At 34.8% G+C, this 71,910-nt stretch overlaps 6 protein-coding genes and 1 pseudogene across 6 annotated transcripts; 4 read left to right on the top strand and 3 right to left on the bottom strand.

Annotated features, from left to right (window-relative positions):
• The window catches only part of LOC115994560, a 5,166-nt pseudogene extending 2,235 nt beyond the window's left edge, over positions 1–2,931 (bottom strand).
• Positions 2,932–12,691: 9,760 nt separating this feature from the next.
• On the top strand, positions 12,692–17,036 carry LOC115950722 (armadillo repeat-containing protein LFR). Its single transcript, XM_031067958.1, has 8 exons — positions 12,692–12,963; positions 14,835–15,004; positions 15,085–15,227; positions 15,330–15,586; positions 15,813–15,918; positions 16,012–16,150; positions 16,232–16,359; positions 16,531–17,036. The coding sequence occupies exons 1-8, from the start codon at positions 12,765–12,767 to the stop codon at positions 16,784–16,786; spliced, it is 1,398 nt and encodes a 465-aa protein (XP_030923818.1). The 5' UTR covers positions 12,692–12,764; the 3' UTR covers positions 16,787–17,036.
• An 8,831-nt stretch (positions 17,037–25,867) lies between these two features.
• On the bottom strand, positions 25,868–29,353 carry LOC115994863 (3-ketoacyl-CoA synthase 11-like). The gene is made up of 2 exons (XM_031119168.1): positions 28,309–29,353; positions 25,868–26,820 (listed from the first exon to the last, which is right to left on the bottom strand). The coding sequence occupies exons 1-2, from the start codon at positions 29,092–29,094 to the stop codon at positions 26,035–26,037; spliced, it is 1,572 nt and encodes a 523-aa protein (XP_030975028.1). The 5' UTR covers positions 29,095–29,353; the 3' UTR covers positions 25,868–26,034.
• An 11,729-nt stretch (positions 29,354–41,082) lies between these two features.
• Positions 41,083–43,389, bottom strand: LOC115994559. The gene is made up of 3 exons (XM_031118765.1): positions 43,087–43,389; positions 42,034–42,702; positions 41,083–41,910 (listed from the first exon to the last, which is right to left on the bottom strand). The coding sequence occupies exons 1-3, from the start codon at positions 43,387–43,389 to the stop codon at positions 41,083–41,085; spliced, it is 1,800 nt and encodes a 599-aa protein (XP_030974625.1).
• An 11,384-nt stretch (positions 43,390–54,773) lies between these two features.
• Positions 54,774–57,073, top strand: LOC115994558. Its single transcript, XM_031118764.1, has 3 exons — positions 54,774–55,879; positions 55,997–56,142; positions 56,487–57,073. The coding sequence occupies exons 1-3, from the start codon at positions 54,774–54,776 to the stop codon at positions 57,071–57,073; spliced, it is 1,839 nt and encodes a 612-aa protein (XP_030974624.1).
• A 606-nt stretch (positions 57,074–57,679) lies between these two features.
• On the top strand, positions 57,680–58,885 carry LOC115994557. Its single transcript, XM_031118763.1, has one exon. It carries the CDS (start codon positions 57,680–57,682, stop codon positions 58,883–58,885), a length of 1,206 nt encoding a protein of 401 aa, XP_030974623.1.
• Positions 58,886–63,309: 4,424 nt separating this feature from the next.
• LOC115994556 (NAC domain containing protein 50-like) lies at positions 63,310–68,273 on the top strand. The gene is made up of 4 exons (XM_031118762.1): positions 63,310–63,506; positions 63,743–63,842; positions 64,203–64,520; positions 66,996–68,273. Exons 1-4 carry the CDS (start codon positions 63,310–63,312, stop codon positions 67,560–67,562), a joined length of 1,182 nt encoding a protein of 393 aa, XP_030974622.1. The 3' UTR covers positions 67,563–68,273.
• The last annotated feature ends 3,637 nt before the right edge of the window (positions 68,274–71,910 follow it).

Below are 71,910 nucleotides of genomic sequence, written 5' to 3'. Positions count from 1 at the left end.
TCTGCCACGTTCAAATTTTGCCGGTGCCACTCCTCAATTCACAGGTGCGAACTTGAAACTCCAGCAGCACTACATTGGACTCTAGATACCCAACCCAAATACAAAGGAACCCGCAATAACCCGCAATAACAAAGATTAAAAGATACCCAACCCAAATACAATCAAGTTTTGACAAGGAATAAAGCCATCAAAAAATAAACTAAACGGTTACCTTAGGACACCTTCTACATATAACATATTCATCAATGAATGTGAAAGACCGGGTTTGTAGCCCATCTCCCCACATCTAAAACTTATCAGTGGAAGCGATGGTTTTCCTTCAAAATGCAGCAGGGGTCTTCTCTCTCCCGCCTGACATAAACAAAAGACAAGACAAGCACTATGCATTAACCAAAAAAAAAAACACCCATAAAGGGGTTAAAAATAGAAATTTATCCAGTCATAAGAAATTATAAGCAGGAGTTGACCCTTTCAGGTTCCAAAGGGTCCATACATGTTATCGAACCGCAGAATCCCAAAGTCCTTAGTGTAGTGCTTGCATAGTTCCTCAGTCATGAAATTCTCCAAGCCATATGCATCTTGAGGATATTATACAAGTAACAAAGAGTCCATCAAATTTTTTTTTCTTATTGGTAAGTTACACTAGCATCCTGTAAGTCATAAACCCGCACCCTCACCTTGCACCTTGTTTTCACAAGGGGAGGAGGTGCCATTTGAGATAGAGACCCATCAATTTCAAAAACTCAATTTATAAGTAGATGCAAAAGCTCTAAATAATAAGGAAAAAAACCTCTGCAGGCAAAGCATCAGACTCCATCAAGCTCACATTAGTTTCTAACTGCTTAAATTCAGGGTAAATACGAGCACTAGAGGCATAAAAGAACGTACATATATTATTTGCAAAGTTAATATTCAGATAAGTAAGCACCTGCATGTGTGATAAAATCCAACATTGAGTAGAAACAATTTAAGTAAGTGAGTGGTTCACATAAAATTATTGTGCTGAAACCTAATGGCTTAAGCTTTTTGGTTTGAGTGATGTTCCAAGTGATACCGGTAAATAACAATTTGTTGAAAAAATAGCATAGAATAAATAAGAAATTGATATTTTCTATATTCACTTAAAGATGTTATTAAAAGTGGAAAAAATCCTGAGTCCCACATTGGAAAGGAAAAAGATAATATATGAGTTTATATGTTCATGAGTTGGACATTGGGTTGAACTTTTGACATATGTGGACTGGGCCTACTTGTCCAAATAATAATATTTTATTATTTTAATTTTTGAGTCAGTTAATCTGTGCACAGTAGTTATCACTGAAACAGAGTGTCTATTCAGTAACGTATAATTTTTCATTGTCCCTCATTCATAAAAACAACTTTTGAAGAAAAACTCTCACAATGAGAATATTTTTGTGCATTCATTTTGTGTCAAAGAGAGAGAAAGAGACATTGAGTAGTTCGTAGAGCACAAACTTGTGTGCTTCGTTTTCGTGTTGTAGATCATTTTATCTTAGGAGGCAAACATCCATGAGTCTCAAAGCACCACAATGATTGTGTGAGAGGCGAAATCTACTTTAAAGAGATTGTGTCAAACACAAGACTTGATTTGATTCATTCATCTTTCATGCATTTCTGTGAGTTTTTAATTATTTGAAGATTTCTTCATAAATATATTCAATATTTGTTTATTGCTCTTGTCAATCATATCTATTTGTGTTATTGCTTATATTTAGATATGTGTGTTGCTCCTTTTGCTTTATCACAAAAGTAAATTGTTGAAATATATCCAACAATCTTAAAGCAAATTTCATACATTTTAATTTATTTTTGTGATTTATGGTGGAAGGAATTTTGTGTTCGTTGAAAAACGCTAAATCAGCAACTGTATACCCCTGCGCAGAACTTGGAAATACTGAGTTAGTGTTTATCCGGTGAAAATGGCCAAATACCACCATTTTGTAAAATTTGTAGCAAAAAAGCACTGTTTCAGAACTAAATGGGAATCTACCACTTTTTATGTACTCGAGCTCACTAAACTCGAGTTCTAAATGGTACTCGAGTTTACTAAACTCGAGTTCCTAATTTCATTCCACCGCGGCGTTGCTAACCTGGAATTTGTGCAATTAAAAAGAATAATGTAGTACTCGATCTTGGTCAACTCGAGTACCATGCTCGAGTTCTTTGTAAATAAAATGGTGGTTATTTTTTTTCTACAGTACTCGAGCTTGGTAAACTCGAGTTCCTTATAACTTCTTTTTTTTTTGGGATAATCGACAAATAAACATAAACTTAAAAATAAGTAGTTTTGTTATGTTTTTAGGGAAATCGAGCATGGTAAACTTGAGTTCCTTATAATTTTTATTTTTTTTATTTTTATTTTTTATGATCAACAAATAAACATAAACTTAAAAATAAGTAGTTTTGTTTTATGTTCTTATGGAACTCGAGCTTGGTAAACTCGAGTTCCTTATAACTTTTTTTTTTTTTTTTTTGGGATAATCGACAAATAAACATAAACTAAATAATAAGTAGTTTTTTTTTATGTTTTTATTTATTTAAATAGAAGCATTGTAAAATATAGAGATTTTAATTTCAAAACATGAATTTTTAGGCCACTCATACCCCTTGTTCATTCATTTTTAACACACTCATCAATTTCTTACTTCTCGGAAGCGTTATGGTCAAATTGGTTAAAATATTGGGGTTAAATAAAAATCTCACTCCATATTTAGCTATGGGCACAGCGAAAGAAGTTTAAGTGACATATTGTTACTTTATCAATCTTGTTTGAAATTACTGTATGGTTAAATGGTTGATAAGTATTGCAGAAAGAGTGGACCACTCGGATATAAAGAAGAACTTAAGCTTTACCACATCTGGATATGTAAGTTCTTCACTTGCAGTGTTTCTAAGAGGAATGTGAACCATTTTTTTTATGTATATCTAAATGTTTGGCTGATGATGTGAAAGTCGCTTTGGCAACTTTTTTTCTTGGCAAGTTGTAGCACCCCATGTTTAGATATTGCTCACTGTTTTTGTCACGACCCAAACCTGTACTTCAGAGTTTAGAGCATGACCGGCATGTTAATATCAAGTTTATCTCAATACTAACACGAAACAACCTAAACTGAAGGTACTTATCAAGAATTATTTCTTGAATTCCTGGTTATTTTCTTGCATAAAGCCATAATATACAAAAAAAAGTTAGGGCCTGTTTAATAGGAGAATTTTTTTTTTTTTTTTTCAAAATAGTATGAAATCAATTTTTTTTAAATTGAAATTAAAACTAGTTTTAAGATAATAATTTTTACTTTATATGTGTGTAGGGATAAGGGCTCAGAATCATATATTGGGCCTTGGGTTTGGTCCGAGGACGTTGAATGGTCCGAGAAGGGACAAATAATTACTAGTAATTTCAATTTAAAGTCTCATGAGTAAGGAATAAATAGAAGGTGGTCTGAGGAAGAACTCTTCCTCAAATATGGTGAATGCAGCTTAAGTACATATTCCAGCAATTAGAATGACCCTCCAAGAAGCTCTAATGATAGGGACGTGGCTCATGAACATACAAGAAAGAAGGAAACCCAAAAATATCTAAGGGAAACCTGTTACCACCGTATTAAATGCACTACAGCTACTTTTCTAGTCGCATTTATATGGAAAAAACCTCTGAACAGTACTACCTTGGCCATCACAACTCACAGAAAGTCAAAGAGGGTGTCAAATGGGATAGGTACTCAAGTAAGGACTCAAATGATCAACAAGTGTTGGATCAAGATGGTCTAAGGGGAGTTATATAATGTGAGAGACCCTCTGTCACGCCCCAAACCCCAAAGGGTCCAAAGCATGAGAGAGACGTCTCAAGTACCTGTAAATTTTTCCTTTTTGACAATTCAATCCACATAATTCCTATCAAGTGCCAACAACAAGAATTATCATAATAACCCCATAGAATATACTCTCAGAGTAAGTCAGAGCTCTAAGCATTAATTACAAGGACCATTGGCCACAAAAGAATAGAGTTCTGAATAAAACAATTACATAACAACAGTTTGTCCCATCAGTGGAAATACAGTCATAACCACTATAATATACAAAAAAAAATGAGTCAAGCGTAGTCTAAGATGTACACCATCTAATATATTCATTATAAAAATTCAGCCTCCATCAGTAGTTAGTCTAACTACTATTAGCCACCAAAAAGCTGTCTTAAAAGATTGTTGCCTACTCTGAAAAGTTTATAAAAATAATGGAGTGAGACAGAGCCCAATAAGTAGCACATTAATGGGGGTGGGGGAAATGCAAGTTTCATCTTCAATAATAATAATATGACAAGAATGATTACATAATGAAGCACAAAGTTTCTCAAAGTAAATACCTTGAAACTATATACTATAATCTATGAGCATCAACAATATAATTTCTAAAATCATAATATCTAACATAAGATAAATTATCACAAATCTACCACACTACCACATAAACCGGTCGGGGGATCCACCCATTCACAATTGGCATGATATTATCCTCTCTAGTATGTAGACTCTTGGCCCCATGGACAGCAGCGTCACCCATACCCTCAAGATTTTTCTCTCCCCCCATGGGCAACAGAAAGAGCATGTCAAATAGGACCTCTCTTGCATGTGGTCTCTTGGCCCCATGGACAACAGCCTCATCCACACACAATTAAGGAACTTCTTCCCCCCATGGACAGCAGGGAAGAACACGTCATCCAAAGTGAAAGGGCACTGATTTAAATTTGATTCCATTATCACAAAGACTACGAAAACCAAATCGGGTGATCACCGGGAAATCACACATGGCATAGGGCTAAAATCACATAAACTCACAAGTTACCTTACTTTGAAACACATAGTTCATATCCAAGTAGTTTCAGAAAACCTTAAATAATCTAACTTCTACAAATTTTGTAAGGTTTTCAAACTTCATTCTTGTCAAAAGATTTTCTAACAATTTCTCAAATAATAAAAGACAAGATAAGCATCTTTAAATTTTTCAATACACCATAAAATCAATGATTTTCTTATCAAAGATTAAATAAAAGATACTCATTTTTTCATATCAACAATTCATGCATTTCCCCAAATGCAATACCAAATATGATGCATTTTTCATTTATGGTAAGGGTCACAACACAATACTTTTAAGAAAGCATATATCCATATATATCATTTTCCAAAATGTGTTTGACTCAAAAACAACATTTATAAGACATGGTTATTTTCCAAAAATATCCATTAAAAAGCTACTTATCTCGCAACCACAAAATCCTAATTCTACAAGCTCCAAGGGGAGATTAGCAAGAACCTAAACAATGTCAAGCAAATCTATCACAATGAGCACAAAGCTTGAAATTGTATCTAACTACAAATTAGGAATTGCCAAGTAAGAACTCAATTAGGCAAGCCTAGTATTCAACCTCACATGTAATGTATTCTACTTCCAAAATTTCTCAAAACACTTTAATTTGCAAGGCATAGACTCCCATTTATACTCATAAATCTTTCAAGGTGTCATATCTAACATCAAAACCTCCACACTTTACAAGTGCTTCCCACAAGATTTATTTTATAACATCATCAAGTGACCCATGACACCAAAATCATAATTTTCTCCAAGACAACAATTTAAATCTTTAACTAGCTCCAAATAATCAATAAAAAAATTATATTCATCATCTATCACATGTTATAACTCAAAACCTCTAAATTTTCACCATAACAAGCCTTAGATAGCCATCATTGTAAAAATTATGAACTCACTCATCAATTACATCCACCAAGACCAAAACCCATACATATAAACACATGAATATCATTTCCAAAGCTCTTAAATCACATGAATAACATTATTAAAGCTTGGGTAAAATAACCTCAAACAAGAACATAATACCCATAAAAAAAAGATTTGAACTTTTACCTCAAATAAAATGATAAAGATGCTTTGGAGTTCCTAAGTATTTTTCTGGTGATCTTGTCGGAAAAATAATGGTGAGATGGTGTGGTTTGGAGTGGAGGCCAGCGGGTGAGTGTGTGTGTGTGTTTTAGTAAAATGAAAAGAGAGAAAATGAAAGAAAGAAAAGAGAGGGCCGGACGAAAGAGAGAAGAGATGTGGGTGAAATTGAGTGGATGAGAATGATGGGTAGTGGGGTTAGGTGGGGGCACACGTGGTCCACAAAAAAATGTTGACTTTACATTTTTTTTTTTTTTTAAACTGACAGGATGTTACACCCTCCATGAGAAAGGGATCAGAAAATTCATCAGAGAAAGTACTATAGCAATCTAAAGTGTATTTGTACCCAATTGTGATCAACTTATAAAAAGGAGACCTCCTCGAACTATAAGTCTATTGATATCAGGATCTCTTATTGGTGTTTGATTGTCATTTAATTTAGTATTAACCACTGTCCAACTCACCAAGGTCTAGTTCTTTGACCCACTTTTTACAAATTCATTGTACTGGGCTCACTGGGCCAAGACCCTACAACTTGGGCTTGGGCTGTGAAACGGGTCCTTACAATGTGTTTGGTTCCTACTTTTAAGAATAATTTTCAAAATACTGAAAACAAAAATAAAATGTTTGGGAAACCATTTCTATTTTTAATATTTTTTTAAAAAAAAGTTATAAAAAATAACATGTAGAATATGTAGATTATTTATTTATTTTTTATTTTTATATATATATAATGATAAGAGATTAGAGCTTATGTATCTTTTTTTTTATATAATAATGATTAGTTTCAAATTTAAAGTGTGATTTTTTTTTTTTTTGGTGATAAAGATAAACTCCTTAATTTAAGAGATAAAAGAATTTGGACAAATTTGTGAGATCCATTGTTTTCAATTTATTTACAACTATACTATAAGGACCCGTTTCACAGCCCAAGCCCAAGATGTATGATCCTGGCCCAATGAGCCTAGTACAATAAATTTATAGAAAGTGGGTCAAAGAACTAGGCCTTAGTGAGTTGGACAACGGCTAGTACTGGATTAAATGACAATCAAATACAAATAAGAGATTTTGATATCAATGGACTTACTGTCTGAGGAGGTTTCAATTTTATAAATTGATCACAATTGGGTACAAGTACAATTTAGATTGTTACAATGTTCTCTCTCTATTTTTCCCCATCCCTACCTCATGGAGTGTCTCTTACATTATATAGCTCCCCCTGGACTATCTTAATCCTACACTTGTTGATCAATTTGAGCCTTCACTTGAGTGTCTGTCCCATTAAACACCCTCTCTGGTTTTCTGTGAGTTGTGGTAGCCAATGCAACATTGTTCAAGGGTCTCCTCAACATAAATGCAGCCAGGAAAGTAACTGCAGTGCATTCAATGCGGTGATAGCAGCTTTCCCTAAGATATTTCTGAGGTCCCATCATCCTTGGACTTTCATGATACACATCTTTATCACTGGAGCTTCCTGGAAAGTCATCTTGATTGTTGGAATACGTATTTGAGACGTATTTATCATATCTGAGGAGATATTCCTCCTCGAACTATTCTCCTATCTGTATTTCGCTCATTGAGTCTTGGGTTTGAACCATTTATTACCATTCACTCGTCCTCGGATTGCTCACGTTCTTGATCAAGGCCCAAGGCCCAATACATGATTTGGGCCCTTAACCCTACATATTCCATTAAAAACATTTTCTGCATCTGGAAAATATCCTTTTAGCTGCTTTCAAAATCTTGTATTGAACTAGAAAAATAGGATACAATTTTCTGAAAGTTTTTTTTAGAGAATATCAGCCAAACAATAAATTCAAATGTGGGACCCATTATTTTAAGAATTGCAAAACAAAAAACTATATTTAAATATGTAGGGTCACGTTTTTCAGGCCAGGCCCAAGATGCTTGGGACCTTAGACCAGTGAGCCCGGTACAATGAATTTGTAGAGAGTGGGCCAAAGAGCTAGGCTTTAGTGTATGGACAACAGTAATCACGGTGTTCTTCATGGATCGAGTTTACCAAAGGGGATTACTCCTCGGCACGATCCGGGGAGCTTTTTCTGGTGCCTCTGGTGTGATGGGGGGTCTTCGCCCCGCCTTTCTGTCTCCTTCCCCTCCCTTTTTATAGTAGTTTTTCTTCTTCTGAATGAGGTTCCTTGGGTAGGTACTTGTCCTATTAGCCTTTCCCTCCAGTTGTTAGGAGTGGTTGTAAAGGTAGAAAAGCATGGCTATGTCAGACACAAGGCACTGAATGCAGTCATGACAGCTTTTCCCTCTAACATTTCCATTTTCTCCGCTGTCCCTTTCTACTTTAGTACTTTTCCTGTTCCATGGAACGATTTGGAGTGTCACTACCAGTGGCAGGTTGTCTCCTTTATCCTCGGCTACATCCATGCCGAGGAGGATTCTCCACATCGCCAAGGAGGGGTTTTTCCTCCCCATGGCCGAGGAAGGGTTTTCCTTGGGTTGGGCCCTTGGCCCAACATAGACATTGACATGGGCCTACTGGTCTTTTACCCCCCACAAAATATTTTTACTAAATAGGCCCTTAACGATTGGATAAGATAAACTACAATCAACTATCACTTAAAAAATCCAAAGTAGTTCTAATTATCATTAAGCAGATATAATGTTCTCCCTCCATCCCTGTCCTCCAAAGCAACAACTATTTTTGTATGTAGCCTCTATAATAAACGTTGTTTTATGTTTTCAAGATAAAAGTTTGCAATCTACAAATAATGATGCCACCATTTTGAAGTCCCTTCATATTGACAACTCGGCTGCTAAAATTTATTGATAAGGCTACATTCCTAACAGAGTAACATCATCTCTAGAGGTAATAATTTCATGTTGTATGGATCTAAATATATGTTAGAGGTAATAACTTTATGTTGTCTGGATCTAAATATATGTTAGAATGTATCGTGGGAGTTGGATTTGGAAAGTGCCTCCTAAGTTTAGTAAGCCTAGAGTCACATATTTAATTTTAAGTGCATTCTGTGAAAGAGATCCAACATTTAAATCACTGCTTGAAAAGATAGTCCCTAATAGCATATAGAACTAAATTTTCATGGGGCTTTGAGGTTGATAATGAGTTTCATTTCCCTCGTAAACATTACAATTGTTATATTATTCTTGTATATTAATCCCCCTTTATAAATATCTCTATATTGTTTAAATTTGCTTGGTTGTGTCAGACATAGCGCTCCCAGTCATAAGTTGTTTTATGAGTTTTAGTACCTATTTGGATATTGCATCTGTGTTCTACGTCTAGCATTTCACTTTCTTTTTAGAAGAGTGTTAACTGAGTTCTAGTGAGTCTCGTGCACTATTCATGGGACCCACAAACCTCTTTTTTTTAAAAAAACTTTCATTAAAAATGGATTCCAAGGCACTATTCATATATTTAAAAATTATTTTGTTACCGTTTTTTCAGTTTTCAGTAAAATAAGCGATATCCAAACGGATCCTTAGTTTAATTTCAGTGATTAGTTAAGTGCAAGTAAAACTAGCAAGTGCAAGGGGTTTGGTTTGGGCTGCATTGTATTCATCCAATGTGGTCCAACTTAAACAGCAACTTCATCCAATGTGTCCTTACTCCTTATACAAAAAGTCTTTGGATTGCTAGAGAATTTGCTTTGAGTATACTGACAAGAAAGAGGAAAGGTGTAGCCATGGTTGATAGGGGTTTCAGATGGTTCAATGACACATTTTTGGAGGTATTTGTGGTTTCATCTTTGAAGGATTTAATGAAGTTAGTTACAAATCCAAAAGAGTTGATGGAGATAGAAATTTTTGGAGAATATTACAATGATTTAATTGTATTCGATTGATAACTGCAAAGATTCATTGTTGTTAGCAACAGGCTTATTTTGCGAAACCGATTAGGAGTGACCATTTTGTAGAAACAAAAATTCAATTTTTCCAAAACTAGGTTGTTTTTCAATATCATCCAAAAAGTTATATGGTTTAGATATTGTATCAAAATAAATTGTTGAGTCAGATTTTGGATGCTTTTGACAATTTTTGAATGATTTATTTGGTTTCCTTCAATAAAATAAATCTGCACTGAACATGGAGTTTATCAACCAATCAAGTAATAATTTTCATCAAGCTTTCACTTTTTCTACATGCATGGAAAACACCTAGTGTATAAATAATTAATAGGAGACACTTTGCTGTAGATATTGAAAAAAAAAAAAAGAAAAAAAAAGAAAAAAAAAAGAAGCATCCTAGCTATTGATAAGGAACCATCCCCTACCATTGTTTTCAAAATATGGATATAATATTGAAAAAATGTAATTGGGAGCCATTGAAGTTTTGTTTTGGTCTTACAGTGAAATAACTTTGGCTTTTACAACAACACGTACTGTTTTGCTCACAAACAGACAAAAATTGACTAAACCAATGTAACTGTAGAAATGGCTATAGACAATTTTTATATACTATAGAAATTTTTCAAAAGGATGTTCAAATTGCAAATGGAAAACTGTTGACAATTTGAATTTTAAACTGATGTCAATCTAAAGCTTGATGTGCATATTGTCTTAGGTGGTCCATCAAGCTTTTGAGGCCATAATAGATATCTACTGCATGCTAATAGTTGCATGCTAATAGTTCACTTTTTATATATTAGCCCTTTGAAGATTTTATATAGTGGGTACACTTTTTATATATTAGCCCTATAATAATAATAATAAATATATAAACTTTCATGGATAAAAAATTATCAATGCTTCCAAGAATTACATTCACAATAAACATCACACAGAGCCATATTTAAAAAAGAAGTCAAGATTTATTAAAAAATATAATAATAATAAATATATAAACTTTCATGGTATAATATTGAAAAACAAATATGTACACTCTAAAAAAATACTTACAATGATTCGGCCCATGATCCTCGAGTCCTTTTGCACAAGAAGCCAAATCTAAATAAGAGTTTTCTCTACTAATTTTCAACCAAAATAGAAAAACAGAAAAAATGAGCACAAAACTCCATGACCCATTAAAGAAAAACCAAATCAAAGCAAACCCATTAGCTAAAAACAAATACTTACACTCTAAAGAAACTTGAACAACAAAAAGATTCCAACCAACACTGAAAAATAACAAAAATTAGCACAAAAACGTAGTGACCCACTAAAGAACTACCCAATTAATGCAAACCCATAAGTTAAGAACAAAGACTTACACTTTGAAGAAACTAGAACAAAAAAGAGGGAAAAAAGTATGGTGGTGGTAGTGGGTCTTGGTGGAGGTCGACAACGACTACGGTGGCTATGGTGGTGGCAGTGGGTGGTAGGCAAAATGCGTGGTGGTGTTGGAGAAAATGGCTCACAAACAAACAATAGGAACAAAAAAGAAAAGAAAGGCTTAATGAATAGTTGACTGAAGAAAGGAAAAAGTGGGACACGGAGTGACTAACTAAAAAAAAAGAAAAAGAAAAAAAAAGGGGGGGGGGGAATAAGTGAGGGAATCTGAAAAAGTGGCGTAATGCCAAAAGTAATAACGTATAGCGACGTTTTTAAAACGTCGCTATAGAGTCTTTGTAAAACGTCGCTATAGAGTCTTTATTTTTAATAACGTACTGAGTACAATTTCGTTAATAACTATTGTGACGTTTTCAGAAAACGTCGTTATAAACCATAAATGCGCTGCTAAAACTATATTTTTTGCGACGTTTTAAGAAATGCCGCTATTGTTTTGAGTTACAACGACGTTTTTAGAAAAAGGTCGCTAAAATTTCACTCTTTAGCGGCATTTTCAGAAAACGTCATAGTATATCACTTATAGTGGCGAATTTAAAAACGTCACTAAAAAAAACGTTGCCTAAACCCAGATTTCTTGTAGTGTTGGTACATTCTAGTTTCTTTTTCATCATGCAGTTTTCTGTCTTGATGAAAGTACAATATTAATGCATACAAGTTATTGAGGCTAATCTATAGTTTATATTGAAAGATAATCTATAATTTATATGTTTCTCTATGGATTTTTTTTTTTTTTTCATTTTTTGGAGCTAGCCTCATGACACTTCTAGCTGTATAAGTAGTTTACAAATGTGTGGTATTAATGGACAAATGTATAAACCTCAAATTGATATGAAAGAAAAATTATGATACTAAACCCCTAAAAAAAAAGAAGTCTCATCACATGCATGAAGTGTGTGTGATGATAAAAATTAGAAGAATCCACATCGATTCATCAACTTTTTCATAATTGCTTTTGTAAATTTTTTCACATTATGAAACTTTATGAGATTTGCTCAGAGGGGTTTTTTTTTTTTTTTTCCTTGAAGGGAAATTCTGAATAATAGCATTATCTTCCAATTATCAAAACATTGATCACTGCATTGACAAAATTGTCAAAAAAATGATGATAATTGTGAAGTATTAGTCTCCGAGCATACGCTTATAGAGGCTTTTCTATTTTTTATTGTAAATATTAATAATTTGAATTCATTATAATTTGGAATTACTACATTTTTCAATTACAAAATATCTAGGGGTGTTATACGTTTGTAGATGAAATATTTTTTTTTATTACACTCTTAGATATTTTGTGATTAGAAATAATAGTAATCCTAAATTATAATAAATTTAAATTATTAAGTAAAAAAAAGAAAAAAGAAGAAGCTAGTTTATTTATTTTCTGCTAGTGCTACGTGACGTGGCATTAAAATTAAAAAAGATATCTAAAACGAAAGAAACCGGTACCCATAGCCCATAGGCACTTAACATTAACAGAGTCAGAGAGTAGCACGGCGAGAAAGAGAGAGAGAGATGCAGAAGAGATCAGAGCAGGGCAAGTCTGGTGGCGGGGCCTCCGCTCCCACGCCCAAAAGAGGGCGCCCATTCGGCAGTAGCAACAGCAGCGCCGCAGCCGCCGCTGCAGCTGCAGCAGCCGCAGCCGCAGCTGCCGACACGGCGGCTCCGTCAAACCTCCTCGGCCCATCTCTCCACGTCCACAGCTCCTTCGCCGGTCAGTCTTTTTTTCTTTCCTTCCTTCAAAACTCTAGCTAGCTCGCTCGCTCTTCGCTTAAATTTCACTGATTTACTTTTTGTATACCCTAATACATGAATTATGCTTCAACAAAAATCTTACTTTTTTTTAGAACTGAAAAATTATTTACAACTCAATGTGCTTGCGAATGCAATCAATGCATTCTGTTTTAGATTCAAATGCGCTATTCGCTGATGCTCCTCTGTTTATACTCTACAACTTGTAAAATTTACTGTTTCTTAAATGCTATACAATACGAGTGTAGGAGGGTAGGATTAGATGAATGCCAATGCATTCTGTTTTAGGTTGTAGATTTAGTGGCTGATTGGAAGTGGGAATCTCACAGGAACGCGTTGGTGAAAGAGATGTGGAATCTCAAGAATTTGCTTGGAACATTAGGTGTCATAATGATCTCAGTAAGCAAAAAGAGGTTAGGATGGTGAGTTTATGGGAGAATGCTCTTAGGATAAAACAGGTGCTAGCTTTCAGTTTGGGTTTTATTTCTAACCATGACCACCAAGCTAGAGGTAGAGTTTGGGTATGCTAGAATGTGGAAATCGTGCGGATTTCTTTAAGGGAAATGTTAATGGTTGCCCTAAGGGCATTAGTTTAGGAAGAATTTTTAGAAACTTTTTATGAGAAAAGAAAAAGTTAATTGATTTTTTTAACAGCTTTTTATATTTCCCATAAAAGTGATATTAAATCTTTCCTAAAATTGCAAATGCCCTAAGGGCATTCATTAACCGAACCCTTTCTTTAATATTGAAATCTAATCAAGCTTTTCACTGTCGGATCTAGGATAAAAATATTAAGAAAGAGGTTTTATTTATGAATTCTTTTATGGTTGCAATACAAGTACTTAAAGAATGCAACTTTAGGAGTTTTTGTTATTGATCTAGTCTCAAGTTCAGGACAAAGCGGTGATTATAATTGGGGATTTCAATGTTACTGAATATGTTATTGAAAAACATGGTGATCAAGACTATGTTGTGAGGTAAAAGAAAGGGCTTCATTTGGGGTGTTAAGGAAGAAGAGAAAGGGCCTCATTGCCGCATGCTTCTCTGAGAGGACTGTATTGTCTAGATTATTAGGGATGTTGTAAGGTTTAGAATTAGTGGTATATGTACTCAAAAACTCCCTGCAGAACAGGGTGTTATGTGTTTTTCCAGGGATGTGAACGGACTGTTGTGGATTTGAAGCTTTTGTGGATGCTGGCCACATAAACATATCCTTTTTCTAATTTATTGAATTTACAGATCATTCTACTTTTTGACGTTAGTGTTGTCGATCATGTAGTATACCCTTTATGTACTTGATGCATTTTTATATATCTACTAAAACATAGTACTTATAAATAAATAAAAAAGAACAGTGTTATGTGCTATGTAGAGGATTCATGAATGTATTCTTAGCTAAGCCTGTGTTGAGTTATTCTTGTTTTTGCAGGCATCTGCTGTGTATTGGCTGTTTGTTTTTTAATATATTAGCTACTTATATATCCAAAAATAAAAAATAAAAGTCCATTCTGTGACATCTTTATAACAAGTTCCATCTAAGCTTTTTCTGCCATTCCATTCATGCTTCCACGAACTGTTTGCAATCTTTTCCTGAGATGTTAGAGCAGTGTTGTGTTCTTCATCTGTTACTGATACATTCCCCTTATTTTTTGCAAAAAATTCTGTTTTGCTTCTTAAACTAGTTGGGAATTTGGGATTGATATTTCTGATGTGGTCTGCTACATCTCTTCATTTTATTCACTCCACTTATGCACTACTGGCCCTCCAAGATGTTTGGGAAAATATGTTGTCAATATTCTCTATCCGATTGTTTGACTGTTAAACTCTTTCTAGATCAAAACAATAAGAGGATAGTTCTAGCTATTCAAAGTGGACTAAAGAGTGAGCTGACCTGGGCATTAAATACTCTCACATTGCTCTCTTTCAAAGAAAAGGAAGACATGCGCAAAGATGCAACCCCTCTTGCAAAAATACCTGGGTTGCTGGATGCTCTTCTCCAAGTGGTATGCGTTTTTATTCATCTATCCTGTTTTAAATTTTGTCACTATGGTATAATTACTCACTGCATTCAAGATTGAGACAGATTGATGACTGGCGTGATATAGCACTTTCGAAAGAACCCATAAGGACACCGAGGGTCAGAACACTAGGGGCGAATTCTCTTGTAACAGGATTTGGGAATGAGTATGAGGTGTTAGGCTCAAATGGCACTCTCCTGTATCCTGGGTAGGCTCAACATATATATTTTATTCCTGTTATCCAAATGTTGAGCATTAAATTCACTTTGACTAATTGGGACCTAATTATGGGGTAGTATTCATATGGCAGCCTGGGATCTGGTTCTTCTGTTACAGAAGCAGTAGTGCAGAAAAATATGTCCAAATCTCGTTCTTCGGATTGGTGGTTTGATGAAGATGGTTTATTTAATCTAGATGAAGAAGGGCGAGCAGAAAAACAGCAGTGTGCTGTTGCTGCTTCAAATATAATCCGGAACTTCTCTTTCATGCCAGACAATGAAGTCATTATGGCCCAGCATCGGCATTGTTTGGAAACAGTGTTCCAGTGCATAGAAGATCATGTCAAAGGTGAGGCATTTTGTTGTAGAAAGCTTAAAGATTTCTTTATGTCATCAGTTATGAGTACATATTATCTCATCTAAGATGACAAGTATAAATGTATAATATCATGATATTGCTTTTAAGTATTCTAGATATTTCCTGGAATGTTTTGGTAAAAAAAAAAAACTCTCTTCATGTTTCTGCCTTCTTGTTTTGTTGTATATTGCCTCTAAAAGTCCCCGTTTGTAAACAGAGGATGAGGAACTTGTCACAAATGCTCTTGAGACAATTGTAAATTTGGCTCCATTTCTTGATCTTCGAATATTTAGCTCATCAAAGCCATCTTACATCAAAATAACGTAAGAAATCTGATCTGATTTTTTTCCTTTAGCTACTGATACTGATTTTCTAACTTCAGGATGATAATTTCATCTATAATTTCCACTAAACAGAGAGAAACGTGCAGTTCAAGCCATAATGGGGATGCTAGGATCTGCAGTCAAATCATGGCACTGTGCGGCTGCTGAATTACTTGGGCGTTTGATAATAAATCCTGATAATGAGCCTTTCCTTCTTCCCTTTGTTTCACAGGTTAATTTTGTTCCACATATAAGTAGATTGAACATTTATCATTTATGCACTAAGACTATGAGTGCTGAATGAACACTGCAGATACACAAGCGTTTAATTGATCTTTTGAGCTTGCCAGCATTTGATGCACAAGCGGCTGCTGTTGGTGCACTCTATAACCTTGCTGAAGTTAATATGGACTGCCGATTGAAGCTTGCCAATGAGCGATGGTGACTTTCTTTATATTCTTTCAAATTTCAGTCTTCATAGTTTAAGATTAGTGGCTTCTTCTTTTTTTTTTTTTTTTTTTTTTTTTTTTTTTTTTTTTTTTTTTTTTCTAAACAAAATTTTTGTTGCCAAAATTCCGTATTAATTTATATTTACAATTTAACAAAATTCAGGGCAATTGACCGACTGCTGAAAGTGATCAAGGCACCGCATCCTGTTCCAGAAATTTGCAGGAAAGCTGCAATGATACTTGAGAGCCTTGTCTCTGAGCCACAGAACAGGGCATTGCTGCTAGCTTACGAGAATGCCTTTGCAGAGATACTCTTCTCAGATGGCAGATATTCTGATACGTTTGCAAGGATATTGTATGAACTGACATCTAGACCAAGCAACAAAGTGGCAGCTGCTCGTGGTGTATGGGGCATGTAACTGGAAAACCTGACATCATATGGTGATTTGGCCCTAACTTCCAAGGATATTGGATTTGTATTTAGCTATCCATTTGTGGAATTCTAGTGGTTTATATCCCAACTCGAGTATTAAGAAGATTTTTTTTGAATCAAACTTCAATGTCTTATTTGTTGAATTTAGTTAGGATAAAGTTTGGCTATAAATGTGGTTGTAGCTAATGGCTACAACTCAGCTCAATATATTTTTATTAAATGTGAATTTTGACAAATTCACTATTGAATTACATTTTCTTATTATATCATTCATGTTTGCAAAATTTTTAGAAGATCAAAAATCATTAGTTGCGTTATTAATCAAATATTTGAATTTCAAATTTTTATAGTCTAAAATTATGCATAAAAAATAAGTTTATGAATCGAAGAGTAAATAACATCTAGTTGACACTAAATTTGACATGTGTATTAAGAATACTAAGAATATGTAAATTCATGGTTAGATTTTCAAAATATGTAGCCATAGTAAATATTTTTAAATTTAAGTTGTAGCTAATGGTTACAGTCAAACTTTGTACAGTTAAACTTAGTTATGTTTAAATCTAATCTTTTTCAGCATCAGAAACTACCTGCTATGCATCTGTAGTTTGTTTTTCGTTTTAATTTTGATGTAAATGTGAGATGGATAACATTTATTTAAAGTGCTTCCTTGGTTGCTGCTGTTATTGGTCTCTTTTTGGATTGCAGTTTTGTAGATTCTTGAAGATAAAAATGTCGTTGAATCACTTTATGATTTTTTTTCTATGGTTTTAAGTTATTGGGTCTACAATACTTGGTAACCGAATACAGAAAATATCAAATCACAAGTCCCAAACCCCAACACACAATTAGTTGGATTCAATACTAAAATGAGTATGACAAAATACCTACTCATAAAAAACGAGTACACATATATCCAGGCTTTTGTTTTTGTTTTGTTTTTTTGTGGTGTCAGAACTCGGAAAGTAATGAGTATTTCGTGTGTGGCTTATTTCTTGTCCACCATTTCTAAGTTCTAACTACTTCTGTTGTTTTTGTTTTGTTTTTTTGTGGTGTCAGAACTCGGAAAGTAATGAGTATTTCGTGTGTGGTTTATTTCTTGTCCACCATTTCTAAGTTCTAACTACTTCTGTTGGAACTCCATCCAAACCAAAAAAAACTACAGTTGGGGACAATGGTTGAATGAACCAAATTGGTGGGAATTTGGTTGGAAGTTTAGGCATCAGAGATTCAGAGGAAAGGTTAAAATTGGGGGAAAAAAAATGCCTCAAATTGACTTGGACACGATGTCCTTGATTGAGAGAGGGTGGCTTTTTCGTTTTAAAGGTAAAAAGGTTTAGCTTAATCTTAAGTGTCACCATCCAATATGACACAAACCCAGTAGTCTAACATGCACAAGCCACCTTACCTAATTTTATCCCTTTTCTTTTTGTTGTTATTATCTCTCTCACCTTCAGGCTTGGTTTGCCCAAGTCTCTCTCTTTCTTCCACAGCTCTATCTTCCCTGAAGCTAAATATAGAGCTTACCCTCTTTATTGAGCTTCGACCATGGCCCAAGCTTATGCTTCTTTTCTTCTTCTAGCTCTCTCGTTTATGGGGGCTTGTGGGTTCATGGGCTGGGACGTCGACGGTTGAACCCTCATTATAAAGAATCTGCAATGTTCGTTCGACCCACTACATGATACACTCATAAAAGTGGTTGAGTTAAGACTATCAAGGAATGGACGAAAAATGATCTCAATTGAATTAATTAGAAAGAATGAGTACAAAGGTTTTATATACAGTCACTGAATCAAGCTAACCACCTAACCGCAAAAACAGAAGAACAAAACTAACTACACACGTGTCCCTACAGTAAAACTAACTTTCTCACGTGCTATTACTTAAAGAAATTAATTCATCTACTGAACTGCAAGTCACATGTACAAAGAAATTCACTACAAGCTACTGTCGTTTTTGTGTTCTATTTTGTTCTAACCACAGAGCTTGCTATTCTTATTGCTTACTGCTATGCTCATTGCTGGCCTCACTCTAATACTCCCCCTCAAGAGCAGCTGGTGTATGTATATTTATCATTCTCATCTTGAAAGTAAGGTTAGAAAACTGATTGAAACTCAATGTTTTAGTAAGTACATTAGCTAATTGGAGATGAGTCCTAACATGATTTAGCTTGATAACCTTTTCCAAAACTTTATCCTTAACCGCATGACAATCAATTTCAATATGTTTTGTCCTCTCATGGAAGATTGGATTGGAGCTAATATGCAATGCTGCCTGGCTATCACAAAATAGCAGAGCTTCTCTATCATGTTCTACTCCAATATTTTTGAGAAAGTACAAAATCCACACTATCTCACATGTTGCAACTGCCATGGACCTGTATTCAGTTTCTGCTGAAGACCTTGACACTGTAGATTGCTTCTTTGACTTCCAAGACACCAAAAAGTCCCCAATGAAAATGATGTAACTTGTCACAGACCTTCTAGTGTTAAGACATGAGGCCCAATCAACATTTGCAACCCTTTCAAGTGCAATTCTATGTTGGAAGAAAACAGAAGTCCCTTTCTTGGTTCACTCTTCAGGTATTGCAAGATTCTATATGCTGCATCCAGATGTGGCCTTCTTAGTCTAGACATGTATTGGCTAAGCTTATGAACAACAAAGGTAATATCAAGTCTAGTAATTGTCAAATACAAAAGTCTGCCTATCAACCTTCTATAACTACTTGGGTCTTTAAGTTCTTCTCCCTCAAACTTACTTAACCTGAGATTTTGCTCCATTGGTGTTTTAGTAGGCTTACACCCAAGCAAACTTGCATCATTAAGAACTTCAAGTGTGTACTTTCTTTGACAAAGAGCTATGCCTTTGTTTGAACTAGCAACCTCCAAGCCAAGAAAGTACTTCAAATCACCCAAGTCCTTCAACTTGAACTTTTCATCCAACATAACCTTGAACCTGCATATCTCATCTTTATCATTGCAAGCCACTAAAACATCATCCACGTATACTAAAAGAACCATAAAAATATCCCCTTGCTTCCTGGTGAATAAGGCATAATCGGCTTTGAATTGATTGAAGCCAAGCTGAATCAAAGTGCTGGAAAATTTGGCAAAACATTGCCTAGAAGCTTGCTTAAGGCCATATAATGATTTATTGAGCTTACAAATCACTTCCCTCTAGCTATGAAACCCTTGTGGAAGGGGGACTTTGAACCAAATCACTATGTAAAAAGGTATTGTTCACATCCAATTGACTAAGGAACCAACCCTTAACTCATGCCACAGCAAGAAGGACTTTGATAGATACCATCTTTGCCACTGGGGAAAATGTTTCAAAGTAGTCCACTCCTTTTTGTGTAAACCCCTTAGCCACTAACCTTGCCTTGTATCTTTCAATTGAACCATCGGCTTTGTACTTAACTTTGTAAACTCATTTGCACCCTATGGGCTTCTTATCTGCAGGTAGTGGAGTTAATGTCCATGTATCGTTAGCCTCAACTGCTGCTATCTCAGCAACCATGGCCGTTTACCATTTGGGATTAGAAACAGCTTGATAGTAGAAAGTGGGCTCAACAATGAATGAAATAGAACAACAAAAGGTTTTGTAAGAGGGAGAGAGGTGCTGATAAGAAACATGAGAAGATAGAGGATGGGAAGTACCTGAATGAGTAGGACTAGCATCAATGATAGATGAGACTTGATTGTAGTGATATGCTTGTAAGTAAGATGGTTGTTTGATTGGTCTAGATGACCTTCTAAGAGGGACAGGATCAACAACAAGTTCAGGAGGTTCTTTTGGTACTTCATCAAGAAAATCATCATTAAGTGTATGATGAACTTAAATGATTGAATCTTGAGGAATAGCAGAAGAAGGAGGTTTTGGAAGAATAGTGCCATCAAAGATAGTAGGGATAGTAGGAACACAAGGTAAAGGCAATGAAGGATGAGAATCAAATTCACATGAATTTGAAACATAAGGGAAGACCGACTCATGAAAAATGACGTCCCTTGAGACAAAAACAGTATGAGACTCAAGATCAAAAAGCTTATATATATCCTTTTATATTGAAAGGATAACCAATAAAAACACATTTTCTTACTTTTGGAGAAAACTTGTTCTTAGTTTGAGCAATAGTGGAAGCAAAACACAAACAACAAAACACATTGAGAAGATTATAATTTGGTGGCCTTTAAAGAGAAGTTCAAAAGGTGTTTTATCATTCAACAAAGGAGAGGGAATCTGTTGATTAGATAGGTTGCAATTGAAAGACAATCACCCCAAAATTGGATAGGAATTTGAGATTGAATTTGTAATGCTTTAGCTATATAAAGGAGATGCTTATGTTTCGTCTCCACAACAGAATTTTGTTGTGGAGTGTAAACACAGCTATGTTGGTGAATAATACCTTGAGAATTAAGAAAACCTGGCATATCAAATTCCTTAGCATTATCAGTTCTTACAGTTTTGATTTTTAGTCCAAACTGTGTAGAAACCATAGTATTAAAAGAATGAAACAATTGCCTAACTTTAGACTTTGGCCTCATAAAAAACAACCATGTTGCTTTGGTTGCATCATCCACAACAGTTGAAAAATATTTGAAGCCATCTAAAATAGGAGTTGAATATGGTCCCCATACATCCATATGAACCAAATCAAAAGCACAACTACTAATTTTATTATTGAAAGGAAAATGCAATCGTTTAAGTTTTGCCATAGGACAAACTTGACATTCTTTATCACAAGAAGATTGTAAAGAAGGAATAACATGACTCAAAACATTAAGTTTGATGTTAGAAGGGTGACCTAATCTTGCATGCCAAAGGAAAGAAGAGTTACGATGAGGATTTGTAGAAGTTGCTGCAGAGAAAGGATGAAATGCAGCACTGATTTTGTGAGCAACTAAGAAGTCAGCAAGGGAAGAACCAGGAGTATACTGAAAGCTTTCTTACTGCAATAGGTACAATCCATTAATTGCCTTTCCTACCCCAATCGTTTTCCAAGATAAAAGGTCCTGGACAAAAAAATAAGCAGAAAGGAAAACAAGGTAGTATGGTTGAGATTGAGTAATTGTACTAACAGATAAAAGGTTAAAGGTGAAAGATGGGACACAAATGGCATTTTTGAGAGTGAGAGAGGAAGATAGAACAACAATTCTAATGTAAGTCACTTGTGTTGATTCCCCATTAGGCAATTGAACCAAAGATAGCATAGTAGCAGTAATTGTGGTTAACAAGTCAACAAAACAAACAAAATGGTCAGTAGCTCCAATGTCTAACACCCAAGTATGCCTACCATAAGCCCTTCTATTGACCACTTGTGTAGAAAAAACACTACGAGAGAAATCAATACCTACCATTGCAGTGTTGGAAGAAGATGCCACATTGACCATTGGAACTTCCTTTGTTTGAGATGTTGCGGCAATGGATGAGTTTGAAGCATCAATAAAAGCTAGCAGTTGCTGATATTGATTAGGAGTGAAAGCAAGATGATTGTGCAATGGAGAAACAAAAGGCAATGACTCTGAAATTTGACCTGAGGACACTTGATGTTCCATTGAGGGTTTGTTCTTGAACTTAAACCTTGGTGGAAACCCATGCAACTTATAGCACTTGTCAAAAGTATGGCCCAATTTTTCACAATGTGTACACAATGGCCTATCCTTCCCTTTATTATTCCGATTGCTTGTTGATTCAGAAGAGAAGTTTTGACCTTTGGCTGCAAGCACGGTAGACTCAACATGAGTACTAGCACCATTGGTCATGGTCCTTTGCACTTCTTCTTGAATTAACAAGGCATACACCTTATTAAGTGAGGGAAGCGGATCCATTAACAACACTTGAGTTCTTAGTTGGGAAAAAGAATCATTTAAACCCATCAAGAACTTCATTACTAACTCTCTAACTTGCAATTCAGTCAATCTCTTATTAACATTGCAAACACACTTGCCACAAGTACAAGAAGGGAAAAAGACTATAACTCTGCAATTGATCCTATAGCACTTTAAGCTAAGTAAAGAAATCAGTAATGGAAACTTTACCTTGATGCAATTCTGCTATCTGCTTTTGCAAATTGAAGATTCTAGGGCCATTAATTCTTCTTAGAAAATTTGTCTCTCAAGTTTGTCCAGATCTCCAAGGTCGTGTCTTCATACACAATGCTCGCCTGAATCTTGGGAGACACTGAGTTTGTCAACCATGTCCCAACCATTTTATCACACCTAATCCAGGCTTGAATGGCTAAAGGAGTTGACACTAATGGAGATGAAAGAGTTAAGGTTCCATCAATGAAACCTAATTTGTTCTTTGTAAGCAAAGCCTTTCTCACAAATCAAGCCCAAGTTGGTAATTCTCATTCCTTGTTAATGGCTGAGTCACAAGAATAGTGCTAGTGCTTTCTCCATGATGAAGAAACAAAGGATCATCCATTGGAGATTCTTATGTTGAAGTGGTAGTCTCAGCAGTAGCAGCAGGAAGAGATGAGTCAGCAGAAGCCATTGTTGTAAAAGGAAAATTCTTTGAATGAAGAAAGGAAAAATTTCAAGAAACGAAGTGCAACTGAAAGAAAAACTTCAAGAAATGAAGTGAAATTGAAGAAAATGTTGAATTGGAAGAACCCTAGATCGAACGAGATTGGGGAAAATCTAGAGCTTTAGCTCTGATACCATATCAAGGAATGGATGAAAAATGATCTCAATTGAATTAATTAGAAAGAATGAGTACAGAAGTTTTATATACAGTAACTGAATCAAGCTAATCACCTAACTGCAAAAACAGAAGGGAAAAACTAACTACACACGTGTCCCTACAGTAATAACTAACTTTCTCATGTGCTATTACTTAAAAAAATTAATTCATCTACTAAACTACAAGTTGCATGTACAAAGAAATTCACTACAAGCTATTGTCGTTTTTGTGCTTTGTTTTGTTCTAACCATAGAGCTTGCTACTCTTGTTGCTTACTGTTATGCTCATTGATGTCTTCACTCTAATAAAGACTTAAGACAACAAATAAAGTTACTTAGAATATTTTAGTTTGCAAGTTTTCTCTAAATATACTTCTTACATTTATTTTTCCCTAGTATGATATTAAAACTAATCTGCTAATCATGTAGACATTAAGTAGTTAAGAGAATCCAAGAGTCAAGATCAATTGAGAAATGGTTTTGAAGAATTTAACAAGTTAAAGATATGTGAAAATAGAAAAGGAAAGAGAATTTCATTCAAGAAAAAAATATAAAAGGCAAGAGAGAATTTTGTTCAAGGCAAAATTGGAAAAAAAAAAAAAAAAAATCCTGAAATGGAAACATTTTGGCCATATCTTTTCATAAGTTTATTCTTAGATTTTCTTGTTGTTAGAATAGGGTTTTATAATCCCTCTAGTGAAACACAATAATTTTGTTAGATTTTACTTTTGTCACAACAATGCCTCTAGTGTATGTGATGTTTTTGATATTTTCTAATGAAGTTATTCTTTTCTAAACTAAATCAATGGATCAATTGATGAATAGAATCAACTAGAGAAAGTTTTACTAATAAAACTTATTTTTAAATCTTCTAATCAGATAATTAATTTATGCGTTTACTTACCTGATTGTGTACTAAAATTGAATTGGTAGAAGATGCTTAATGATATTGGTGGATAAACCTAGATGCCCTAGTAATTTTAGTTATTGAATTTTACCAAACTCTTTTTTTGCTAGTTTCAACCATATTCTTCTATATATTATTGGTCATTTTTTTTGTGGAACAATAACCTTAGGGACACAACATTTTCTATCTTAAAATTGGATGACATCAAAACACATATTTGAGTAAAATTTTTATTAAATTAGTTTATTTAACTAACTAACTTTGCTTGGTGAAAAAGCTTGAGCTCGTTTTGAAATTTAAAAACCAAGCTTGGGTATAAAATTTTGCTTGGTGAGCTCAAGTTTGATATTAAGTAGACCAATCAGCTTAAACCCTTTAATGAATAGTGGTTCCTTCACAACAAATGTCTCCAGCAAACCTTGGCTTACTTAGTTGGGATTTAGTAACATCCAATAAAAATATATTGAGTGAAATTGTAGTCTAAAGCTACAATTAGTTTTGTAGTTGAAATTTGTCCTTGATAATATTTCTCAAATCTCAAATCGCAACAATGATATTTCACCAAATGTATTTCCAAGATATGAACGGTTACAAATTAGGATCTACTTAAAAGTAAGAAGATATATCTTAGGTTAGTAAGAAGATATATCTTGGGTAAGAAATGAATCTTACAGTCTACATGGTTTCCTTATTACAAATTTGTCTATTATATATACGCGCAATAGGATAAAAAATAAATTGTAAGTTCATTTGACATATTTTTTCTTAATACAATGAATATATTAATTATTGTTGTTAAATGAATTTTAATTATTACTGCTTAAAATACTTTTATCTATTAGTTTAGGAAAATTATACTCTATATTGTATTATCAATGTAAGATTTATATTGTAGACAATTATATTGTACACATTTGTCTAGAATCAATGCAAGATTTACATTGTAGATAATTATACAGTGTACACATTTGTTTAGAAATGATGTAAATCTTACATTGATTGTGCAATGTAAACTATGAATTTTCCATTAGTTTATTTCAAATTTGTTAAGATCTAAATGAGATTTTTTGGAAATTTAAGATGAAAAGAAATTTACTTTTGTTGTTGAGTTTTCTATTTAGATTTTAGATAAAATTGATTTGTTGTTGGGCTTTTTTGTGTTTAAAAGGACCAAAATATTGTTAAGAGGATCATATTTAAAATTATTTCAGGTGGGTTTAAAAAAATTTCAGAGTTAAGGTGTTTAAAATTTTATTTTAGGTGAGTCAAATAAAAAAAAAATATATATATATATATATATATATATATTGCCAGCTCAGGGGGTTAAACCCCCTGAATTGTACATATGGCGCCGCCACCCTTGCCTCAATATTTGCATGGCAGTACGGATGAGGAAAATATTTTAAGGAGTTCCCTTTTTAAAAAATAAAAAAAAAAATTATGAAGAGTTCCCTTATTTTATACTACTATATGGGAATTAGAAATGTAGGCAATTAATTAACACATAAAAACTATAAGAAACATTCAATTAGGCAACAGATTTCAATTGTTTATACGGCATTCAGAAATAAATTTAATACACACAAATTCCCTCCTTCCCCCCCCCCCCCCCCCCCCCCCAGCGAAGAAACCTAATTTAAACTTTCAAGAAACATTAATGGCTGACACTTTAGGCACATGAACTGGAAACTCATCAATCTCATCCACCCAAGGACTCTTCTCCTTAGCTGGGTCAATGGTCTTTAAAGCACGCCACACAGCACTGTTACACTTGAATCCCGAACCAAAAGCAATCTGCCACGTCCTGTCACCCTTCTTGATCCTCCCTTTAGCCTCCGTGTAAGCCAATTCATACCACAAAGAACTACTAGAAGTATTCCCAAACCTATTAAGAGTCATTCTTGAAGGCTCCATTTGCCAATCCGTGAGCTCCAGGTTTTTCTCTAGCTCATCTAGCACTGCTCTCCCCCCTGCATGAATGCAAAAATGCTCGAAAGCTAGCTTAAAATCTGGAATGTATGGTTTTATCTTCATTTTAAAGATCTTCCTTCCCACTAAAGTCGCAAAAAATAGTAGTTGTTCAGACATGGGAAGGACTAATGGCCCTAGTGTAGTGATGTTGGTTTTGAGGGCTTCTCCAGCCACTGCCATTAGGTCTTTTGAGAGTGAGACACCAATTCTTTTGGTTTCATCCTCTTTTTGGAACACACAATTGTAACACTTATCATCGGCACCCTTGTGGGTACGTACGGTGTGGATGAGTTGATACTTTGAACGACGACGATCTGAAGAACGATTGGAGAGGAGGATCGCTGCTCCACCCATGCGAAAGAGGCAGTTTGAGACTAGCATTGATCGGTCGTTGCCGAAGTACCAATTGAGAGTTATATTCTCCATGCTCATTACTAGGGCATAAGAGTTAGGGTGCACCTGCAGGAAATTAATTAAGAGGAATGATTAATTAAAATTATAAACTATATTTATGAAACCCATCGTACGAAAAGGATTAGCTCTATTTGAAATAGTTTCATTTCAAAGTCTAAATTAGATATTTGCCTTTGTATGGTATGACAAGCTATTTAACTATTTCTATCTATTTGCCACGTAAAGTTAATTTGGACACAAGCTTAGTTGTAGGTATTGGCTATAAATCTACTTAATATATTTTTTTTTTTTGAATTTGAATTTTGATAAATTCACTATTGAATTACATTTTTTTTTTATATGTTTTATATTTACAAAATTGCTAGAAGATAAAATTAATAATTATGTCATCAATCAAATGTTTAAATTTTATGTTTTTTTAATTTAAAGTTATGCATAAAAAATATGTTTATGAATTGAATAGTAAAATTCATTCGGTTGACATAAAATTTAACATGTATATTAAGAACGTGAATAATATATAATCCAACGATTAAATTTATAAAAAATATATTTTTTTTTAACGGGACACCAAATTTGACATAATTTTATACCATAACTCGCCACATAACGAGTTATGATTAATAAAAATATATCAATGAATCATGTAAAAATACACACTTATCAATCACAATCCACTATTGAGTTGTGATACAAAACTTTGCCAAATTCGGCTTCCCCAGTATTACTCACAGAGAAAGGATGGGAAAAATCAGTATCCATACATAGGCATTTATTATGAGGGTGATGGGAAGTACTAGTTGTTTAATGAATCTGTTGCGGACCCAACCCTCAGGACTCAGGTACGTACATCTTTCAATATGTGACACCCACAACCAGCTGGACATGCAGACAAGTGGACCTAGCTATTTCAGGGGTCTATCATTATGTGGCTGGTATCTCTCGGCTGTGATCCCAGACGCATATGAGGCCCTCTAATATTAAGAGAGACAGGCCCACTGCATATAATTAAGTGAGAGTTTTTACTATATGCCTAGTGATCAATACCATTTTTTTTTTTTTTTTTTTTGATCAGGATCAATACCATTTTTTGATTATAGACAGATGGATCATGGACTTCTAGTATAATAAAAGCATTCACCCAACGACTACTAACAAAAAAGGAGGGCTCTTATTGGTGAGTTTACTGATTCAATTGCTAAGAACACATGTTAAAGAGTATTCAACATATTCTATTAACTAATATATATATATATATATATATAGGATTTACTAAATGTAGCTATTAATAAATTATTTTTAAAATCTTTTTATAAGAATATAAAATAATGACTAAATTTTTAACAATTTTTTCAATTTTTCATGAAAAAATTTCTAAAGTGGATGATTAATAAATTTCATCAAAGCATACATTAACATAGCTCTTAAGTGTGAATTTCTTAAGAGTTGGATAAACAAAGAGATTTAAATTTGAAATTTTAAGTTTGTGTGTAATACTATTCCAAAAAAAAAAACATATGGAAGAAAACTTACCTGCAATAGCTGCTTAGCAAGATCTATAGAAATAAGGCCAGCACTACAACCCATACCACCAAGATTATAGCTTAAAATGTTCCCTCTGAGCTTGTAGTGATTCACAATCATGGAGGAGAGGGATGGAGTCGGGTTGAACAAGCTACAATTGACTACAAGAATCCCTATATCCTTAGCCTTCACTCCAGTCTTTGCCAAGAGCTCATCAATGGCTCCGAACATGACAGCTTCAGCCTCCTTCCTTGCCTCGGCCATACAGGGATTGGGCGGGACTCTCAACACGGCCTCAGGCAAGTAGGTCTTTTGGCCCAATCCTGACCTTTCCAGAATCTTCTTTTGAAAAGCCAAGTTCTCCTCCGTGAAAGTCCCAGTTAAAGTAGATCTTTCAATGAAAATCTCCCTCCTACATATTCGAGCCTCTTCAGGCTTGTAACACGCAAAGTTTACTAGGTAAACTTTTCTTGGACGGCTGGTGAAGTAAAAGGTGGCAAGGAAAACCATTACGCATGAGCCTATAGTCACCGAAACAAGATTGAACTTTATTAGGTTGTCCCATAACTGCAAAACATCTTGAAGAGTGAGCATAGAAAGATGAGCCGAAGTCATGCCAAGAAGTGGTACAAGCAAGAGGTACATGGCATTGGAGATTAAGTAGTGGTACCCAAGTTTCACATATTTGAGTCTGACGGATAAGAGAAAGTTAGGGAGCTTATTTTTCTTTCTCTCAGGCAGAGTTTGAACCGAAACCGGTACAGTTTCTGGGGTTTGCTTCCTCTCATCTCCCATGGTACCGGTGGTGGGATCAAAATGAAATTTTTTGGTAGCTTTTAGAGAAGAAAGAAGGCAGTTGTATGTGTATTATGGGGGTTGGAAATTTGGATATAAAAAAGCAAAATCCAAATCGGAATTCAAGTGAAAATTAAAGAAAGGTAGACGTACAGCCTAGCTATCTAGGAAACGTGAGAGAGTAATGGCTTGAAAAGATGGGAAAGAAGGTTGAGACTTTAAAGGGGGCGATGAGGCAGAGAGACAAAGACAATGGTGGGAAGGGGGAGGATGCAACTACCCCCAACGAACTTTTAATTGTTAACTTCGGCGGGTCATTGAATTTGCCAACTCATGGGGAAATTAATTAAAGAAGAAAATAGTTGGGGGGTGTTTGATAATAATAATAATGACTAGCCCTCATTGCACGTCCGTTTGAGTTTAATATAATTTTTCCATTTGAATTTATTTATTGTTAGATGGATTTTTATAAAACTAAAAATTAATATTTGAAATGCAGTGTAAATTGCTGGCTTTAATATGTGCTAGTTTTTAGGAAAAAAACTGTATCAAATCTACTTGAAATATGTTAGATAGAAAGTGTGCGAATTTTAAGGAAAAAGCTTATCTTGTATTTTTTTTTTTTTATATTTAAATTTTTTTGAATTAAAATTTTAATCCTATTTTTTATTTTTTTAAGAATAAGGACTATCTAATTAGATTATGAGTATTTTTAACATTTTTTGAAACTATAACTAACTTTCTGAATCCTCTTAGGATATATTTGAATACTACTTATCTTGCTGAAACTGAATAATTATTACTAAAAATATTATAGATAAAAATAAAAATTAGTTAAAATATTACAATAAATCTCATAAATAATACCAAAAAATATAACAAGACGTATGAATAATAATAAAAATAAATTAAATAATAAAATAATTTTAATTTTTCATCTAAATACAAACACGCACTTAGTATATAAAGATAACAATCTGAATCCAAACGCGCTTAGAATATAAAGATAACAATCATTTCATTTCATTTGACCTCACTGTGTTAATTTGTATTCACCTACTTCACCCCTACTAATTGCTACTTTGCCATTCGTAGACTATTCCCACAATGTCGTCACATTTGGTGAACGTGTCAGATGATCAATGATTGTATTAATATCACATGTTGGGTGAACTACGAGGTCATGAGTCATATTCCTACTTGAACAACACGTATAATACTTTTTTTTTTTAGAAAGAAAAAAATAGAGACCTTTATAATTATATACATTGCTTTTGTTAATTTTTTACATTCTCCCCTCCCTTCCTAATTTATTAAACTTCAAACCCAATATTGAAGTCATTTTAACAGGGAAAATATTTAATATTTAACTTTGAATTATGAGCTTTTAATTTTAGATTCCTTGGTTAATTTTACACTAGCATTTCCCTTAATTAAATACTAAAACGTTATATACAGTGTGCAAAGTTCTTATTTTTGCAGGGTTTTAAAAAGGTTCTTCTAAGCAACCTTATTCCTAAAATATTAGAAAGGTTAAATCTCGGACTTAAACCCACAACTATCACTTTTGGTGATAGTCACTTGCTATCACACCAAAGATTGACCTCTAATTATTAATTAAAAACTAAAAATTATCTCAATTATACGATCCATGCAATTATAATTATTAACAACAAATCAACAACTCATCATATCATCAAGCAAGATAATAAAAACAATAAAAGCATAAGACACACATATATAGAGGATAATACCTCATAATTTTAGCATAATAATCGTTACAATAAAAGCATAAGACACATCATTAGAAGGGATGTTAAATATTTATTCGTTGCCCACATTATAAGAGGGGAAACTGAAATTTTATAAATTTTTTAGAAAATATATGTGTATATTGACATAAATTAAAATCATAATATTATTTTAACTTGGATCCAATGAATTTAAATGAATGTAATTAATTTATTGGGCTATATAGACAAAGAAATTGATTGGGCTTTTTTTTTTTTTTTTGGAAAATGCTAGACCAAAAACCTATAAAAATAAAAGTCAAAATAATATTTTAGTCCTTATATTTTAAGATCATAGTAAATTTGGCCCCTACATTTTGAGGCCATAGTCGATTTGATTTTTGTTATTTTTAACTTACAATTCATTTGATCTCTACTATTAACTCATTAACGGAAAATACCAACATGACAAATAGTGTGTACAATTGGTGCTACGTGACAATTAAAATTAGCCACATTAATTAAAAAACCAAGTCATCCACGTTAGCAAATTTAATGAAACCAACCATTCTCTCTATTACACATCTAACACTACTTTTTCCTTCTCCATTCCTGCTCATCCAACATTCATCACCCTCCATCACCACCTCCACCGTCCCAACCCCTTCAGTTGCCTCTCCTCTTCGATTCTTTTGATCCTTACACTCTTCCTTGTACAGATTAGCACCTAGCAAGTTGTCTTGCTTGACTTGATTGCCGCTTTAATAGCTCCATCAAAGAAAGGTGAGGGCTTTGATAGGGACAGAGCCAAGACTTAGAGTTAAGGGGGCGACTCTGCTGCTGTCCTCTGGCTCTGTTGCTGCTTAGCCATTGAGTGTTTTTTTTTTCTTTTTTTTTGGTTGGTTGTCTTTCATGTGTAAAATTGATTTATTGTGCTTAATTTTTTAGCTTTTTTATTGGTATTTTTTTTTTTGGGCTAATTGTTTTAGGCTAGTATATTTTGTTATAGATTTTAGACGTATAAATTTTTTTTTTTATGGCCTTTAAAAGGAGGAAAATGTCAAAGCTACCATTTTTTTTTATATACAAATTACTGATATGGTAAGTGATTATTAGTAAATAAAAAAGTGATGAAAGTGGCCGGCCAAGATGTGAACTAGCAATAATTTGTACCTCAAAAATTTGTAAAAGTGTTGTAGAAAAGTTTGTGATTGTACCATTATTCTTAAAAGAATAAATGATATTGTTTAGGAGGGTAAAGTGTAATTTTATATTTAAAAAAATTACTAAAAGTAGTACCTATATATATACTAGAGATTAAAAACAAATTGGGGGGGGGGGGGGGGCATTGGCGCATTTTCCCCCAAAGTCCAAGTGTGCCTTCGTCCCTTGCTTTGAGGTTAATGATTGGCTATGGCTAGATTTCAAGTTTCAAATTGAGATTTAGAAGGCCAACTCGGTCATTTAACATTATATAAATGGGTGATTCTAGGGAGTTATAAAATCAACTTAGTCAACTCGACCATGGTTGAGTTAACTCAGCTCATACATAGTTAGATTTATCTTGATTTAAAAAAGAAAAATTCTTTCTAATTTTAGACTTTAATTTATAAATATTGCACAATGAGATGATGAAAATGAGGAAAATTAGTGGAACCATCTAGCTATTCTCTCTATTGCTTATCCAACCCTATATCCCTTTTTCCTCCAAACTTAATCCGTGAAACAAGATTATGGGTTTTAGAAGTGCAAACCTTTTGTGACTATTGATAGTAATTGGAAAGTGGAAAAGGATGAAGTCTTCGATTAAGTTTGGAAAGACTTAAGAAAAGAAAAAAGATTGAGTTTTTGCAAAATACTGCACCCTTTTTGGGTGTATCTCTCTCCTTAAAATTTCAATTGACTTATGGCCATATGGGCTAGAACCGTGACTTAAATATCTACAACTTTCCAGTTTTAAGTTTTTCAAAATTCACACCTTTTGAAGGCCAAAATTAACTCACAAGCTGTTGCTGAAAATCTGGACGAAAATTAAATAGTCAAAAGTTTTATTTTCTTTGTACACTTTGATGTTAGGGTTTTGAGAGAGAGAGAGGGGGGGGGGGGAGGGCTATGGAAAACAAATCTTGGAGAGAGAAACTTGTGTTTTATTATTCTATCATGGCAGCCTAAGCTCTCTATTAGGGCTAGGGGTTATGTTTCTTTTATATGGTATGATAATTCATTGTGATTCTTTCTAAGATTTTAGACAACAACATATTTGATTGTTCAATTAGATTTCTTTTGATGTATTAGTTTTTCTATACTTTCAATAATTTCAATCATGTTTTTCTTATTGTTTAGATGAATTTCTAATAGTTTCAAATAGAAATAAAGTTTTTAAAGTGAATGGATTTTTCTGAAAACTATTCTAACAGCATTATTAATCTAAGTTATTATGCGTTATTGAACTGTCTCAACTCAATTAAATCATAGGGTTTTCATTATCTAAGAACAATCAATTATGAAATATAGATTCTCTTAGATCACAAAGAATCTTATATCGATATAGGGAAACACTTTGATGCACTGATATTTAAAATATTGATTTAAACTAGTCATTATTAAATTGTTAACAATCACCAAGCAAAAAATATTTTTCATCTTTACCAAAAGTGTTGTTTAATTACACTGTTTTTGAATTTATCCAGCTCCTTGTGGTTCAGCCTTGGTACTTCAAGAATTATATTACTATGATCTCCTGCACTTGGTAAAAATTGGTGTTTATAGGTGTTTTGTGGTTGATTTTGATATTGTGGTTTTAGGTTGATTTTGGTTTTGTGTATTTGATTGTTGGCATTGTTTTTATTTATTTTATTTATTTATTTTAAAGATAGATCAGATTTGGTTGAGACGGCTTGAAAATCAAAGTTTTACTTCAATCTTTCAAGGAAAATGTTAGAGATACAAATTTTTTTACAAAAACTTTTACAAACTGTTGATGTGGTGAGTGAATATTGGTAAATAAAAAAAATGATGTTATTGAAGGGCCCAAATGAGAACCAATTAGAAGTTGGCCACAACAACCGTTTGTAAAAATGTTGTATAATAGTTTGTGACTGTAGCATTACTTATCTTTCAATGGTTTGCGGTGGTGGCAGTTGGCGGTGAAGTTATTTATTTGTTTTTTTAATAAAAGGTAAGAGTAATTTTAGGTTATTTGAATAAATGATGTGTTAAAGAAAAATATGAGATGTAGGTGTATTGTTAAATATTGTGCTAAAATAGACAAAATAACTTTTTCGTCTGTTAAAATAGTATTTGGATAGAAGACCTAATGCTAGCTTTTTGTGGCAGGTTATTAGTAGTTATTACTAGTGGATAAAAAAAGTAATTTTAGTAGTAGATTCAAATTAAAATCATAATATATAACTTACCACCTAGAATTTGTTGTGAAACTATTGTGAAAATATTGTGGATATAGCACTTCTTGTATGTAAAACATATTAAAGCCCCATTTTTTTAAATATGAGTCCTATTAACTGGTGCTCTTAGAATATTTGTAATGTACCATTTTAGAAAAGTTTTGATACTATTTTTTATGAAAAATATAAAAAGTTATCATTAAAATCAATTACTTTTTTTCCAGGGAAATTACACTTTATCACCCTAAACTATACACTAGATTATACTTTGCACCCTAAATTATTTGAATGCACGCTTTGCACCCTAAACTATCACACTTATGACACTTTGCATCCTGATATTAATTTCACTGTTAAGTTAGACAGAAACTGATGGCACGTGACTTGCACATGATTTTTGCTTAAGTGAAACAAAATTAAAAGACAAAAACATCCCTCTTCATAATCAATTAAAACAAAAAATTTTCCTTATTTTTTCCAGGTCATTCTCGCTCGCGAATCATTGCTGGAAAGCAAAATATTTTTGAACATAATAAACTTTTCTTATAAAATGCTCACTACGCATAATCGTATACTAGAAATATCTTGGTGTGTCATAAGTTCTGCAAGAATGAATCTGATTATCTTCCACCACAAAATGGTGATTACATCATATACAAAATGGTGGAGACTACATCATATACCAGGTGTAGACTCAAAATCAATTTGATAAAATCATACAAATACTCGTACGCACCAGGGTAACAAAAAGACATTCTATAATTGCAGCTTTTTTCTGTTGTTCCTTTTAAAATGAAAAATCACATGCTAAATATACTATTACTATAGGTTATATATAGTATATTGTATATATTTTGTTTCGCGAAAATCATTGGATCTGTACCTGTAACTCTGTACGCATGCGAGAGAGCAGGAGCTGGAAAAAATAAAAATAAAAATGAAATAAGCTTTTGTTTTTAATTGTTTATGAAGAGGGTGTTTTTGTCTTTAAACAATATGTCATTTAAGCAAAAATCATGTGCAAGTCATGTGCTATTAATTTCTGTCTAACTTAATAGTAAAACTAACATCGGAGTGCAAAGTGTAATAAGTGTGATAGTTTAGGGTGGAAAGTGTGTATTCAAGTAGTTTAGGGTGCAAAGTGTAATCTGGTGTATAGTTTAGGACGGTAAAGTGTAATTTCCCCATTTTTTTCTCCCATAAAAAATTTCTAAAAATATTTCGTAAATCAATGCCTTTTCTCTTTTTTCTTTAAATATAGTTATACATTTTATCAAAGTTTAAATTAGTATGACGAATGAGTCAACAAATTTAATCAATCTCAAATAGACACTCAAGAGAAAAAGACAATAAATTTTTCGGACATTTATGTGTATATGCTGACAACTACATGGCAATTATGGAATGCTAGTCGCAGACCTGCCCGATACATGGGAAAATTTAATATGATTATTTTTTATTAGATAATTATTGAATTAATATATAAGATTGTATATTTTTAAAAGTTCAATATGTGTTATTTGAAATTATGTTTTAAATTAGAAGTTTTTGTAGTCAGGTATTATATATAGTGAGATATGTATGAAAACACAATCCAATAATTTTTTTTTTTTTTTTTTTTAAATTGACAGTGTGAGAACTATTAGCCCAAGTTGTAAATAAGTATACTTTGTTTATGACTATACAGATATATGCAATTAAACTCTTATAGGTATAGTTTTCTCTAAAACATAGATCCACATCTCTTTCTTCCTCACAATTGAAACTAAGTGAAAAAGTAAATAAAGATAACTATACAATAGATCATTATCAATAAATCATATATCATAAAGTGGAAAAATAAAATAAAATAAAATGCAAAAAGAAATAAGAAAAAATTCCTTAAGTATCTATACATAAAAACATTAATAGCTTAATGATGCTCTAGAGTAAATTATATTTTATCTTATTATCTTTTTGGCATTTTCAGTAAAAATGATCAACTAAGCAAAGTAAAAGCTTACCAAGAAAGTTCAAATTAACTAAAAATTTGATGGTGGAGATGCTAATTATTTGTAATAAAATGACCCAAAAAAAAAGTCTAGGAACTTATAGCAAAATGTTCTCTATACAAAATTCCGGTAGAAGGGAGACTAATAGGCCCTCCATTTTCCTCGAGACATAGGGGATTATAAAAGACCATGCATCATTTGCCTACCCTTTTCTCTTTCCCAAATTCACACTACCAAAGAAGTTTCGAAGTTAAAAATATTGTGAATACATCTCTGTTTAGTGAAAGTCCATTGGTAGGCACATTCAAATCTGTAGCCATGTATAAACTCAAATTTCTTTTTAAAAAAAAAAAACTACATATTAACCCAAACCAAAATTCAACCAAATCTATAAGAGTGATTTGTGATGGGAAATTTGAAAAATACAGCACAAAAAAATTTAAAAAAAAAAAACCATCAACCTAAATTAGAGTTATAAGAAAGAACAAAAGTCGAGAGAGAGAGAGAGAGAGAGAGAGAGAGAGAACTCACAATTTTTGTGTAGAAAAAAATGGATTGAATGGAATAAGTGATATCAAATTTATACAAAATAAGATGGAGAAAAAAAAGTCAAAATATAAGAAAGAGGAAATGATGAAGGACGTTTAACGATAAAATAAAGAGTAGGGAGATAAAGAGGTAAAGAAGAAGGGGAAAGGTTGGAGGAAGAGAAGAAGAATTATTTATTTATTTAATTTTTTTAGAATATCAAGATGAAAAGTTTAAATATTCAATTTTAACAATTACTTGAAATTAGAAAGAAGAAAACCAAAATTTGAAATAAATTTGGGTAGTTGAATATAATCAAACATTTGCATCTAATAAATAGTCAAACATGTGCATATATCCACTAAAAAGATAATAAATTATTCAATTTTAACAATTACTTGAAATTAGAAAAAAGAAAATCAAAAGTTGAAATCAATTTGGGTAGCTGAATAGTCAAATATTTGCATTTAAAACAAATGAATAGTAACATGTTAAATAGTAATAGAGTGCATTAAAAGGTTTTTCCATGAACTATATGTGATTATTTTATATAAAATAAAATAGAAAAATCATAAAGGAGTTTTATTTTTTTATTTTTTTTAAGTATGACTTGGCTGATGAGGTAGTTCAATAGGAGTATAGTAATATTAAATTCTACGTTCTAGCTTTTAGATATATCTATCTATCTATCTATCTATCTATATATATATATATATATATATATATAGATGAAAACTATGTGAATGGAGAGCGGAGCAACAGTCACACACTTTACCCCAATTAGCTTTAAGTATCAACTTGTGATCAATTTGCATTATGTATCATCTTGTGATTGAATTATATTTATATATGGATAATTACTAGTATTTAATGAAGAATAAACCAAGGGAAAAGAAGAAATAAGTATTTTTTTTTTTTACGAATTTTTATATTTTTCATAAAAATAATGTTAAAACCTTTTAAAATTGGTTTATTAACAATTGGAAACCCATTAACATAACTCGTATACCAATCATCGCTTATCACGTGTATAACTAGTCCCAAAATGTGTGATCAAATGTGTGGTAGAGCTTTTAATAGAGAAATGTTAATACCACACAAAAATATTACAATTTTTATCATAATTTGCTATCTGGGGAGTTGTGAGCGATCGACATGTACAAATAACAGTTAAGAATTAATTTAAGCTATGGCCCCTTTTGACCTTAAAGAAAAAAGTCACACTCCCTCAGTTTAAGATATTGTGTCCAATGGTCCAGGTTTGAGGCATTTTTGACCAACTTTATACATTCAACAAACTTTAACCATTCCTCTCTTAAATGCTCAAGCTTCCAACCAAATTCCCACCAAAAGCCACATCCTATAGCTGCGAGTAAGGCAACGTTTTTGCGGGACCTACAAGAAACTTTCCAGAAGTGGTTAGAAATGGTGGACAAGAAATTTTCCACGTGTAATTCTTGAGACCTTTAGGTAAAGGGCGCGGGTTACATCCGGTGTCTAATAATATTGAATTCGTTATAATTGTGATACGTGTTCATTTTTAGTCATGCATCACTATATTTATGGGTCCAGTGTATTGGATGCTCTAGATATAATTTGCTCACTCCCTCCAGAAAAGAAAAAAAAAACAAACAAACAAAAAAACAAAAAACATAAAAAAATTGCCTCTTGCTATATTGAAATATGGTCCCTTTTTGCTCAGAAATTTTGACACGTAGTTATTTTGTGAATAAAGTTTGACCTACAAATAAGTAATGACTACAATTTTACAAAATATATTTTTATTGGATATGAATTTTGATAAATCTATCATTAATTTACATTTTTTTTTCTTATGTCCTCCGTCCATGCAAAATTTTTAAAAAATAAAAAATTAATAATTATGTCTTCAATTAAAATTTTAAATTTCAAGTTTTTTATAGTTTACTATTTTGCATAAAAATAAGTTTATAAATCAAATAGAAAATAATATCTAATTAACACGAAATTTGACATGCATGTTAAAAACATAAATATCATGCAATCTAATAGTTATATTTTTTAAAATCTGTAGAGATATTAAGTTTTTTAGTGAGATTTTTAGTTATTGGCTACATCAAAGTTTGTAACCAAACTTTGTCAGCATTTTGCCATACTCATTTTTTATTTTTATTTTCATGAGTAGTATTTTGTCATACTAATTTGAGTGTTGAGACAGCCCATACAAATCAGAAAGAAAAGCATTCAAAGTACAAGGGGTAGGGGAATTGAGGTACATAAAATCAGGGACTTGGGAGTAACCTAATCTAGCTAGAGCATCGGTGCACCGATTAGCTTCACGATAGCAATGGGACACTTTGACTTGAGGAAATTGGGAGATGAGAAGCCTGTAGTCAGCCACAATAGTAGCATTATCAGTCTTCAAGGTTTCGGCATTACACATCAAATCAGCAACTACTTTTGCGTCCAAATCAATTTCAAGAGAACTAATTTGCATATTCAAACACATGTTGAGTCCATTCCTAAGAGCCCATAGCTCCGCAACAAAGCTAGTGGCTATCCCAATCTTCCTTGTAAAGGCTTTAATCCAGGTACCCAACTCATTATGAAGAATGCCGCCTCCACTAGCCATACCTGGGTTATCTAATGAAGAGCCATCCGTGTTCAGCTTATACCAACTCCTATTTGGTCTTTCCCATCGAATATTCCTTTCAATCCGTGGATGTTTAGTTATGGTATTCTGAGCAACAAGAGCATACTCCACTACCCTATGAATAACATCTCTATGTATGGCTTGACTAGTAGGCATATTCTTAAATACCACCCTATTTTGATGGTTCCATAGAGACCATATTCCAACGGCAAAAATAACACTCCAAGAGATCTGGAGGTGGATTGAGGCAAAAGTCGTTTTACAATTGCTTTCCAACCAACTACGAAGGTCCAAAGAGAAAAAATTAGAGCTTAAGACCCCTATACCGAGGCTCTGCCAACAATTAGCAGCTACCTGGCAATCCCTTAACAAATGGATAATAGTATCTGGATGGATGTTGCACATCGGGCGGACCGTGTCCACTTGCAACCCTCTAGAAGCTAGTCTTTCTCGAGTTGCTATGCTGTTATGAAAACACATCCAAAAAAAGGATTGAATCCTTGGCAGCACCTTTAGCTTCCATATCCATTTACCATTAAAAAACTGAGGAGCTTCCCCATTGGCAAGGATATAAGCAAAGCTGAGATTAAAATTCCCATTGGCTGTTGTATTCCAAATGATTCTATCTTCCTCATTAGCAAAATGAGAATGAGGCATCGCCTGAATTTCCAGGCAAATTTTTGGAGGAAGAATTAGAGAAAGCTTTCCCCAATCCCAGCCATCAAGTGAAGCAAGATCTTTAACCTTGATCTCTTTCTCTTCCCTCGTAAGAGGGCCGTGAATAGTAGACCTAAAAGGGCCATTCGAAGTCCAAGAGTCATACCAAAACCTCAAGTTGCTATCTCGGCCAAGACTCCATCTCATACCCCTCTTGAAAACATCCATTCCTTTTTTCATTGCCTTCCAAATTCGAGAGCTAGGGAGAGAGTTTTCATTACTAGAAGACATTCTTCTTTGGGTCATGTATTTTTTCCTTAAAACTTGGGCCCAAAGCGAGTCTTTTTCTGAATGGAACCTCCAATTCAGCTTTGAAAGACAGGCCAAATTTCTTCCTTTGGCAGTTTGGAGGCCAAGCCACCCTTATCCAAAGGTTGGGTAATTTTTTCCCATCCAACCCAATGCATTCTTCTCTTCGGTTCACTAGATCCCCATAAAAAGTTCCTGTTGAGTCTATCCAAATTTTCCAAAATTCTACTAGGAAGAAAAGTGGTTTGCATCACATAAGAGGGAATAGCAGAAGTAGTTGCTTGGATGAGCACTTTACGGCCAGCAAATGACAATACGTAGGCTTTCTAGCCAGCAAGTTTCTGGTTACCACAGTCAAGAATGAAATTCAGGTCCTGGTTCGATGCTCTGGCATGCCTGAGAGGAAAGCCAAGGTAGGAACCCAGCTTGGGAGTAGAGTTAAAGCCAAGGATCTTGCAAAAATCAGCCCTTTGCTCTCTGCTAACTTTGGGAGAGAAAAACACTTTAGATTTGGCAGAGTTAATTTTCTAACCCGAGATCATACTAAACTCCTTAATTGCATCCCTAACGCTTTCACAGTTCAGAGAATTAGCCTTTGCAAAAAGAAGGACGTCGTCAGCAAAGAAAAGGTGGGAGAATGCCCGGCTACTAGCAAAAGCTTTTACTAGGTTCCAAAGGTTGTTAGAACATTTGGCATCAATAATTCTGCCAAGCACTTCCATACAAAGAATGAACAGTCAGGGAGAAAGGGGATCCCCTTGCCGAATACCCCCAGATGGGAGAAAAGGATTAAGCACACCCCCATTAAAGAGTATGGAGGTAGAGACTGTAGAAACACAACTCATTATGAGCTGGATAAGGTTAGGCAGGAAATTGGCTGCAACAAGCACTTCCTTGATGAAGGACCACTCCAATTTATCGTATGCTTTTTCTAGGTCGATCTTAATAACCATGTATCCCACATTACTTTTTTTCTTGCTGATAGTATGAATTAGCTCCTGCACAATAATGACATTATCCACACCTTTTCGACTCGGAACAAAGGCTGCTTGATATGGCGAGATGAGCTTTTCAAGGAGCGGTCTAATTTTGGCTACAATAATTTTAGTTATTATCTTGTAGACAGAATTACAGAGACTAATAGGTATGAAATTCCCAATGGATTCCGGATCCTTAATTTTGGGAATGAGAGCAATATGTGTTTGATTCAATTCTGAAGGAATCTTTCTATCACTAATAATTTTCTTAATCTCTTCTGACATTGATCTGCCAACAACCAACCAGAATCGTTGAAAAAATCCTGCATGCAACCCATCAAGCCTAGGGGATTTGAAAGCCTTTAGAGACCACAAAGCATTTTTAATTTCCTCATCAATAGAGGGAGAAGAGAGAGGTGAGGACAGGAGTTCAGTTGAGAAGAGCTTAGAGAAGCTATTTTGAACATGCTCCATAACTGCAGTCAGGTCATTAATCCGTTCACCCTGAGAATCTTTTAGATTGAGAATCTTATTATGCTTCCTTCTAATGAGCGTAGAAACATGGTAGAAAGAAGTGTTCCTATCCCCCTGCATCATCCAGTTAACACAAGATTTAAGGGACTACAATTCCTCTTCCTAATTCGTCACATTTACTAGCTCTGCTTAAAGTTGTTTTTCAAGATTAATGAGGAAGCTCGAGGGTCTCTTTGCCATAGATAGTTGAATCCCACCAAGTCGAGCCAAAATTCTTTTCTTTTTTGCAAAAATGTTCCCAAAGTGGACCCAGTTCCACTCTGAGGCATCCCTTTTGAATTTTGCAATATAACCGTACAGACCAGATTCGGTGGACCAGGCATTTTGAACAATTTTAGGGAATGAGTTATCTAAGAGCCAAAAACTATGAATGAAAGGCCTATTGAGTCTGATACTGGGTTGAGGCTCAAGCTCCATCAATACAGGACAATGGTCTAATGAGCACCTTGGAATATGAGTAACTTGGGCTTCGGGGTAGAGGACACACCAATTCGGATTAGCAAAGAATCTGTCAAGTCTTTCTTGAATGAGAGAGCATAAATCATGTTTGTTTGTCCATGTGTACCTAGGCCCTTGGAAATCGAGGTTGGCCATGTTGCAAGCATCAAGACATTCTTTGAAGATATTAGCTCTGTACAGGTTAATTGGCCTACCACCTAGCTTGTCATCATTAGACAACATTTCATTAAAATCACCAGCAATAATCCAAGGCAAGTTATAAGTGTTTGCAACAGTAGTTAAATTATTCCAGAGCATACACCTTTCCTTATGTCTCGGACTAGCATACACAGCAGTTAGAATCCAGTTGAGAGAAGAAGATCTTACCTTCACAAGTGCGTGGATTTCCTGCTCCGTGCCAGTAAGATTTGTGATATCAACTCTGTCAGGATCCCAAAGAAACCAAAGGCCACCCGCGAAGCCAATTGTGTCAGTGTGAATCGCTCCCTAAAATGGAAGCCTATCTGTGATTTCCTTCGCTTTATCCTTGCCAAGGTGAGTCTCTATAACAATTAGGATAGCTAGGTCGTGGATAGAAATCAGATCACGAACATTGGATTGAAAGGATGGCTTCAAGGCCCCCCGACAGTTCCAAATAATGATATTCATCATTATTGATCGAGCAAAAGGACAGACATCAATGAGTAACAAAAGCCTCACCTCCTCCCTCTAATTCCATCTGATCAATTGCATCATCTCCTTGGGGTATCCTCTACCTGGCATCAAAGTTACACAGTGCTGAAGCACTCCCAATGTGGGGTGAACCATCTGAATCGGCTTCGTGATATTGGAATTCCCCATCATTAGAGTTGAGATTAAGTTAACTTGTAGTAGCCTTCTCTCCATCAATTGAGGCTTGAGGTCAAATTCGCATGAGATTGGTGTTGGAAATGGCTGCAACAACTTTTTGCATGCTACTACTCTGATCTCCAATCTTTCTTGGATGTCCGACTTGAACACCCACCACGATTGTTCCTTCAATTGCCATGCCGGATCGAACACTGTTTTTGCTTGGATCGGATTAAATAATTCCATCTCTACTATCACAAAATCTAGAATCTTGAAGATGCTGCCCTCCACTATGATTGCCCATTATCTTGCTAGATTCACTAGAAAACTTGAAGCTTCCATTAGAGTTAGGGAGTTGATCACCAAAACTGAAGCTTGAGGATTTGGGAACAAAGAGAGAACTTGGTTGAGAGGTGGCAAATCTGTGTGTGGTCCTGAGCATTTACTTTAGGTAATGTCTTACGAGAATTACCTTTATGTCCACGGGAATGTCTAGTATTCCTAAGCCTTGGTCACGAAAAAATGATGGTCTAGAACTTGAAGGCTCTAGTTTATTGAGCTCTAAAGGCCCACTAGATTTCCTTTTACCTTCATTGGTGAGGGCCACAATGGTTTTGTGATGAGGATTTTTAAACTCTTTCGTGTTTCTAGACTCATTTGGTGTTGTGTTGGGCAAGTTGTCCCCACTACTCCTCTTATTGTACCTCGTCCCTTGCTTTTTGCGTGTCACTACAAGCCAAGGGCCGTAACCGTTAGTGTCCTACTGTCCTACTGAGGATTGGCCTCCATTTGTTGATGCGTGTCCATTATCTGTACTATTTGTACTGTCATCCTGCACATTCTCATCGTCCTTGCTTGAAGGTATGATATTTTCTGATCTGTCACCTGTTGGGGTTTGAATCATATAGTGGCAGCCTCCTGGCGGTGACCAAGTCGGCCACATGAGAAACAAAGATTGCTAATTCCTTCGTAAACCACAGCTTGATGTAAGCTGCCGATCAGAATGGTATGGACTAACGGTTTGTTGACGTCGACTTGAACACAAAGTCTGGCTTAACGACCTCTGGTCTCCGACGCTGTGTGAGTGTCGATGCAAAGGACTGTGCCGATAGCTTGTTCTATTTCCTTGAGAGCTTCTGCATCATAATATTCAATAGGAAGTTTGGGAAGCCTCACCCAAACAGCTACTGAAGCTATATTAGCAGTATTTGGCCTGAAATTAGGGACCCATGGTCTTATGGATAGAAAGTGCTCCCTTATAAACCAGGGGCCTTTCTTCAAAACTGTATCATGGTCTTCTCTACAAGAAAACCGAATGACGAAGAAGTCGCATTCTAGGTCTACACAGTCAGTCCTCCCTGTGGGCTTCCACAAAGTATGTAGCTTAGACTGAAGGTAGTTGAACCCCACAGTTTTTCCAAACACCTTGACGATAAGTGCATTTGTCCATGGAGCTCGTATACGTTGTTTAGTTTCTCTAGAGAGGTTGACAACAGCAAAACCTTCTCGGATAACCTCAACTGATGACTCCGATTCCATCTCATTTTCAATATATTCAGAGATATCAAAATGCCTGGATATAAGCTCTAGGTATTTCACCTATTAGCTTATCCTTGAAGGATAAGCTAGACACATTACCTCCAGGAGGAGTGAAGGAGCTATTCCCTTGCTGTTTGGGTTCAGCGAGAGGTTCATTAGAATGGTATTCCTTGACTTTCTTAGTACTACAACTTAGCTTTGCAGTTTGGGTGTTTTCTATTTTTAAAAAATAATAACAAAAAATTCATAAAATAAGTTACATTTAATTAATCAATATTGCATAAGTCACATAGAATTAAAAGCAATAAGTTTAAGAAAATAATTTAAAGTGATATTGTTTTAATCACAATAAATCATTACAGCATTTGTAAAAAAAAAAAAAAAAAAATTGAATTTTTTTTGCACTTAAACTATTCCCATTAAAAAAAAAAAAAAAAAAATGTTCCCACAATGACTATGAAGCAAAACCTTATGAAGTTGAAGTCTATTAAAGGATAGTGAGTTTCAATTAGCTTAATTGGTAAAAAATTTTGTCATCAAATAAACGATCTATGATTTAATCCCTACCTACACCAAAGGATTAATTTGTGTTTTTTATTTTTTATTTTTTATTTTTTTTATGAAAAGATTAATTTATGTCTTGGCCTAATAATGGCAAAGAACAATTATTATAGAATAGACAGCCATAAATTTAAAATACTATAGTATTTATAGTACCCGTTTGGATTGCACTGATTCTGGCGTTTGCGTTTCTTTTCTGCGTTTTTTTTTTTTTTTTTGTTCAGCCTGCAATAGTTGACTTGTCAACTGTGAACAGTGCACCCGTGCACTATTCACGAGTCCCACAAATTACATTTTTCAGCAACTTTTTCATTAAAAATGGGTCTCACAGCACTATTTACACATTTAAAAATTATTTCGCTACAGTGTTTTCAGTTTCAGTTTTCAGTTTCAGCAAAAATAAGCTCAATCCAAATGGATCCATAAAAAAAGAAAAAATAAAAATAAAATTAAAGTCTAAGGTTGATGTTGTTACTTTGATTTTGAATGATTGAGAATCATAGTCGAACCATTAAGATGAGTCTCTCTCTCTCTCTGAGTTTCCAAATTCGTGCACGGCAAAGTAAAGATTGATAAACATGAGAGACAAAATCTCAACCACTTTGAGAAAAGAATTTAAATAAGTGATTGCTACCACCGTATTCTGTAGTTAGCAATTAGCTAACCCGAGCTTGCAACAATGAACAAGCTCAACTTTTGAGAAAAGAATTATTACTTCATTAGGTTTGTCATGTATTCTTTTTTATTTTTTTAGTTATAACTTGTAAGAAACAAATTCACAAGGAAAAGGAATGAGGTTTTAACTTATGTGGAGTTCTTTAGTTTTTCAAATAATTCAATTATGTGATTTTATTGGGCCAATCTTTGGCCCATACAAAGGATTATAATTTTAGAAGTTGAAGTAATAATTTGGATTAGATACAACAAGCACAATGTCCACGAAAGCCAAATGTGATAGGTGGTGATCAGTGGTGGAACCAAAAAATCTTTCCGGAAGGCTAAGACGACTATAACAAAAATCTTATGTTAAAAAAAAAAAAAAACAAAACTTGATTTATAAGTTAACTTTAACCGATTAAAGTTGTGTCATTAATTCCTTCATGGTACTAAATTTTCTAAAAAACACATTTTATTTACAAATTTGAACAATTACTAAAAAAAATCAATTTTATTTTGTTACAAAATTTTAATTTTGACAAATTTCATGGCTAAAAATACACATTTTGTGTTTATGGTTGCAACAACAAGAGTAATAATAAACTTTTAAGCCCTTCTAGAGAGTTCAATATCTAAAGATTTAACAATTGAGACAAAGGGTTGAACACTAGTCTCTAAATGTTGAACTTTTTTCTTGCTTTGCGTCAATTATAGACAAGTTACTTACAATTTGTAATCAGCAAAGTATAAACTACGTTTAAGTATAGTAAGAGAAAACTTTATCTTAGTACCTTCAACAAATAAGCAAATAATAACTCCATATAAAAATTAAAAATTAAAAAACCAAAAAGCATTATTATAAAATATAAGTTATATTTCAACAATAAGCACTTTTATATTTTTATAAACAAAATATCATATCAACAGTGACTTATGAATACATGCCACTCATTCAATGGTAAATAGAGTACTAAAAGCCACTCACTCATTCATTCATATCAGCCATATATTATATATTATATAAAAGCTATACAAATATTATCAACATTATTGTAGTGTACAGAGAGAGAAACGGAGAAGTACTAGTGGTTAGCTGCTGGTGAGTGTGGACCATTCGGTGAGATGCCTTGCAAGCGGTTCCTCGAGTAAGGTAGGCAACAAGGAGATGGCGGCACAATGGGAAACCGTAAGACAAAGTTGGGATTATTTTCTTTGTAATTGATGATTAGGAATTGGTTAAAAAGACAGATTTGGGTTTATTTATTTGTAATTTAGGATTTGTTTAAGGAGAGAGATGTTTTGTATTTAAACTCTGGTAGGGCCTCAGTTGGAGAAATGGGCCAGATATAGGGAATGATTTTTTTTTTTTTTTTTCATTAGAAGATATGGTTAATATTGGGTTTGGGCTTGTGTTTGTTGTGTCATTTTAATTATTTTGGGGTTTTCTGGACTAGTTGAAAAACTTGAAGGTTCAAAATTTTCATTTTTAGGAGATCAAATTCTAAAATCTGAGGGGGGCCGATATGGAAATTTTTATCTTAACTTGTAATTTTGCCCAAACCTCTAATGGGAAATTTAAAAACTCAGGGGGGCCATGGCCCCCCACTGGCTGCCAGTGGCGTGATTGTACACTTTTATATGTGAACAAATAATAATACATTAGTCTCTTTACAAATGTTTACTTAGAAGTGGGTGGGGTGGGGGTGGGAGTGTTATTCTTATTATTTTTTATAGATTTTTTTTAATTTTAAGTCTTTTTTGAGTTTGAATTTTAAAATGTGGTGGTGATGTAAGAATTTAAGATGTTTTAAACCACTTTCCATTTTACATTTTTTAAATTAGGTAACTCAATATTTGAATAAATATTTTTGTTTAACTTGTACCAGAAAAACGATAAGAGAGAAATATGGTTAAAATTAAAGATCAATTTTGTTTAATCTTTTAAGTTTTAACCACATTTTAGGACTTTTTTTTTTGGGGGGGGGGGGGGTGGGGGGTGAGGGGCTTATTATTATAGGACTATAGTTCATAATTGTTAAGAGAAAAATCCTAAACTGTAAACCCTAAATCCACACCATAGACCATAATTCATAAGCAATAGGAAAATGAAGAAGAAGATGATTCATGATTCCCCACTCTTTCTACACATATAGCACCAATCTACAACTGTGACACCCTTGTACCATAAGTTCTCAAGAGTCAAAATATTACCTAATGTGGCAGTCCATGAGAAGAAAGCAACCCTAGGAAGTATCTTTGAACGCCACTCAAGTTTCTAAGGTAAAAGAGTGTCAAGAGTAGAGGAAAGGGAGAAATAGCGCTCACTCATTTTAAAACTTTTATTCCTTGCTGGTTTCCAACAAAGTTTGTTCTGACCTTCACCATTAAGAGTCATAGAATTGATAAGATCCAAAAAAGTATAAAAATGTTCCAATTCCCAATCTTGGGCATCTCGAAAAAATTGAAGACCCCAGTGACACCTTTGGTTAGGAAAGTGCATAACATCCTCAATAAAGACCCCTTATTACAAAGTTTATGGAAATTTATTAAACACGAATGGAAAACGTTTTCCATGTATCTTTAGTTTGAGGTGGGAGATGACTCTAATGATCTAAGTGTGAGTTTTTTAGGGTTAAAACAATTTTTAATTTGGGTTTTTATTTTATTAGTTTTGGTCAATTTTATATTTAGAGTCAAATTTGTAATTTCTGCAATTCTTGCATATTAAGGGTATTTTGGTAATTTAGTTTAGTCTAGGATCTTCTAAGTATCTTAGGTTTATTTTCTTTGGGTGCAAGTTAGTATTTATTAGGTTTTTTTTACTAGTCAAAATAGTAGTCCTATTACTACTAGGAGTCCTATTACTACTAGTTCAAACAAGAGTCTTTAAATATATTGTGCTCAATGTATTCAAAGTAGAATAAACTAATAAATGAAATTGAGTTTTTTGAGCAATAGGCATGTTGGAATTTGTTGGTTCTTTCTCTTTCTCTCCTCTTTCTTTTCTTCATCTTCTTTTTCTAAAGTTACTATTCACGGATACTGTTCATACAGCCCCTGAACATCCCTTTTCTCTCTAATTCTTCTTCTTTCCTAACCCTAAACCCACCACAACAAAACATAGACAAATTATCTAACAGCAAATCTATGCCTTCTACAGTCTTGTCTATCCTGTTACCTTCGTCGACAATCGGATCCACCCATAACAGCAAATCTACTATATTCTCCATGTCCCAGCACGAGTTATCGGAGCAGTTGGCATCTTCCATGATCAGGAAGACCTCAACCCTCCATTTTGAACTCTCTCCATCATCGGTTTATCCACAACAGGACAACCTAGCAGCAGCAAAGCTCCTTGATAGCATTTGGAGGGGTTTGGATTGGGAATTTGCCATTTCAGACCACTTAGAGCATTAGCATTGAGGGTATATAACCCCCGAAATTGCTATTTTACAACCACACACTCAAAACTGTCATTAATGGGTGGCTATTGCTAAAACTTTTTAGCATCAAGCTACGCCTGTAGCAAGGTTGATTTATTTTAATCTTTTTTGTTCTTACTTCTCTCTCTTCTCTAACTCACATTCACTCTCTCCTCCTTCTCTCTCCATTTTCAGACTCCTTGTCTCTCGTTCTTTTCCCTTCTCCCTTCTATCTTCTCCCTTAATCCCTCTGACTCAACAAATCTCTATTTCTTGTGATTTTGGGTGGGGGTTTGGGTAGGTGGCTGTGGCTGTGGCTGTGGCTGTGGTTGTGGTTGGCGTTTGGGTTGGTGGCTGTGGTGGTGCTATGTGGTGGTGCTATGTAAGGTCGAGCCGAGGTTGAACCGGGGTCAAATCGTGATGACATCATAATTGATTTAATAATTATTTAAATATAAATAAATATATTAAATTAGTAAAAATAAAAAAATTAACTAAAATATAAATAAATATATTCTTATTTTGACTTACAATTTCAGAGTTACTGTTATATATATATATATAGTCTTAAAATTTTAAGTTCATATTTCAATCTCTAAGCCCAAATATCAATTCAATAATAATAATAATAATAATAGTAGTAGTAACAAATGAACAATAATTTGTGATGGTAAGAATCAATAAAATTGGAGACTATTTGTGATGGTAAGAATCAATTCAAAAAAGTCCTGCTGTGTTTGGTTGTTGAAAAGTAGAGTGTTTGGGGTGAATATTGTTAAAATATGAGTTTATGCGACATTATGTAATATATTAGTATGTGGTAAGTTATTGATAGAAATGAGGAGAGAGAGTTAATTTGGCAAAATAAAGACCGAATTTAGAAGTAATTCCACATTCCTATTTCCGAATTCAACTAAAAATTTTGGACAAATGGGACCAACTTGACACTGTAATTAGGCATTAGAAAAATCGAGTTGGATTGAAGTCCTGTATATATAATTAATTATCCTAAAGATACTTTGCGTGTCCTACTCTTACCTACTCCCTAGGTTGCATTATCACTTTGACAGACTCATCAACACCACCACAAATTTGACAAACAAAACATCACTCTCCACCACATATTTCAAAACCACCAAATTATCCAATTGACCAAAATCAAAAGAGAACAGAAACTAGAAAAAGCAAATCTAACATTTGCAAGAATTAGCACACGGATGCAGTTTCTTCATCCACTTGCAAGAATCAGCATACACTTTCTCTCCATTTCCAAATCAATTTCAGCCTCCAAAGCAACGACAAGGTACTAAAATCATCTATATTCAAATCAACTCTAGAAGTTCCAGAGACACAAGCCTTGAAGAAAAGAGTTTCAAATGGCAGCCAAACTTTAGCTTCGTCCACAAAGACCTGAATTTGTGCTTTCTTTTCTTCGTCGTCTTCTTCTTCTTTGTGTCTTTTCTTTTATTTATTTTTTTTATCCTTACAAATCAATGGTTCCAGATCTTAAAAAAAAGAGGAACCGTCCAAACCTCAAAAACCGGCCACGGTTCTCAGAACTGTATTGTCCGACCACAGTTCCCACGGGTCCTTGCTTTTTTCCCATAGAGCGGTTCTTGAAGCTAAAAAAACCACAAACTGAGAGGTTCGAGGTTTTTCCGGTTGGACTATACGGTCTAGTTTGGGATTCAAAACCTTGCATTTGAGTGGCGTTTGGGTCATTTGGGTTGGTGGGTGTTTCAGTGATGGCGGTGGTTTAGTGGTTGGTTAGGTTGTTTGGGTGACATTTCGGTTGTGACATTCGGCAAATTGATGTTTTGGGAGGCTATATAGTGGTTGTGGTGGTGCTATGTGGCAGTGGCTTTCACTGGATTTTTGTTAATTTTTCTTGGTTGATTTAATGGTTTGCGGTGGTCATGGCGGATTCTGATGGTGGTGGTGGGTTTCTATTCTGATTTGTGGGTTTGGCTATGGGTTTTTTCGCGGGTTCAGGCAGACGAAGAGAGAGGCACACGATAGGCTGGGTTTCTATGAAGGATTGTGGTGGTTGTTGCGGTTAAATGTTGTGGGGGTGGGTGGTTGAGAGAGAGAGAAGAGAGATGGGAGAGAAGAAAGATAGTTTTATATTATTTTAATGTGATGTATGTTAAAGTAAAATTCGTGATGTTGGGTATATTGTAAAGTGATATGCTAACTTTTTAGGTGGTAAAATAGGAACTTTTATGCAAATCTGGATGCTAATGCACTTAGTAAGTAATTTTGAGTTAGGTTCAATCCACTAAGCTTATGTATTTTTTTCTCCTAGGTCAATTATGATATGCAATTTTTTTGGGTCTCTAATTAAACTTAATGGTTCTAGTGGGCCTTGGGGAGGTTTGGGACATTTGAAATCGGGTTCCAATTAAGGTTGCTTAAATTGTGCCTGATTCTTCCATCCCTAAAATTAAATAACCGTTTACCTAAACCTATATAAACACTTATTTCTGACAATGAAAGGTATGTTCTGACTTCCTAAAAAGACAACTCCCAGAAGTTTGAAATTCATTATTTTCGGAAGAGAGGAACTAACTTCATCATTGGAGGATTTGTGGCCGGTCAACCCCAGTCTCTTTTGATATTTGTTTTTCTTCTTTTTTAGGCCCTCCAAATCATTCAAGTCTGGAACATCCAATCTATTGATTCTTCGAGCATCATCAGTAAGTAAAGTGCGTTTTGTCAAAAGATTAGTCAATTACATAAAATATTGACACATGTTCTTAACATGATTTACATATGTCCTAACAGACTAAAACAAAGTACTATAGCTATGGTCATTCGCTCTTTTCATATATAGAGAGATATGGAAAACAAATTCATTTCATTATAGGGGTAATATACACTTTTGAAAAACGAAGACACATGTTTCATACATTCCAATTCAAAATGACATCAAAATGAAGAATTTGAATTTCAGCAAGCCTCATCAATATGTATAAACTTCTCTTGATTATAAGGGGCACCTTCATGTCAGATTTTTGGCGCAAAACCCAAGCTTTTTGTTGCCAAAAGAAATGGAGAACACCCTTCCCTACGTAATAAAACTAAAAAAAAAAAAAAAAAAAAAATCCTTCCTCGAACACAAATAGCAACTATTTCAGTTCACCCACAATAGCCCAAAAACCTAGCAGAAATTCACTGTCACCAAAAGCACCCTCATTTTTTTCAAAAACTCAAACTCACAGAAAATCCATCCTTTTTACATCAAACTGAAACTACAAACACAACAAGCTCCCCAACCTCCAAAAACCCAAAAACAGAGCCCAAACATAGAAAGCTCCTTGCTTTCTACCATCAGGCCAAAAAACCCAGCAAAGGTCCCTCCTTTTTGCCATTTCTCAACAACTACAACCCACAACAACAGCAGTGATAAGAACAACCACAACAAGCACATACAATAGCAGCCAACAAGAATCAAAGAAACAGAGAGACAAAGAGAGAAAGGAGGACATAGTGTCAAAAGGAAAAGCAAGCAGTGTCAAAATGGGTACCATCTACTTCCTAGTCCATTTTCATGCTATGCTTTTATTTTTGGAATACATGCTCACATGTTTATAGTAGCTCGAGTGTACACATGAACGCAGACACATGGCAACACCTATTCCTGTTCTCACACACAGTGAACACCGATTCCATACATACAGAGCATGCTTGCACAAACACATTTTCAAACACACATACAAACAACCACAGCAAAACCCATAACCCCATCACCTCAAATCAAACTGTGCCCACAACTCAGACGCACCAACAACCACAGTAAAGTCCAAATCCTTTTTTCAAACCCCCAAACCCAAACCCAAATCAAATTTTTTTTTCCAAATCCTAAAACCCAAAAAGGAAAAGGAAAATTAGATCCCTAAACCCACATATAGGCAAGCAATAAAACGGGGAACTTTCATAAATCAAAGAGCAACGGAAAAATAAAAAGAAAATAAGAGAAAAGGAAACAGGAAATAGAAAATAGAAAATAGAGAGGGAACCCAAGAGAGCCACTAGTGGTGTCTTGCGGTGGTCGTAATTTTTGGATTTGAGAGAGAGAGCGCTACGGCTTAGAGCTTCGGCGATGGGGTTATGCCATTGTGGGAGGTCGAGAGAGTGAGGGTGCGAGTTAGAGAATGGATCCACCAGAGAAAGAAAAGGAAGAACCACCGACATGGGTTAGATACAGATTGAGAATTAAGATAAGGTTGGATCAGGTCAGACTTGGTCCGATTCGTAAACAAAGCCCAATCATTCAAAACAAGTATATGCCCACACCTCTATTAACATCACACCCACTTTTGTGTTTTGCAATGGGCCCAAATCCTCCAAACTCAAATCCTCTAAGCCCAAATTTGAACTATCCTGTAGCCTAAGAATGAGTCTCTAACATCAGATCTTCCAAGGTAAAAAAAAGAAAGAAAGAATTGTACCATATCTATATGTTTAAGGGAAGAAAGAGAGGCGGGGGGAAAATACATAAGTTTGCAAAATTGAACATTGACCCCAATCCAAAATTATAATTTGATTGCACAATTTTACTGAAATAACATTTTCAACCCCAAAATTAAAGGATTTCATAGTTTTAGTTTAAATTTAATAATGTGATTAAATTAATTTTGATGTTAATTTTTTTTTTTTTTTTGGAGGATGAATTTTGATGTTAAATTTGAAACTATGAAATTCTGTGTAATTTAATTTTCTATGTAACATACAACTTTAAAAATTAGAGACATATAATTATCCAAGCCCAGCTTTAAGCTTAGTCTAACCCATTTTAGAACCCTAGCCCACTCTCTTAAATCAACCCAGTACCTTGAGGCCCATCAACTACTTAGATCTCCATTTTAGCTAGCCTACCAACAAGGATTCAGGCCAATCCAAAATTATCCACCAGCCCACCTTTTACAAACTGCATTTTTGACCCCTTTAAATTAAATTTTTTGACCCTAAAACTCTTCAAAATTATATTTTTGACCCCTAAAAATTCAAAAAATACCACAAAGGCCCTCTACGCCACAAAAAATACCACAAAAATGCATTTTCAATATAAAATACTTTCCTTGAAAATAAAAAATTTGTAAAATGCCTTTGTTTTCACACTTGATTGGAATTTAACATTTTCTTGTTAGGCTATGCTATTTATCTTTTAACCATGTATTTTGATTTTTGATTTTTTTTCTTTTTCTAAAAGAAATTGTTCAATCTACATCTGAGTGTTCTGTTTTTTTTCACTGCTTCAGTGATGGAGGATGGGTGCGGTAGTACTGATGGGCCCGGGAAAAATGAAGAGAATAAACGTGCAGGAAAGCTTATATTTGAAGACGAGGAGGATGATTACAGAACAAAGAAAAGATGCACCCAATCAGGTATTTCCCAACCAATTCTTGATGAGATATCGGCGGTGGCTGCTGTGTAGCACCGCCGGGAGCAATGAATCCCCTTAGTTGGAACTGCCGGGGGCTTGGGAACCCCCGGTCAGTTAGAGCGCTGCATGACATTGTGCATCGTTGGAAGCCCAAAATCGTCTTCCTCATGGAGACTAAATCGAAAGTTAAGCGTATGGAGAGAATAAAAAATAGAGTCGGTTTCGCTAATGGTTTTATTGTTCCCAGTCAAGGCAGAAGTGGGGGTGTTGCTTTATTTTGGACTCGTGACATTAATCTTGAAATTAAGAGCTTCTCTGGGAACCACATTGATGCCGTTGTTAGGGAAGCAGATAGCAATTTCTTGTGGAGGATCACTGGCTTTTACGGCCATCCGGAAACTCATCGAAGGTATGACTCTTGGCGCCTTCTCGCTTTTTTACATAGTCAGTTCCAACTCCCATGGCTATGCCTGGGAGATTTTAATGAGATATTGTCAATGGATGAAAAAGCAGGAGGTTCTATTCGTTCACAGCAGCAAATGGATGGTTTTAGAAATGTTGTGGATTTTTGTGGATTCTCTGATTTAGGCTACTGTGGAACTGATTTCACCTGGAGCAATATGCAAGAAGGTGAACACAATATTCAACTGAGGCTGGACAGAGCTTTAGCTACCCCTGAATGGGTTGAGAATTTTGAAGGAATGAGAGTCTATCATCTTGTAGACTCCACCTCGGATCACTGTGCTTTGTTTCTCACTGATTCTCCGCCTCGACGTTCTTCCTATGTCAAACGTTTCCATTTTGAGGCACTGTGGACAAAAAACGAGGCATGCAGAGAAGTTATTGAATCTTTTTGGGGGATGGGTATTGACTTGAGCACGCCTGTAGGCATTATGGAGAACTTGAAGCACTGTGCCTTCGAATTATCAATCTGGAGCTCATCTGTGTATGGCAATATTCCTAAGAAAATTCAATCTAAGCGAAACGCCTTGAGCAATCTCACGCAGCAAGACAAAAATGGGGAGCTAAGTTCTAATATTAGATTTCTTCGGAGAGAGCTAAATGAACTTCTGGATGATGAGGAACTGTACTGGGGCCAAAGAGCTAAAGCACACTGGCTTAAAGAGGGTAACAGGAACACCAAATTTTTCCATGCTTATGCTTCGGAAAGGTGAAAACAAAACACAATTTTGGGGATTTGGGATGAACACGGTAGATGGTGTGAGGAAAAGGAAAGTATTGCTCAAGCTGCTGTTGTTTATTTTGAAAACATTTATTCCACTGCTAGTCCCACATGGGTTGAAGAGGTTGCAGCGGCTATTCCCACCAGGGTGTCTGATGATATGAATGAAAGCTTAACTCAAGTCTTCACCAGAGAGGAGGTAGCCACTGCCCTCAAACAAATTCATGCAACCAAAGCACCCGGACCCGATGGTATGTCTGCTATTTTTTATCATAAATACTGGAATATTGTGGGAAATAGTGTAACTAATATGGTCTTAAATGTTCTCAATAACAACCTGTCAATAGCTGAAATTAACAAAACAACATTTCCCTAATCCCAAAAAAGAACAACCCCACAAAAATGACGGAATTCCGGCCCATAAGCTTATGCAAGGTAATCTATAAACTCATTTCCAAAATACTTGCTAATAGGCTCAAACCCGTCCTCCCACACATCATCTCAGAAAACCAAAGTGCATTCACCTCGGATCGCCTCATAACAGACAATGTGTTGGTGGCTTTCGAGCTTATGCACTTTTTAAATCATAAAACAGCTGGGAGAGAGGGTTGTATGGCAGTCAAGCTCGATATGAGCAAGGCTTTCGATAGGGTTGAATGGGGTTTTATTAAGCGGGTCATGGAAAAATTTGGTTTTTGCTCTAGATGGGTGAATCTCATAATGCAATGTATCACATCAGTCTCTTATTCAGTCATTATAAATGGGGCTGCCTTCGGAAACATCACTCCATCTAGAGGACTTCGACAGGGAGATCCCCTCTCTCCCAGTCTCTTCCTCCTTTGTGCTGAGTGTCTCTCAGCTATTATTCATGAGGCTGTCAGAAATCATCTCCTCACAGGCATTTCCATTTGTAGAAGCAGCCCTAGTGTCACCTACCTTTTGTTTGCTGATGACAGCATCCTCTTTTGTAAGGCAAATCCAAACGAATGCCAGGAGCTCAAGCAAATCCTTCAAAAATACGAGGATGCTTCGGGCCAGAAGATAAACACTGATAAATCCTCTATATTCTTCAGCCCAAACACCTTCCAAAATACAAAGGAAGCAATCTTCTCCATTTTGGGGCCGATGATTGACTCAAGACACACCAAGTATCTTGGTCTTCCATCCCTCATTGGGAGATAAAAAAAATAGGTGTTTTCTTCTCTTAAGGAGCGGGTGGGGCAAAAGTTAGCCGGTTGGAAGGGCAAGCTTCTTTCTATGGGGGGTAAGGAAATTCTTATCAAGGCGGTTGCCCAAGCAATCCCCACCTACACCATGAGCTATTTTCAGCTCCCTCAAGGTCTATGTGAGGATCTTGAGAGTATGACAAGGAGTTTCTGGTAGGGCCAAAAACACCATGAAGCAAAGATGGCTTGGGTTGGTTGGAAACAAATGTGCTTTCCGAAGTCAAGAGGGGGTTTAGGCTTCCGGAATTTGCAAGCCTTCAACCTCACCATGTTGGCGAAGCAAGCTTGGAGAATTCTTACCAATCCAAGTTCCCTTCTCGCCCGTGTCCTCAAGGCAAGATATTTTCCCATCGGTGACATCCTTTGTGCAACACTTGGTTCCTCACCATCCTACTCTTGGAGGAGCATTTTCAGTAGCCTTAGGGTTATTAGAAAAGGTACTCGGTGGCGGGTGGGCAATGGGAAGCAAATCCACATATGGGATGACAAATGGCTACCTACCCCTTCCACACACAAAGTCATCTCTCCCCCCCCCCCCCCCGTTAGCCTCCCAACCTATCCGATGGTGTCCTCTCTCATTGATCCGGCCACAAAATGGTGGAGAGCTGATTTGATTAGAGCTTCCTACCTCCCCTTTGAAGCTGATGCTATTCTAAAAATACCCATCAGCCACTCTCTACCTGATGACAAACTGATCTGGATGGGGAACAACTGGGGTGAATTTTTTGTAAAAAGTGCGTACCATGTTGCCCATGGCTTGATTGAAGCAAAGGATGATGTGGAATGCTCCATGGGGGACCCACTCAAGCCTCTTTGGAAGAACCTTCGGCGCCTCAATCTTCCTGCAAAGGTTAAAATCTTTGCGTGGAGGGCCTGTGTCAACGAGCTGCCAACAAAGGAAAAGATTTGCACTCGAGGCATCACTACTAGCAATGAATGTCCAATATGTGGTAAGGAACTTGAAACCGTCCATCATGCTCTGCTCTATTGTGATTTTGTTAATCTGGTTTGGAATTTCTGGTCTGAGTTTCCGCAGATGATCCATAGGAACAAATGGACTTTCCATGATTCGGCCTTATACATTTTAGCCCACAAACCTCCCACTGATTTGGAGATGTTCCTCACTGCTGCTTGGGCAATTTGGTTCAACAGAAACAAAGTTACACATGATGATAAATGCTCTTCTCCCTCTCAGACTTGGCAGATGGCCAAAAACTTAGTTGAGGAGCTCAATGACGCGGTAAATATTGACTTATTCATGCCTAGACCCTCTCACCAAGCTGGCTGGTCTCCTCCTCCACCCAGTGTCTTTAAAGTCAATGTTGAGGGGTCTTCATTCAATCTTGAAGAGTCATCCAGCGTTGGAGTCATCATCAGGGACTGCAAAGGCCAAACCGTTGCTGCCTTCTGTAAGCCTCTTCAGTCCCATTACACGACTGATCTGGTGGAGGTGTTTGCAATGGAGCAAGGTATCTTGCTTGCTCAAGAGTTACAACTCTCCAAGGTTATGTTTGAATGTGATGCTCTCTCAGTGATCAATGCCATCAATGAATCTGCCTTTGGAACCCCTCACGGACATATTATTCAGGACATTTCTCATGCTCATCAATCCTTTGTTTTCTGCTCCTTCAGGCACCTCAATCGAGCTTTTAATGGTGTTGCCCATGCGCTGGCCCGGTTTGCCCGTTGTAATAGGACTGTCCACTTGTGGAAAGGGGTTACCCCTTCTTTTCTAGATCCTATTGTACAAGCTGATATGCAGCATTAACCTGCTTGGCAGATTCTATTTGTATCCTCCTTTTTTTTTTGCAATGCAATATTATTTTCTCTTCAAAAAAAAAAAAACAATATAACTTTTTAGCACCACCAATACTAGGGCTCTTACAGATCCATATCATTAGTCATTTGTGGGTTTTCTTAAATGTAACCTAATAAATTTCATAAAACAAGCGGTACCTAATTTGTTGGAAGGGACAATGAAGATTGTTTCGAGTGAAATTGCAATTTAAGAACCTCTAGTGAATGACTCTGCTTCTAGCTATTTTCTTTACCCACTAGCTCTTTTTTCTTTTTTCTTTTTTTATCTAATAAGCTAGTGACTACACAATTAGGCTACTTCTATAAATTTCCAAAGTTTGGACAATTTCAAGTAAAAGAGATTTAACCCCTTAAAGTACTTTCCTATCCCTGCAAAAGCAAAATGAGACAGGCCCTGGTTCTATCCAAATAAGGTGAAAATCAATATTCCTATCTTATGTGATAAATTATATACTTTTCTTTTTTGGACATTTAAATTGTTGTCCTTATGGTCAGGAGACTTTTACTAAAAATGTCTGGTTTTTTCTGCAAGAACTTGTTCCTTTGTTGTATAACTTTAAAATGGCTTTGGAACTTGGAAGAGTAGGTGAGCAGAATCATTTGGAACTTGCTTTCATGAATAGAGGAATTTAAATGTGAATGGACTAACAGACAGTTATATGGTTGGGATTCATAAATAACAAGTGCGATGGTATTACGCCTACCACCATTCTAGCCTTCATAATTAGGTAATGTTCACATACAAAGGAAAAAGACTGCCTTGAATTTCAGGTTTGTAAGGTTTCAACTTCCAAGATTTGATAGCAATGTGAATCATTCAAAGTCTATTACTCTTAAGACTAAAAAATCAGAAATAGTTGTTCAAATTTTTTTTTTTTTTTTTTTTCCCTCCTAAGCTTGCATTCTAAGCTTACACATGAAATCAATTTAAAGCTATAATATGGATATTAGTTTTTGTTATAGTTGACTATATATTCTGATCCCTTAGATAGTGATTTCCATTTTCCAACCGTTGATATTGACATATTCTGGAACGAAATATACTTGTTCTTTAGCATTAAGCACAATAACTTGACCGAAAGTAGTAATAATTTTTTAGTTGGAAAAGCGTAATTTTTATTTTATTAAGTTGTGAAAGGTTGAGGATTCGAGTTATTTGCTCAATTAGCAAAATTTATTGTCGTCAAACAAGGTATTTGAAAAGTGCTAAAAATATTATAGATTTTACCATATAAGCATTTACAAATTGATGTATCGAAATGCATATGATTGATATATTTCAACAATCTAATAATTTTTTTTTTTTAAATTTTTTTGGTGATTGATGATACATTATTCATCTTTGTAAGCTTCACTTATAAAATTTGTAGGATCCCAAATATCATTTATTCAAATACTCGTTTATTATTTTTTTGAGATTCCACCAATTACATTCATTGTCACATTAGTTTATAAGTTTTTTTTATTTATTAAAATGATTATAACTTTGCATTTTCCCACCCAAAAAAAAAAAGTCTTTTAAAAGTAAGAGTATGGGATTTTTTTTTTTTAAATAAAAAATATAAAGTACTACTTAAAATAAGCAATGTGCAAATTTTTTTTTTTAATAAAGAAAACAATTAAATTTTTTGCCTTAGCCCTCAAAATGGAGGCATAAATATGGTATCTTTCTATATAATTATTCATATATATATATATATATAATATTATATAGTACTGAAAATGAAAAGTGTGGGGGTAGAGTTCGCCAGTAAACTGTGGGCCATGGTATCCGTACAAAGCCCAACCATAATAAAAAGTGAAAATACGGACAGAGGACCCCCAGCCCAATCATGTTGGGCCGGGCTTGTTTAGGGGCGTCCGAGGAGGAGTGCCTCCTCGGACGCACCAAATGGGAAATCCAATTCACACCCTTTACATTGAGAAAGGTCATTCAAAATCAAAGGAAAATGCAAGACGTTCAGGGGGCAACCACAACTGCCGTATTAAATGTAAGGAAGCTACTTTTCCAGCCGCATTAATGTGGAGAGGACAGGAGAATAGTATTATCTTGGCCAGTGCAACTCACAGAAAAGAAGGAGGATGTCCTATGAGACAGGCACTCAAGTAGAGGCCCAGATGATAAACAAGTGTAGGGTCATTATCGTTTGAAAGATGCTATATAAGAGAAGAAAATCCTCATGACCAAGGGGGGGAGAAAAAGGAGAAAGAGAGGAAATTCTGCAAACAAAGCAGAAGATATTGTCCCATGAACTGTAGTCCCAGGAAACTCAATAAAACATTCCCACGTTCAAATGGTTGCATGGCTTACTAACAGCTACATTCACTCTGTTTAGACCTAATTCTACGACCCACTCTCTACAAATTCATTGTTGAGGGTCTTTTGGGCCAGAATCGCTTGCGTGCTGGGCCTGGGCCCCAAAATCCGCCCCTACAATTAGCGCCGTCTGTGGGGAGAATTTGTGTCTCGACAAGTGAACCATAAGAAATGGAAGGATCAAGCCTGCGCCAAACCGGACGTGCAGATTCTCAACGGCAGGACAATTTTTTAAATGTCGAACGAGGGAACGACCCACATAACCAAAGAGAGGGAAGCGTGAACACCTCTCACACGAGTAAAAACTGTCCAAAGTTTGACCCAATTTTATATTGCGGATTCTGTAATAAGTATGCTATTTACCATGAGTATGTTTGTGATTCTCCACAAGGTCCTTTTGATTCTTTTGATGGTTATCCATCCGATGCTCCCTCTACTGATTGATAAGGTCACTACTGTTATAAGACTGATATTACTGTATTTGTTTGGCTTGCACAAAAGCCAAAATATTTCATTGTCCATGACAGATATGAAAATCTGGAACTGTTTCATGATACTCCGGATTTTGCGGAATATTTTGATTCCTGTATTTGTCTGGCCTGCACAATGGCCAATGCTTCAATATTTGCTACTGTTGGAAGCTTGTTTCCCACCAATATGATGCTTTCAAAGGTTCCCAAAGACTAGTGTTCACGTGAAGACATTTGGAAGGCATGCTAGTCCTTTTGTTTGGTTCCTTTCCTATTGGTTTCTTTTGTCACTAAAGGACACCAATAATGAGGACTTGTCCCTAAACTTACAAGTCTATTGCTGAGCTCTACGGTGGATTCATGCAATCTTGAAGATTCCCCACAATCCTAGGTCAAAAAAAGAAGAAAAATTCTATTTTACTATTCTGTCACTATTCACCTGTCACTATTCATCTGTCACTATTCACTGATACTGTTCATCCGTTACTGTTCATGACACTGTTTACTCCAAATTTTGCCTATTTAAGGGGGGTTGTCCCTTAGGTTTGTGAGGCTGGAAAAGTCAAGTTTGAGTTCTGATTTCTCTTCCCTTAGAACTAGCCTTCTTAAAGAGAGAACCTACCTTGCTTCTACTACTACTACTACCTTGTTCAGCTTTATTCACTATAAGCCTTGTAATCCCACAAACCTTGTAACTAAGACTAGTTCAAGTTTTGTAACTGTTAACCTGTAACTGTTGAGATCTTGTATTCACTACTACTGTAAGTGTTATTCTACTTTCAATAATAAGTATTTTCAGTTTTATATTCATTATTTTACTTGTTGCTACCGCCACCTTGGACGAATTACCGCCATACTGGACGGTTCTAAATTGCTTTCATTTATTTTGAACTATTGTTCTTATTTACTTTGAATTATTTTGATATATACTGCTTGGCTGGTTCTACCGCCTTATTATTGTTCCTACATTCAAGTTATTTACATTCAAACTATTTACTTTCAAGTTATTTACACTATTTTCATTACAATATTACTGTGCTTCCATCTCTTCATTTATAATATCAGGAAGACAACTAGTCCTGGAGCCGATAGACGAGTTGGATCTCCACAACTTATCCATACTAGAGCCACTCTTTTTCTGGCCGGTGGTAGTGTTTATGGCATAAACAGTGCAAGAGGTGCTGGGTTAGTAAAAAAAAAAAAAAAAGAAGGGCTGAAACGCAGACGCCAATCCAAACCAACCCTATTGGTTTTGGATATTGTTTATTTTGCTAAAAACTGAAAATAATAAATTTTTTTTTTTTTAATGTTTATTACTGTTCTAAATACACTTTTCAATGTCAATAAACAGTGCAAAACAGGCTGGTTAAAAAAAAAAAAAAAAAGCCGAAAACGTGAGATAGGTCCAGACAGAGATGCAAACATTCGAATCCAAACGGAGCTGATCCACAAAATTAATAAAACACACAACAGACAAAACTTAAAAAAAAAAAAAGTTTTTAAAAAGGCAACCCTCATCTTCTCTACCGATATTCCTCCTCCTTCCAAACAAACCCCAGTAACCCCAAGAAAGTATCTCAAAACACTATGCGCCGTGAAACGCCGTCGTTGCCAGCACCGCCACCCACGGTGTTGGCACTTGGGTTCAGGTTCCACCCCACGGACAAAGAGCTTGTCATATACTACCTTAAACACAAGGTTTGCGGCGAACCCTTTCGAAACAATGCTATTTCCGAGGTCGACATCTACAAGAGCGAGCCTTGGGACCTCGCAGGTTATATCCTGTACCTCTCTCTCTGTGTTGGGTCTTTGTTTTTGTTTCGTTTAAGGTTATGTCTTTATGTTTTTATAAAACTTCCGGATTTATTTTTAAAATAACATTAATTTTCAACCAATTTTGTTAGTTAGCACGTTTTGAAAATAGTTTCCTAAATAGTTTTGAAAACGTGCTAACTAACAAAATTGGATGAAAATTTCTGTTCATGTGTTTTATTAGTGTTTTTGTATTGGTTTTTCATAGTGGCCGAGCCCAGGGTGGATTGAGGACCAATTGGGTGATGCATGAGTACAGGCTTGTAGATGAAGAATTGGAGAAAGCTCGGGTTGGGGCTACTATGCAGGTGAGGGCTGTGGCAAGTTTATGGTTTTATGCAGTTTTGCATTTAGTTGCTGAGAAAGTTTATCAAATGAGTTGAAATGTGAACTTTGGAACTTATGGATTGTGCACTTCTGATTTGACTGAATGAAAGACTCACCACATTTAGGATATTTTAGTTGATGTTAGTGAGCTGGAGGAGTTAGTCAATTCGGGTCCCCCCAAGTGTGAATCTCAATTTAGAAGTTCAAGGTTGTTCATTTCCTACATTTTTCTCAGCAACTAAAAAGCATTTTTATTATGTTTTGCCGAAATGGAATTGTATGGTTACTATACTATTATTTTGTTAACCTTTATGTTTTGGGTTTTTGTTTGTGTGGAGAAGGATTCATATGTGCTGTGTCGGGTATTTCTTAAGAATAATATTGGACCACTGAATAGCCACCGATATGCTCCTTTTATTGAGAAGGAATGGGATGATAGTGCACCGGTTTTGCTTCTGGGGGAACAGGCTGGGAAGGAAGTGGTAGCCGTCCACAATCCATTTGATGTAGAGGCTGGCTATGATGCACATGCTGAAGAGGCTGGTCATGATGAATGTGATGAAGATGCTGGCAATGTTATATATGCTGAAGAGAATGGCCGTTACGAATATGTCGTGAATGGTTATGTTGAATGCGTTGAAGGGAATAATTTTGAGCGGGTTAGTTATTTTTCTAACTTTGATTCTTTTATTTTAATTTTTTGATAAGTAAAATTTTATTGAATTAAACAACTCATGTACTCAACTTAGGGAGCAGTGCAATCAATCTCTGAAATTACAATGCACAAAGCGTCTTTAGAAGCTTCTTTATATTCAATCTTTTAAATATTATTTCTTTATTCATTATTTATCACACGTATTCTCGTACCCCATCCCCACTCCTTTCTTTGCTAATTTTTTATTTAGTTTTATTCTTTTGCTAATGTACAGTAGCCCATTAGATATAATGAGTTACTATTCATGAGCAAAAAAAAAACATAATTTAGAGAATCCATTGAAAACCATTTTTTGAGTCTCGTTCTCTATTATAGAGATTATTTTGCTTTTACCTAAGCTATTGGAGATGCTCTCAAGCATATCTAAAAAAAAAAAACAAGGAACATATTGAAAAGTAGCACTCCAATCTAGCAAAGTATGAAAGAAAAAGGATTTAGGGTCCAAAAACACATAATGCAATGCAACACAACCCTCCAAAAAGCTATATTTTGACGTCTACGAAAAGAACCTTGCCATGTTGCTAACAAATCGAGAACCCTTTGTGGCATAACCCATTGAAGACCAAACAAACACCTTACCAATCTACAACAATAATACCTCTCTTCCATACAGTATCTGTAGACAAAATCTTCCCTAAGGCAGTAACATGCAACGATTGCTACCCTAGGAGGAACCTTCAAGCACCACACCAACTTCCAAGGAAACAACATGCCAAACCATGTGGTTTGTTGAAGAATCAGTTCCCATGTAAGAATATTTGGCATTTATCTAAAGAATTATATTCTTAGTTGGTATTATATGTGCAAGAAGGATGGTGAAACTGTGCATCACTTCATTTTTTATTTGCCTGTGAGTTATGGTTTCTGCCTTTTCACTCTTTGGAGTGCATCAGATTATGCTCAGATCAGTTCTTGATTTCTTGACGGTGTAGCATAAAGAGCTACTCCGTCATGCCTTATTTAGTATATTTGGATGGAAAGAAATAAGAGTGCTTTTGAAGAGAGAATTCCTTGGGGGTAATAAAGTTTATCTTTCTTAAAGTGTTGTTCAGCTGGGTGTTGGTCCATTCTTTGACCTCTTTCTTAGGTTTTCTATTGACCTTAACTTTAGGCATCGAGATTTTTTTCCCTCTTAATATATTTTTTGAATGATCTCATTTGCATACTACCCATATCATTGTTTATCCTCCCACCCTCCTGGGGGACAAAATACCTTGTAATGTATGGAGGAGTTGCAGTATAGTGAGAAATTGGACAGGCTAGGTCTATACCACTAGGTTTTTATATTTGATAGTCTGTTTTGACTCTTCCATTTGTGGTTATAGAGAGTTGGAATGCATTTTCTCCATATTAAATTGCGGTTATGCATGTTGTTGTCAAAAAGTGAATCTTATCTTGAATCGATATATAAGTTTTTGTGTCATGTGTTGTAAAATACACCTATAATATTATAAATATAAGATATACATCTATAAAAAGATACGAATTACAAGCTTGAGACATAATCAATATATGACCAATTATATCATCATTTATACAATAATATTTTAGAAATTCAACTAAAAAATTTAATTAAGATATATTTACAAAATCTTCAAAATAATCATATGTTCAAGTTACAATGCATCAAGTAGGTAATTCACACCATATTAAAATACATCACACCAATAGTTGTCTTTCTCATAATCTTGCCAAAACAGAATAGAGTTATAAATTGCCTTCAAACTAGTATATATAAGGGGGAAAGTCATCCAATTAAATTCTAACAATCACAAACTAAAAACAAATGGTCCAATCTAAAGTCTCCATCAAACCCCAAATATGAAGAAGAAAAAATGAATCATAATGAAAAACGAAACAAAAATTATTGTTCAATACGATATATGCCTGACTGGAATAGATTTGGAAAATCATACAATTTATGAGCATTTTTATACCCACAAACAATTTGAAATTCTTTACAAGTGATTTGATACATACTCTTTGGTATGATACACACCACCTCCATTTCTAACAATTACGGTCACACAGTGTTAGAGATCCAGGAGTGATGATTATAAAGTCAATACTTGATATGATCTTTGGTTAAATGAGTAAATAACTATGGTTGAAACGGCAGGATGTGTTTTGTCAACATGTGAAGTACTTGTGGGGTTCAAGAGATGCCCTTGTGGTTTTTGCCCCTCTTGTGATGCCGGGGCACTTGCGGTTTGAACCCCTCCTATACCTAATAAATAAAAAACATGTGAAGACTTAATTTGTTTATTCCACGATAGATATTGGTTATGCTCTTCCGATTTGTGGGTATGTTTATATCTATTATGCCGTTAGTTGTGTATTATGTAGCTCCTATACTTTGTATTTCCAGCCTCAATATATCCAAAAAGTATTTTTTACTTTCTAATGTTGGTTGTTTCAGGATACTCAGTCCATTAACGGGGCTCCTCTTAGTGCTAGTGAAGTACCAAGAGAGAATCAAAATGCTCTGGTCGTTTGCAAGAGTGAGAGAATGGATGATTATCCTTCGCCGTGCTTGGCTAATCCAAGACCCAGCCCACTATTAAGGTATAAAAAAAGGCGTAATAATGAATTGAACTCTAACCATTCAAATGGTTTAGAGACTTCAACTAGGACAAGTCAGGATCATTGCTCATCTACAACAACCACCACCACCGCACCTGCAACAAGAAGGAATTTCCTTTCTAAACTCGAGGAATGTTTTCTATTAGAATATATTGAACCCAAAGATAGTCTTTCGGTTTCTCCTCTGTTTGATATTGCTAATCTTGATTCGTCCGTGCCTCCTAGCTGCTTGAAATTCATACAAGATCTGCGAAATGAGATGCATAAAATTTCAGTAGAGAGGGAGACATTGAAGTCTGAACTGAGGAGTGCCCAAACCGTGTTTAACATTCTTCAATGTCGAATTGATCTTCTGAACAAGGAAAATGAGGACTTGAAGAGGAGTGCCCAAGATGTCAAGTGACTGGTAGGCGTATGTTATGTGAGTTTTGCAGCCCTTGGTGGGCTTTTCCCTCTCACATCAGTTGATCTGGGATCATGTATTCTAGGGTCAGGAACTTTTTACTGTTGTTTGAACATTTGTTTGTAAGAATGTCAAACTGTAATGTTGTATCGGCTATCGAAGCCTTTGTTCTGAAAAATAGGTAATGTATGAATTAGCTGAAACTTAAAGAGATGATACAACTGGACTAGAAGACATCATAACTTCTGAATCTTTGTTGATGGTGATGGGTTCATCTCCTACGAACTACATGTAGTGTGAAGATCATGTGATAAGCAAGTCTCAATCAAGCGAATTTGGTTGTGTACGTGTAAGCAATGCAACTCACGCAAGTCTTGGCAATGACAACTGCTGCGTGTTCTGAAATTTTGAGGTTCTTATCTTGCGTGCCTTCTTCATGTTACTCACTATCATCGGCTGCATCAACGCAGGTTAACACAAATTGTAATGAGAAATTACCCCATTTTCCTTGGATGGCTATAAGGGCGTCGGTAAAAGTTTCTTTATCTGATATTTATTAACCTTCGTGTTTACCGCACAGTTGTAGACTCTACTATGTACTATATGGCCCACACGCTCAATTTGTCCGATTCTCGAATCTCGGAATTGGTGCATATATATGATATTTGCAACTAAATTCAACGTTGAAAACAGTGAACAGGATATTTGATATTTCCTACAGTCCGCTGTTAGTAATATAGGATTTTACTAACGGATATCCTAAGGACACACACAATTGTATATCATTTTTTTTTAAAGTTTTATTGAGAATTGAAAAAGTTTTGAGAATTTTCTTAATTTTTGATAAAATTTTTTCAAAAACAGATTTGTTAATTAATATAAATTCAAAATTTTTAATAAATTTGTTTAGAGAAACGTTTTGTCTATAGTATTTTAAAACAGAAAAACTAAGCGATAGGTTGTTATCAATGAAAAAATAATAATTTTACTAATGAGTTCAAGTTAAAATTAATAGTAATATATTATTAATATTTGCTTTAAAAATATTGTAAACATGTTGTCAGCATATCCCTAAATTGCTTTTTACTTTTTGAACGTGTTGTGTACCTACTACTGTAAGAATTTTGGGGATAGAGTAGGAAGTAAATGGAGGGGACATAACACATCTGCTATATAGGTGGGGGCTAAAGATGAATTCCTTATTCTTAATAAAATTTTCCCAAATTTGCCATTTGGAATGAATATCTCTATATTTGTTCACAACATCTACTAACCTAAAATCCAAGTTAAATTTCTTATCCAATCCCTTCTTAAGATATTTAAACTCCTTTATACCCATTTTGTTGTCGTATAGGTCTATTTCATTGCACAACAAAAAATAATATTTCAAGATTTCTGGATTAGTCAAATCCGCTTCTTCCATCTCGAGTCGTTTACCATTATCCATATATTGCTAGTTAGATCAAGTGTAATATAATTTGTATAATTTGAACCCACGTGTAGTCAGAGATGAATCTATATATATATATATATATATATAAAAAGATACCCTTTATTACTTTGCGGCAAAAATGTAGGACCTGCCGGCCAAGTCTTAGTGGTGGACTTTTTCCCCTCACCATTAATTTAGGGATTTCAGATTCCCTTGTCTACAAATGGTAAAAAAAGGATCAACAATCCGATAAACATGCTTAATACTCTGAGCAGACACAGATTATTTTACAACATTTTTACAAACTATTGAGGTGACAAATTCTTACTGATTCTCATTTGAGCCCATCACTAATATCACATCTTTACTTATAAATAATCACTAATTATATTAGCAATTTATAAAATAATTTACTGTTTTAGCATTTTCCTAATACCTTTTACTTTTACATCAACCTTTTGAATCTAAGCAAAACAAATTTCTAAGATGAGACACTATTGGACCATCAAGAGTCCAAGGTAGATCGATTTCTCCCACTAGTGAGGAAGGACCACTAGTGTTTTTGAGAAGGAGGAGAATTCCACACATATTACTTTCTATTGGAGCCTTGGAGATAGACTGGATGATAAGGATTCGAAATATCGGTAGGGGTGTATCTCAAAGCATCACTTTTTATTCTATTTTTAAAATTTTTTCTTCTTTTTAATCGTACAGATTCCTGGAAAAATTGCTCAAGTAGTTTTCAACTAATGATCAGTGCTAGCCCCATTAGCATGTGGCCAGAATCCTATGACCATGACTCATGCAACTTGAAAGCCCGGGGGCCACTTTTGCCTCCAATTTATTGTAGAGATCCATGCAGCAATCTGATAGGGATACAGCTTTTTCATAATCTTTTTCAAAATGATTGATAAAACAAGTCGTAATTGGAGCAAGACTATTTTCATATTAAATTTGTTATCGATATCCCATTTAATAAACACCAATCACCATATACCACCTTATCAATTATGAAAAAAAAATTGTGAATTTTTTTTGGTATCTAAAAGACTTATTGAATCAAGAATAACCGAGGTCTAATTAGAGGTATGATTCATTGATTTGCTAATCACATTCCAACTTCTAAGTAAGTTGGCAATATGATATGAAAATCTGTGGAGTGTGTCACTCTATAACTTTTGATGAGAGAGTAAGTGTGAGTTTGGATACAGCTGAAATCCAACCACGTTTGCGTTTGCGTTTTAAACAATGGGTCTTGTACACTGTTCACAGGATCCGCAAATACGAAATTTGGCAAAATCAACTTCAAAATTGGAATCTACGGGACTATTCACATATTTAAAAATTATTTTGTTATAGTATTTTCAGTTTTCAGCAATAAGCGGTATCCAAACAGACTCTAAATGGAAAGAGTATCAACAGGTATATATTATGCAGTTAATATCACAAGAGAGATGCATAAAATTATGATTTTTTTTTGGATAAAGAGAGAGTTTAGATTCTAAAAGACCTTTTTTTTTTTGCAAATAGTTTGTATTTAACTTGTTTATATAATTATAGTATCTAGAGAGTTTTGGTGCATCAATATTTTTAATTTCTAAATAATTTTTAATTAAGTTCTCAATCAAATTTTATCACTACAGCATCAAGATCATAAGGAATCATATACAATGAGGAGTTTCCTGTTTCAGCCACACTACTCCTACTTCTCCCAATATCAAGAATTGGCCTTACAGGTTCTTGGAGTATTGAATAGACCAGACTGATGTCTACTAGCAAGATTTTCGCTAATATAGGTCCCATAGGTTGGGGCTACCCTATACCAACTTGCACCCTAAAAGCCATGGTATCACACCGCCAAAGCTCCTAAATGTGATGCTTTCTTAGATTTAGCTTTTTCTTCCCAACAGATATTTAGTCTCACTCTCACCCTCACCCAATAAATTGTGTCATTTTCTCGATTGAGATACTCCGTAACCAAGCGGTCCAAGCACAATATGAAGGAATATTATTACGCTTACCCCAAAACTACCAGAAATCAAATCTAAGAATACAAGGAGACCAACCCGCTTGCATGTTAAGCACACAATTCTAAACCAGCAAGTGACAAGCATTGTTCGTTATTGCTCATGTTGACAAAACCAAATGTGGGACTGCATTTAGGAGTCCTAGTTTTAATTAGGGTTGAAAGACTGATATGACAAAATATAGGAAAGGGAAATGGTTTTTTTTTTTTCCTTACAATCTTCATGTATGAAATAGAAAAAAAAAGGGTTGCTTACAAAACCTAAGAAACTTAAACTTACTAGAAAAGCTTATCATCTTGTAAAAAGAAAGTAGAATAACCTTTTTATTCTTCTAGAATAAGCATTTAGCTTTTTTTTAAACATTCTGTTTTTGTTAGGTATCATTAGTAGGAAGTGATGGGGATTAGGGAAAGTGAGAGGACATGAAAAGCTTAATCTCTTGTTCAATATATAATGTAGTCTGCAATTGTGCATATGTATCATTAATATTCCTACGTAAAATAATGAAAAAGTGAAAAAGGTTCTGTCAAGATAGTGACTCATATGCTAAATAAAAAAAAGTAAAACAAATAAGGGCCATGAATGCATGTATCATTAATATTCCTACGTAAAATAATGAAAAAGTGAAAAAGGTTCTGTCAAGATAGTGACTCATATGCTAAATAAAAAAAGTAAAACAAATAAGGGCCATGCATGCGTCTTTATATAAAACTAGTATGTAATTTGTGTTTATATACAGTAATTATGAATTATTGTGGTATTGTTGATGTTAGTTTAAGTTATTAAATATATAGAACATTAGTTTGACTAGGATATTCGGAGGTATTAAAATGATTTTTCCTTACAATTTTAATGATATTGATTACGTCAAGTTTCTCATTACATTGTT

This window comes from Quercus lobata, chromosome 6, assembly GCF_001633185.2.
Source record: "Quercus lobata isolate SW786 chromosome 6, ValleyOak3.0 Primary Assembly, whole genome shotgun sequence".
NCBI classification, from domain to species: Eukaryota; Viridiplantae; Streptophyta; class Magnoliopsida; order Fagales; family Fagaceae; genus Quercus; species Quercus lobata.
The sequence above is the reverse complement of the archived record's forward strand: the minus strand, read 5'-3'. Positions and strand labels throughout refer to the sequence as shown.

Bases quoted from the DNA above. Each gene is read 5' to 3' on its own strand.
- LOC115950722 (XM_031067958.1), top strand. From the start codon at position 12,765: ATGCAGAAGAGATCAGAGCAGGGCAAGTCTGGTGGCGGGGCCTCCGCT. The intron at 15,228-15,329 runs GTAGGCTCAACA...TTCATATGGCAG, and splicing joins GGCACTCTCCTGTATCCTGG to CCTGGGATCTGGTTCTTCTG. The intron at 16,360-16,530 runs GTGACTTTCTTT...AACAAAATTCAG, and splicing joins AAGCTTGCCAATGAGCGATG to GGCAATTGACCGACTGCTGA.
- LOC115994863 (XM_031119168.1), bottom strand. From the start codon at position 29,094: ATGGGAGATGAGAGGAAGCAAACCCCAGAAACTGTACCGGTTTCGGTT. The intron at 26,821-28,308 runs GTAAGTTTTCTT...AATTTCCTGCAG, and splicing joins TTGCTAAGCAGCTATTGCAG to GTGCACCCTAACTCTTATGC.
- LOC115994559 (XM_031118765.1), bottom strand. From the start codon at position 43,389: ATGGAATTATTTAATCCGATCCAAGCAAAAACAGTGTTCGATCCGGCA. The intron at 42,703-43,086 runs GTAACTTTGATG...GGCACGGAGCAG, and splicing joins TGGGAGTGCTTCAGCACTGT to GAAATCCACGCACTTGTGAA. The intron at 41,911-42,033 runs GCAAAGAGACCC...TGGATGATGCAG, and splicing joins GTGGGATTCAACTATCTATG to GGGGATAGGAACACTTCTTT.
- LOC115994558 (XM_031118764.1), top strand. From the start codon at position 54,774: ATGAATCCCCTTAGTTGGAACTGCCGGGGGCTTGGGAACCCCCGGTCA. The intron at 55,880-55,996 runs GTGAAAACAAAA...TTCCACTGCTAG, and splicing joins CATGCTTATGCTTCGGAAAG to TCCCACATGGGTTGAAGAGG. The intron at 56,143-56,486 runs GTATGTCTGCTA...ATCATAAAACAG, and splicing joins CAAAGCACCCGGACCCGATG to CTGGGAGAGAGGGTTGTATG.
- LOC115994557 (XM_031118763.1), top strand. From the start codon at position 57,680: ATGGTGTCCTCTCTCATTGATCCGGCCACAAAATGGTGGAGAGCTGAT.
- LOC115994556 (XM_031118762.1), top strand. From the start codon at position 63,310: ATGCGCCGTGAAACGCCGTCGTTGCCAGCACCGCCACCCACGGTGTTG. The intron at 63,843-64,202 runs GTGAGGGCTGTG...TGTGTGGAGAAG, and splicing joins GGGTTGGGGCTACTATGCAG to GATTCATATGTGCTGTGTCG. The intron at 64,521-66,995 runs GTTAGTTATTTT...TGGTTGTTTCAG, and splicing joins AAGGGAATAATTTTGAGCGG to GATACTCAGTCCATTAACGG.